The sequence below is a fragment of the Dioscorea cayenensis genome, chromosome 2 (genome assembly GCF_009730915.1).
Source record: "Dioscorea cayenensis subsp. rotundata cultivar TDr96_F1 chromosome 2, TDr96_F1_v2_PseudoChromosome.rev07_lg8_w22 25.fasta, whole genome shotgun sequence".
In the NCBI taxonomy this organism is placed as follows: domain Eukaryota; kingdom Viridiplantae; phylum Streptophyta; class Magnoliopsida; order Dioscoreales; family Dioscoreaceae; genus Dioscorea; species Dioscorea cayenensis.
Window position 1 is genome coordinate 18,197,372 of NC_052472.1, and position 72,089 is coordinate 18,269,460.

Consider the following 72,089-nt stretch of genomic DNA (forward strand, 5'->3'; position numbering starts at 1 on the left):
CGTGCACGCGATATTGACAGATCGAAGTTTCGGCTTGTCGCCGTGGAGGCGCCGAAGGACGTTTCACAAATCGGCCGCGCGATCCTCGAAAGAACCGGCACCCGGACGGGTAACGAGGCGTCGGAATTCCGACGACGTACGACATCATCGGGAAGGTCATTCCGCGGCTACATTCAAGAGACTACGAGAGGGAGAACAACATCGCTTCTGCTCCACCGCCGGCCGACGATGAAACAATAGCAACACCATCGGCGGCGCTACGTCACATCGAGTCTCGCTGCCGCTGATGACATGGCTACGACGCGGAGGACATCGTAGACGATGTGGTCGCTGACATGGCGAGAAGGTCATTGACTCCTTTCTCGATGAAATCGCCGACCGGAACCGCCGTCAGATCATGTGATCAAAAGATGGACACAATCCTCAAGGTCAAGAACAAGTTAAGGGCGTGTTCCCAAACGATGCCGTAGTCACGGGCCACTGGGCCGAGAAGATCGCTTCGACCACTGCTGCGCGCTGCGGGCCGACGAGATGTCACAAGCGTGATGACAATCCTACCCACAACAAGAACCATGCAAGGAAGTGTCTCATGGCTGATGCCGCTCGCTCGCCCTCAGATCAAGCGTTTTACACAATCCCACAACAAGAACACAACAATGTAAGCGACGTGTTCGAAGCTGAGCCGCCGCTTATCGCCCCCGCATCGAAGGAAGATGTCATGAAGACCCCGACCGATATGCATCAGGAGATGATCAAGGCAATCAAAAATCGACTGCATCTACGAAAAGCTTTTTATTCAAGAAGAAGAAATGGGCTCAGCTCGAGTCGTTTTATCAAACACGCAGCAGGAGTCGATGAGGATCTTCCTCAACCGCCGCATGGACTCGTAAGTGTAACGCTTTTTATGATATTGTTTAAAGAGTTTCATAGTGTTTAACTATTACCTAATAGTGTTTAATACCATTATGCTTATCAATTAAGTTTTCGCCACCGCTTAATCTATATATAATATCATGTAACAATTGATAATATCATTTAAATATTTACAATATGGTCTTCTAATCATCTCGTTATCAAGCATCTCAAAGACCGTGCAGTAGGAAGAACGACGTCACAGACCACACGCCGGCATGTGTTATACAGCACGCTGAGAGGAGATGGTCACCGATGATGTGACGGACGCTTTCGCATGCATAATACAAAAAGTCGCCGAGCAAAGATGGCATATCTCACAAGAAGCGCCTCATCATCGACCGCGCTGCATACTGCTTACGCCAAAGCAGACGACGACATGACACACACCACGTAAGCATGATCGGCCGTGGCGAACCCGCATGAAGTTCAAATTGTCATCCTCCCGATAATCATGAATGGCCACTTCCATGTCGCCGTCCCCGACAATGATAAAACAAGAATACAGTATTATTCTTCATGTCCGGTACACGAGTAAGGACGCTGGACATGAGTAAGTTCTTTAATTATCGTCCGATTAATATCCGCTTTGGTATTTAAATCGGTATTCTAATCTCGACTGCATATCCTCGACAATGGAATCTATTCGGACCTCGTGCGAGCATACGGAGTTCATGCGAAGCGCCACGTTAGCAAAGTAGCACGCACATGGTACGCATACGTAAACCCCACGCTACAACAAGGAAGCGCCGATTGCGTACCGCCCACGCTGCGGTTTTATCGAGCACCATCACGGGTGAGAAGTTACGGCCACCGCATGTATCGCTCCTTACCTCGGGACTACGCAGTATGTTACCCGTGATACTTAAGGAGGGAGGGCACCGCAGCCACGCAGTAGCCGTCACAAGCTGGTTAAATTGCTTTTTGAACAATATGTCTTCAGTATATCCGACTCGCCAATTTTGTTTTCAAACGTAAATCTTGACAAATTCAATTCATTGTTTTCGTTCAAGAACATGACTTGTATATCTTAATGTAAATTTTGTTTGTTTCAATCAGAAAAGCGGGTTAAATTCCATCTCGCCTTTTATTTCATCGTTTAATCTACGCTGCCAGATTGTGTACATTTCACTTTCTATCAGGATAAATATAAGTATATATCGCTTAAAACATCAGCTTTTAAATATTTCAAATTACCGTGTACCCGCTTAAAAATAACACTTTCTCGCTTAAAATGAAATGCACTCTATTGTTTAACCAAATACGGGAAAAGTCATTTCATCAATACACAACTCAATTCATTGTTTTTGTTTTCAAGAACACGACTTGTATATCTCTAAATGTAAATTTTGTTTGTTTTCAATCGTAAGGCAGGTTAAATTATCATCGGCCATTTTCATTGTTTAATTTACGTAGCAGTTGTGGTACATTTCCGCTTTCATTGTTTAAATATACCATATATCGCTTTAAAACATCGCTTGAAATATTTCAAATTACAACAGTATCCGCTTTAAAATAACAATGTCTCCGTGTAAATACATTCAATTCGCTATATAAATACACAATGCTTTCCCTCACATCGCCGGTTTATTAACAATGCCTAGTCGGGCGACAGCTTTCTACCGTAAGATCGCCGATCGGACCGGATCCTCTGGCAGCTGCCGGAATGTAACCTCGCAGAATGATCCGACGAGGAAGGAAGACATCCCACACCGTCGTGGTCACCATGGGGATGAATGGAGCACTCGAGAATCCCGAATCCCCGCCAACACTTCACTCAAAATGAAAAGATCAATATGTTAAGCTGGAGAATATAATGTTTAAGCGATAATGACAATAGTTAAACGTTAAATTAAATACTTAAACAATTAACTAATAACGAAAGGACTAGTACAATATGTTAACCAGATGACTGGACATATTTAAACAATAATGACCCCTGCATAACCGAAATAATTAAAAGAAAAGGAACTTACAACGAGTAAACCCTCGCTTTTTCATTAGGATTCGTGCACGTCACATTTTCCGTCTCGACGACAAGATCAACTACAGAGACATTTGAAGATGGAGTGGACGTGACACATCCGATGGAAGTCAACATCGCTTTTCATTGGGCAAACCGCTTTTATATCCATCTCGGTGTGATGAACTTAACCCCCGACAAGAGAAACTTCGAGACCCCATCGCTTTCACATATCTCGCCTAACACCAATTCCCAAGAAGTCTCGAGCCGCGAACATTAGCACTCTTCCCTCCCGTGAATCTAGCAATACCACAAAAACTCTCCATAATATATCGGTCGAAAACCAAATCGTACAAACCAAATGAAATGAAGAACAAAACGAAGACGACGAAGAAGAAGTAGAAGATGTAAAGTACAAGCTAGCCGTAACTCGCAAACAAAAAGTGCTACGCTTGTACGCATAGAGGTTAGATTAGACGTGATGTGATCGAGGTATTTTTCCCTCCATCCCAAGGGCAAAAAGGGAAATATATGTCATTGTCGCGAGGAAGACATGTTGTCATCGCTCGAATGAAAGTTCTCAACTCAACATGAGTCTCCTGGTAAACGCTCGCTTTTTATGTTTAAATGATACATATAGTGTTTAAAAATAACGGTTAACTGCTTTAACTAAAGTCTATATCATGTAAATAATATGTTATTGTTTAAATTGAACGCTTAATCGACAACGCGTGCTAGATGGGTACCTCCTCGGGTCATCGTTTAAACATATTTACGTATTTTCTTAAACACAGTTGTCATTGTTTAAAGAGTAACTTGAGTATTGTTTAACTTTTTCTATTGTTCTACAATGACGCCTTTTTGTTTCCCACATTGTTTTTTACTAGGTCTCCGCTTTTAAATTTTCGAAGTTCACAAATCAAATACGATTGTTTCGCTTTTATTTATAAAAGATTTACAACATTTACAACATTTACAAAGATTTACAACATTTACAACATTTACAACGTCTGCGGACTTCGACACTCACGACTCGACCCTCGTATAACGAAGCAAGTGTCCAGACATTCGAATGCTCACGTGCTGCATAACAAGCGCATCAACTTGAACCTACAAAACGTATAAACATTAAAAAGGTTAAACAACACACATTCATGAAAACGACTATTAATCAATGTGTCATGGTAGGACTTAAACGACGATCCCTCGGAGTAGTTAAACACGTAACGAATGCTTGTACACTCGGACGTCATTTTCTTAAACGCTAACGTAAAAGTCTCGAGTGGTAAATGTCAACCCTGTCTTAAAGGATGTTTCATGATCTCCTCCTCTAGAGAATCCTCCTCAATCACGCAATATGTGAAAAACTTTCTTTCATACCCAAGTCGAAAATGCCTTCTTAATTGCTTTCCGCTATCCATCACTGGAGAATCCTCCGCATTCGTGCAATTATGAGAGGACTTCGCTTAGGGCAGAAAAAGATAGTTTAACTAGTTCGGTGATTACGGCTAATTGATTCCTCAAGATAAGGAAGAAGGCTCACGAAACATCCTTTCAGATAGAGTGGTTGTCCATGGGAAGAGGAGGAAGAGGAGGAGGAGGAGGAGGAGGAGGAGGAGGATGATGAGGACGACGAGGAGTGGTTGTCGTCCATGGGAGGTTCTTCCCTGTTATTTATGGTGTGAAGTCCACACGGTGCCGATCTTCGATGCCCGAGAAAAAGTTAAACGCACAGCGTGGCCGACATCGATCGATGAGAACGAACGGGTGTTCGGAATTTATGTTACATGCGCATAAGAATTCAATGCCGCCATTAATTCTTACGCACCGGGATACCATAACTCCTGCACACCGCCACGCTGCCACATGCCAACAATTCAGATCAAACGAAAAGATCACCGCTTTTACGCAGACTTTGAGAATTTACACGCTTTATGAATAGTTATACATGTAAAGATAATGTTAAACCGAGATGGGAAGTATTAAACGGATATGACAATTATTAAACATATTAGTAAAATATTTAAACGGATAATAGCAAATAGTTAAACATTATTTAAAAATATACAAATAGATAACCATAAACGAGAAGAACTTTACAACGAAATGAACTCGTCAGAATCATCGTTCTTCCGTCGTAATACAACTTTACAACCATAAACGAGAAGACGACAATGGCACATGCTCGCTCGACAATAAAATCGACTACAGCTCATTTGAAGATGAAGTGCACTTGACCAATCCGATGGAAATCAATTTCATTTTCTGTTCGAGAAACCGATTTATATATTTCGGGTATGATAATGAGGAGAATAACAAGATGTAATGTAACTCCTTGGCATTGTCTATCAGAAACCTAGCAGAAAAGCCCTCTTCAAAAAGGTCGAACATGATGTGATTTGGCGCTTTTCCTTTCCCACCATTTTCGTGGCCAAAAATGGGATTTCACAACATGGACCCATTTGAAGCTGAACGGTAGGGGGTAAAAGGGAAGTTAAACACTAACTGAAGGGACCGTCTCGTGGTGTGTAAAAGTAGGAGGGGGTTTTTGGGAAGTTTTGAAAATTACGAGGGGTGAACAGTAATTTTCCCTTGGAAATATCATGATATTTGCCCAAGTAAATGTTAAAACTACAAATTGAAGAACATAAAAACTATTAAAAACAAAACATTGAGTAGACAATTAAAATCAAAGGCCATTCCTATGTGAAAGAGTGGCAAAATCAAAGATGGTCTACTAAAGGTTTTGGTATAATCATCAAAATAGTCACTGTACTTTTTTCTTTCTTCTCATTTGATCCCTCTACTCAGAAATATTCCTGACTAGTTTTTTTACTTTTGAAAATATGCCCATTTGGTTAGAAATGCTCCCAACTAGTCCCTCTACTTTTAAAGATGCGCCCACTTAGTCCCTCTAGTTGGGTCATTTTTAAAAGTAGGAAAACTAGTTGAGAGCATTTCTAAATAAGTGGGCACATTTTTTAAAAGTAGAGGGACTGGTCGGGAGCATTTCTGAGTAGAGTGACCAAAAAAGAAAAGAGAGAAAAGTAGAGGAACCAATTAGGGTATTATACCAAAGGTTTTCTACTAAAAGTACATTGTGAACGAGTGTTGTCTCATTACTAGTTCAAACTGCTGTTAGTTTGTATTTTATTTTGAATTAACTTCATCATATTAATTTAATTTAAATTTAAAAATTAAATAAAATAGTCGATCATGAAATCCTATATTAATTTTAATTAATACTTTAAATAATGATTTACTTAAATTTTTAAATTTTTAAATAAAAATTAATCATTTGATGAAAGAATTATATATATATATATATATAAATAGTAATATACCATGGTTTATGATTTATCAATCTTATAAATACATTATAAATACATAGCTTCATTAACAGAAAAAGGAAGAGATGAATTGGGAGTGTCCCTGATTATTTGAAGTGTAGATTTCAAGTATATCATCTACAATTAGCAATAGCTGACAATAAATGATCCCACTTTCACAAATAATAATATGACACATTAAATATCATAATGAAGATCATAAACTCTAACAACTACTTTCATACATGTTGTAGCTTGATACAATTAATCACAGTTAATAAAGATGCTTACTTTCAATATGGACATGATAATGTTCTTAAGTTTAGGATAGAGTTCCTCATTTGTGGGTTAATAGTTTGTCTCTATATTTGAGTGTTGTTTGATTCTCATTCACTGGGGGTTCATTAATTACTTCCACATCAAGCATAAGAGAATTAAAACAAGTATCAAAGACCATGCTAAGTCTATTCAAATCCCATCTAGTGCCATTAGAGGGAATGGGTATTACTCCGTCTTTTGGTGCATTACCCATGCATGGGAATGCACCAATTAATTGGGGGTGGGAACTGACTTTGGGACTTTGTAATTAGTATAATTTTGAACTTTAATAAAATAATAATAAAAATTGACATGTTTTTACAATACTAAATACATTCCTCTTTTAAATAATTAAATAATTATCTTAAATTATAATGATTAAATAATTAATTATATGAAAGTGAATTATATTGTTTATATTGAAATAGAAATTTTATTAAAATAACATGTGTTGTAATTAAAATATTAAAATGTTTTATTATATTTGTCAATTGAAATGTATGATAGGTACGTAAAGTGAATTACTTAATTCAATATTCAATTATAAAAATTAAATTAAGTAATAGTTAAATAGATTAATATTTTTTTAAATATTTAATTAAAATAATTAAAAGAGTTAAGAGAGAAATGGGACAACATTACTGTTATTCCTTTTAATGTAAATAAATAAAATATGAATAATGATAATTAATTTTATATATTTATAAATAGTTTCAATATAATAATAATAATAATATTTTAAATAAATAATTCAATCATAATTGAATATTTTATTCCCAAATCCTATTCTTTCCAACCACATATTATTTTTATTTTTTATCCCCATTCCTCTATTCTCATCCCAAATCCCCATCTTTCATTCCTATTTCCATTCCTATTCATATTCATATTCAATGACTCTTTAATGAGATCAAAAATTTTAAGATCGCCAATATTTCATATTCCGTGAACTAAATGACTCTTTTTTAAAATAAAAATTTTTAAAACTGTAACATCAAAATCCATGTCAAAAAAATTGATTTTAAGGCTAGTGACCTCAAAAACACCATATCCCATCTTATGGATCATAATCAATAATTGGTGTCACTCCCAAGCCCTTTTTATCATCTTCCATGAGGAAAAGTGGTAACTTTATCCATTATCCAAACAAAAAAACTATTGTTATTGATACCAGCTTGATAAATATTTAATTATTAAAATAAATATATTTAATAAAAAATTTTTTAAAAAAAAATAATTATTTTAATCATATATATATATTATATTATATTTTTAAAAAAATATTAATTAAGTCACATTTTTGTGACTAAAAAAAAATACAAAAACTTTCACCCAAAAAAAAAATCTCTGAATTTTAATATATATATATATATATAACAACCTACATAAATTCATACTTTTTATATCCGCCATTCAGTTCAACATGAGAGACTCACACAAAGACACCATGTGTTATAAAAGCCCTACAAATCCTACACCTTCTCATCTCTCCCTCTATAAAAAAAACATCCCTACACCTCCCACCATCCCTCCAAACCAAACAACCCTACAAACTCCAACAATCTCCAAACTCCAAACTCCATCCCTAACCATGCAATCCCTCAACCTCTTCTCATGCAACAACACCCATCATCACAGCTCCACCAAAGAAACCCATCCCTATGGAAATCCCCAAACTACCCTCAAAACTATCACCATCTTCAACCCCTTCCCAAACCCTTACTACCCTAAACCCCATACAAACCCTAATAGCAACAACCCTTAACTCCATTGAAACCAACCTCATTATCCCTCTTGAAACAAAGAAACCTCTCCCTAAAACCATCAACCCAAACGTCCAAATCTCCGGCAACTATGCTCCGGTGGCGGAATTCCCTCTCCGGCGTGGCCTTCATGTCACCGGCACCATCCCTGACCACCTTCATGGTTTGTACGTGAGAAACGGAGCTAACCCCATACTACCACCTTCCTCCGGCCACCACCTCTTCGACGGCGACGGCATGATCCACTCCGTCGTCCTCTCCGGCGAGAAACAAGCATGCTATGCATGCAGGCTCACTAGAACCAACAAACTCAAACAAGAACTTAATTATGGCCGGCCATTGTTCCCTAAACCTATAGGTGAGCTTCATGGCCATTCAGGGATTGCAAGGTTTCTCTTGTTCTCCCTCCGCGCCGCCGCCGGCATCGTCGACGTCTCCGGCGGCTCCGGCGTCGCCAACGCCGGCCTTATCTACTTCTCTGGGAGGTTACTAGCCATGTCTGAAGATGACCTCCCTTATCACGTTAAGATCACATCTGATGGTGATCTCGAGACCATCGGACGGTTCAGCTTCTCCGGCCAACTCTCATCTCCGATGATCGCTCACCCTAAGATTGACCCCATCTCCGGCGAGCTTTTCTCTCTTAGTTACCAACTTTTAAACAAACCTTACTTGAAGTACTTCTACGTGGACCCCATCTCCGGCGAGAAGTCACCGGACGTGGCTATAACTCTCCGGCAACCGACGATGATCCATGACTTTGCTATAACTGAGAACTTTGTTGTGATTCCTGACCAGCAAATTGTGTTTGATGTTAAGAGGATGGTGCATGGGAAGTCTCCGGTGAGGGTTGACTCTGGGAAAAAGTCAAAGCTTGGAGTCATGCCAAAGTATGACAAAGATGAGAAGAGGATTAAGTGGTTTACAATCCCGGATTGTTTTTGTTTTCATTATTGGAATGCATGGGAGGAGATCGCCGGCGACGGCGACGGTGACGGTGACGGTGAGTGCACTGTGGTGGTTGTTGGGTCTTGCATGTCGCCGCCGGACAGTGTGTTCAATGAAGATGATGATGTTGAGCTTAAGTGTGAGTTGATGGAGTTCAGGTTTGTGTTTTTTTTATTTATTTATTTATTATGTTTTAATTATATATATATATATATATATATATATTATGCTGGTTTTTTAGGTAGAAGGTGTAGGCGAGAAAATTTTAATTGGTAATTTTTGAAAAGTTAAATTATTTATTTATTTATTTATTTATTTAATTGGTTGGCTTTTTGCATATAGAACCCTAAAATCATTAACTGCTTTTTTTTATTTTCAGTGTTTTTTGGTTAGGTTTAGAGGATAAAAAATAATTGTTTGTGGAGATTAAAAATTAATAATCAGATCCATCTTGAAGGACTCTCTGATATTTCTGTTTATTTTTTTTTTTAGATCATATATTTTTTTTTTCAAAATATTTATTTTTAAAAATAAACAAATGCTTTCTCACTCCTAATTTAATGCTAAAAATGAGTAGAAAATTTTGCAATCCTCATGAACTTTTCCATCATCACCCCCAAAAAACTATAAAATTATTACTCTCATTATTTGTAGCAGTAGTGATCTATATAACAAGTTAATAATTTTTTTTTTTTTGGGTTAATTATTATTAAACAGGATGAACATGAGAACAGGGGAGACAAAGACAAGAGTAATAATAAAAGGAGTGAACTTGGAAGTAGGACAAGTAAACAAAGAAAAACTTGGCCGGAAAACAAGGTACATATACATGGCAGTGGCGGAGCCATGGCCAAAGTGCTCCGGAATAGCAAAGGTGGACATTGAGAGTGGTGAGATGAAGAAGTTTGAGTATGGAGAGAAAAAGTACGGCGGTGAGCCGACCTTTGTTCCGGTGAAGGGTGGTGAGGAAGATGAAGGATATGTGATGAGTTTTGTGCATGATGAAGTTAGTGGCACGTCGGAGTTGGTGGTGCTCACGGCGGCGGAGTTGGATATGGTAGCTACGGTGAGTTTACCGGCTAGAGTTCCTTATGGGTTTCATGGGACTTTTGTTGGGTTTAATGAGCTTAGTGAGCAGAAGGCAACTTGAATTTGTTTCAAAGTTTACTTTTGAGTGGTTTGTGAAATAAGCATTTTGAAAAAAAAAAAAATAAAAAAATTTAAAATTAAAATTTCTCAAAATAAGTTGATATTTTAAAAAGATGAAAATATTAAAAATAATTCTTCCAGTTTTTCGTGCTTTTTATATTTTTAATCCATCAAATCTAAAATCTAGCTTTTTTTAGTCTTTTTTATATTTATTTCATGTATTGTCCCTCATTTCTCAGTTTTTCATTCACTAAAGATGACCAAAAGAAAATAAAAAGACTTTTTATATTAAAGGAATTTTTATATTAAATGAGTTAAAAGATGCGAAAAACACAAAATAAAAAAAGACTATTTTGATATTTTAACTTTTTAAAAATAATAAATTTTTTTAAAAAAATTCTAAATGATACAGCAAATATGCAACGGAAAGAGTAAACAAATTAAATTGGGGTATTATTTGTCCTGTGTTTTATGAAAGAATGGTGAATGGTACTTGTGGCAGGGGAAAGTGGGGACAATGGAAAGACATTTTGGCATCAAGAACATAAATTGTAACATTGTGTGCTTGTCACAGATGTTGCCTGACATTTATTCAACCCAGGAAACCTGAAACAGTTGCTGAAAATAATGGCAAACAATGCCACGGAACACACAGATTCACCTGAACATGCATGACACACGTAGAACATGCAGCAATCACAAACATAATTCTGGTAAAACTATGAAGATAAAAAAGTTTAAGAAAAATCCATGATGATAAGTACAACAATGTAAATGTATTTAAACATGGAATAGTCTTCAAATAAAACCAGTCTTGATTAAATAGAATAATGTCACAATTCACAAACAATAACAAAAGCCAGTCTTGACTAAATAGAGCAGTGTTAAACACTAGTGATGATGATGATGATGATGACATTGTTCCATAACAAGCACTGTGAATGATAAATGGTGTAAACCGAACGAAAACAAGACCAAAGGAAGAATGAGAACACATGAATGGTGTTAAATAACTCGTGCATCGTCATGTATTCAATCCTCTCAGAGATTTACCTGTAGGATTCTTGTCGTTTGGGTTTACTTTGGACAACAGTCTCGATCTTTTCGAGCACATCAGGAGTCAACATTGGAATAACATCAATTGCCTTCATGTTCTCGTTAATCTGTTTTATAGAATGACAGAACTGTAAGAAGCTAAAATGGAAGATGCAATGAAAAATACAGACTGATGACTTATGGTTCAGATGTTTGAAACAAAGAGAACCTTGGTTAATATATTTGCATGAAGATAAATAAGACTGAAACTGGTTCCCCAGATGAAATTGTTAAAACTTGGAAACACAATTGGTTTTTCATAATCAAAAGAAGATCCCTTCCTAATGAAAGTTTTTAACTGAAACAGGAAAGAAACAACAATAATAAGGGAGAGCAACTTTTATAAGGGTTTTTTTTTTCTTGTGTCCACAAAGGATCACTAATTGTATATTTGGCCTAGGAAAAAATATTACAATTGTTTGCATGCCCCTTAAACCCACAAAAATTAGCTTCCGTACCTCTCTCCATCAAATACTGGACTATCTTAGTATAAAATTGATGAAAAAAGGCCTAGAACATCTCAATATGTGTTAAAGGGTAATCACTATTGCTCAAAGTTTTAAAGGTAGTTTAGGAATCAGCAGTAAACATTATAATTACTTTTTGCATTTTTAAAAATTAAAATATAATAACTTTACTAATATTACATTGAGTTAATCAAGATCAGGGGTACATAAGAAAAATTTAGGGCTTTTCGGCACTATACAGATAACTACAATATTTTAGAGGCCAAATAGCAAATCAGGGATGTTTTTAGGACTATATATATAGAAAAATAAACAAAAACAAAAGCCAATTAGAACAACTGGACGCGAGGATTTATAGGGCCTTAGACAATTTGAATAAATATCAAGCAATACATCATTCTACAAAATAAGGCATAACCACAAGCTGGATATAAGAAAAAATATATTTAGATAGATGGCTAATTTACCTGGCTCTCCTTGGTTGCACCAGTGATGACAGATGATACATGGGGATTTGAGGCACACCAAGCAATTGCTAGTTGCGACAAAGGAACCCCCAACTCCTCAGCTATGGGTTTCAGACCGTTAACTTTCCTCAGCACATCATCAACCAGCGATCTGTTTGCAAGATTCTACAAGATAAATAGCAGTTAGTTGCTAGATAATTTTGACAATTTAAATAAAACATCTCAATAACAGGATGCTTCTCACAATAATATTTAAGGTTTATTTTGTTTGCATATCCAAAAACAGGTGATTGCTAATATGCTCTTGCAAAAACCATATGCACTTACAGGCCCTACAAATAAAAGAATTATATAAAAACCTAACTACCCCTTAGCCTCTCCCTCCATCCATCTTGAGAAAGTGAATAGAGAGGATAAAGACCATGGTTAAATATGAATTGTTGTGAACAATGTTAAATTCACTTTAACCATAAGGGTGAATAAACATATAAAAGTGTTTTGTAGAAGCATACAGGCAAATACAGATTTTTATAAGGGAATATTAGCAATCACTCACTTGCATAGGGGTATGCAAGTATATTTATCACGTTGAACTAAGTAAAGAACATTTTGTGCACGAACAAGCTAATTAAATAACAAAAAAGAGCCTGAGACAAATATATCACAATCATACATCATGTATAGATGTTTACCAAGAAAGCATGGATCTCTATGTCTGTCCAACAAAATATGCTCCTATTAATAGGTAGCCTTACAAATGCATTCCAAAGAACATAAAACAAATATATCACATATAAAAACCTATATAGATCCATTTCTTAAGGGCAGGATGGCTCTCAACAATTTCTTATTTAAAATTCTCAAATTAACTCTATTTTCAACATTCAGATAATGCCAAATGACAGCTAATGACACAGACTTGTAAGGAAGACATACAAAAAACAATCTCAGGATAGGCTATGATACAAAGCCAAGCAATATCCTAAAGCATCTAAAACCAAAACAACACTTAGCTGGAACACTTACTAATCTGATGTGAGACCATTCTTAAACCTTTAGGAAAGAGAAGGAAAAATAAATTCTAGTGGTGCTGCCTCTGCAAATTACTAGGACAAAAAACATTGTTAATGTCATCTCTTCTTCCCATTTGTTTGGAAATCACTTCACACTAAGGTATACATTGCAACTTGCTGATACAGCCATCTACCACTGTTCATCAAATTTGATAGAAAGTGGAAACTAAGAGGCTCTAGTATGTCAAAGTAATATCAAAATCTGCACCTCCTCCATCACCTACAGTGTGGATCTCAAACTTCTCAATCTATCAGTTCTGATCCCAACTTTGTATACCTTTGCCTAACAGCATAGAAAACACACTGTGGAGCAGGAAATAGAAGTATTTCATCCACATTATGCAGTTAGAGAATTTGTGCTAAGCAGCCAAATTTCGAAATAATTGACAAGCTAATATTGTCCTTCAACTACAGGAATTAAATTCAGAGTAGATCAGCAACTACGAATATATTATATTATATTATAAAAGCTAACCAACCAATTCTTACCCAAACCAGGGACTCCCCTTAATCAAAGAAGGCAAAACGATCATGTAGAGTCTAAACTTTGACTATCATAACACTTGTGAGGATCTTTCAAATGTATATAAGCACTAAAACCAATTTGAAAATGCAAGGTAAGGTCTGTCAAATCATATATCACTGAGAACATAGCAATTATAATCCCATGCAACATAGTTAAATCATCATCAGTTCTCCAAGGTAGAATACATATGACTTAGGGTCAGGATTCATTTGGCCATAAAACGTTTTAAACCACTTTTCCTATATGATTTTGCCAAAGGTTCCATTTTGCAATTTTTGAGGGCCAAAAGAAGTGCTTTCAGAACAAAATCTTTCAAACAATGCTTTTAACTCAATAACACTTTTGAAGTACTCCAAAGACATGAACAAGCCAACTTGATGCGTAAAAGAAAATCAGAAAAATTGGGAGCCTTGCAGCCTCCTAAATCACTATAAATCATGACAAGCCTACAATTCTCTAGACTTTGAGAAAAGAAATAAGATCATATTGGATCTTTACTGCACAGGTTTCACAATATTCTATCATTAGCAGGAACAACACACATTTACGCAGCAGTATAGTTTTTCATGTCAGCAAGACCACTCAGTAATCAGTACCTTGTAATTTTCCAGTGCAAAACGACTGTCAGGAGGAATGTTTCCTTTGGTATACTTCCCAGTGAGGACCCCTGATGCTAATGGACTCCATGTAGTGAGGCCAACACCATAAGCGCTGTAAAGAGGCATATATTCAACTTCAACCTGCATCATACATGTGATTCAGTATGAGAATCTTGTAAACCCTGCTAAGTTAATTCATAAAAATCTAGTGTCATACTCATCACTCTGCTAAATTCCAAGTATCCAAAATTCAAGTAGAATGTTATAAGAATAAAAAACAACATTTTCATCAATTCTGCAACCAAAGAACCAAGATGTCGAAGACCCATTCAATTTCAAACACTAGGGAAACTCTCTACACAAGATCTAGTCATCAAAGCAAACCGCATTAAGTTCATCTTCAATAAACAAAGAGTGGAAAAAAAGTGAATTATAAACATTCATCCAGAAAAAAAAAAGAAAAGGAATTTTTAATTAAAATATACAATCACAAGATCCTCACAGACAAATAGATAAATAATCAAAATTTGAAAGAATACGAGATGTATACCTTGTGCCTGGAAAGGAGATTGTACTCAGGTTGCTCGACAATAGGACCGACGAGATCCAGCCGATTGGCAACCGCCCAAGCCTCCGTGATCTGCTGCGCAGACCACTCACTAGTACCCCAATAAAAAGCCCAACCATTATCAATCACATAGTTCATCGCCCGAACCGTCTCCTCAATCGGCGTCGCCGAATCCGGCCGATGGCAATAGAGAACATCAACATAATCCATATCAAGACGTTTAAGCGAAGCGCGAGTACCCTCAACGATGTGCTTCCTAGAGAGCCCCTTGTCATTAGGGCCAGGACCACCCCAAAAGATCTTAGTGGAAATGACGAGGTCGGAGCGGCGCCATCCGAGTTCACGAATGGCTTGACCCATGATCTCCTCAGCGCGGCCATTGGCGTAGACCTCAGCGTTGTCGAAGAAGTTAACACCGTGGTCACGGCAGCACTGGAGGAGGATCTTGGCTTCCTTGACATCAAGCTGGTTGCCGAAGCTCACCCAGGCGCCATAGGAGAGCTGGCTGACCTTCAACCCAGATCTCCCGAGGTTCTTGTACTGCATTTCGGATGGTGGATCGATGGAGCTCGATCTCTCTGGCGGTGGATCGAGAGTGATGGTTGGCGTGATGAAGAAGAAGAAGAAGAAGAAGAAGAAGAAGGCACCGATGAAGAATCGGGAAGGCGATTTCTTAAAACGAACGCGATCTTGGGAATCGAAGAGGCGGTTGGCACGTGTGGGGGGACTGGAGTGAGGGGCTGTTCAGAGTGACAAAGGGTTGTTTGATTATTTATTTATTTTTTTTAATTTATTAAAAAAATTTAAGTTTAATTTAAAAGAAATGGTTAGGTATAAATATCAAAATAGTCTCTATTTTGTGTTTTCCGCCCTTTTAATTACTCTAATATAAAATCCGCTATTTTGGTCCTTGTATTTGCATATTTATGTTTTTTTAGTCTCTCGAATTGACGGATCTACACTTTTGGTCCTCGTATTTACATATTTTCATCTTTTTTTCTTCTTCCAATTCATCGGCTGGAAGGACCAAAAGAGTAGATCCGTCAATTAGAGGGATCAAAAAGACATAAATGTGAAAATATGATGACCAAAAAGATGGATTTTATATTATAGGGACTAAAAATGTGGAAAACATAAAATAGAAGCATCATTTTGATATTTTGACCAAATGGTTAATATCATCTCCCCGCGGGGAAGAGGATTTCTCTATTTTTAAATTAAATATATATTTTATATATATACTAAAAATAATTCATATGATTTATTTTATTTATTAAAAAAATTCAATATTAATATAATATTATAATGACTAATATTTGGGGTTTAAAAATTTTATTTTTAATATTTATTAATAATATTTTAGATTTTTAATAAAAATCAGTGTTACTCCAATGCAATTCTCGGAGATAATTATATAAAAAATTGTTTTAAAAATTTTAATCAAAATTTTTTATTTCTTATTATAGATAAATATGTTATATTAAACCTAAGATTAAATTGATTAATTTTTCAATTTCATCGAAATTTGTTGTTTTCTCATACATTAAATAATGTTTAAGGAATATTTTGTTTACGTTTTTTTTTTAATTTCATATATGATATGTTATATGTGTAATTAGGAAAAAATATTTGGTAGGGTAGAAATTCCTCAACCCGTGGGGGAGTGAGAAGGGGGAATTTCTCCCCCACGGGGAATTTTGAGATGAAAAATCCCTCCTCGCCCCACTTGCATCCCTATCTCCAATTTTCTCACTTGATAAAAAAAAATCTTTAAACTATATCATATAAAAAAAAAATCCTTTCTTTTTCTAATACTCTAATAGCTACTTTTATCAGAAAAGTAGTTGGCGTGGATTGAAATACCCCTCAATATTTTTAAACGAAAATATAAAATAGTAAATAAGAAACTAAAATATTAAACATCAAAAACAAATATTAAAAAAAATGTTATGTAGTTACATATATTAAATAAAAAAATATATTTAATAAACGGGAAATAAATTTCTTAAGTGTAAAATTAGATTTTTGTAAATAAAATAAATTGACGGTATGAGTTGCAAGTACTAAAAAATAAGTAAATTTAAAAAAATGAGATTATCTAGGAAAATTAAAAATGTCAGAGGAGGGACTACATGAGATATTTGAAAATGTTGTAAGGAGTAACAAATAATTTTACCTAATTTAATTTAATTTTTTAAAGTTTAATTTAAAATTTTTGTCACGTGGGACTAGGGTGAGTAGTTGTTCAGAGTAGACATGGCCACGGTTCAGGAACCGCCGGTTACGGTTCCTGAACCGCAGATTACTGTTCTAAAAAACTTTGAACCGGAACCGAACCGCCTAGCCAAGGTTTTTGGCGGCTGGCGATTCGGTTCAACGGTTCCTATTTGATGGTTTAAACATGCTATTTTTTGTTTGCTATGTCATTCACCTCCGCAGTCCGATGAGCGAAGAAAGTCATAGCGATTCCATCCCGTCTCAGAAGGAACACCTTAGAAATCAGAATGATCGGACGCAGCAACCATGATCGCCTTCTCTATCACGTCAAAGATATCCAAGATCAAGCTACGGAAGAACCGTCTCCAGTAATCCATCGAAGATGAACTCACAGCCATCTCACTTCCAGCTCGAGCTTGTTCCTCCCCATCTTCTCCACCATCAAGTCGGGCTTCCACCGATCCGACCCGCCGCCCTCGAATAGAGATCTAGGATTAGGATTTTATCAAAGAGGATTTAGAATTTTCAAGCCTTTAAGAGAGTGCCGGCGAGAACAAATCAACAAAATAAAAACTTAATCAATTGATTTAATTCAAGTGTTCAAACCTAACCTAATCAGATGATTCACACGACTCAAAATTTTAAATGGTCAAACCTATTCAGATATCATAAGTCATAACATTATTTTATATAATATAATAATAATAATTATATATATATATATATATATATATAAAACTAAGTAATTTGATATTTTGAATCTTTTGATTCAAGTGGAACCAGCGGTTTGAACAGCCGATTCGATGGTTTTTAAATTTTGAAACCGACCGAACAGATTCCGGTTTTAGGACGGTTACGGTTTTTCCTTTATGGCGGTTCGGTTACGTTCCACGATTTAGGTTCAAAATGGCCAGCTGTTTTATTTTTTTTAAAAAAATTAATTTAAATTCATTTAAATTAATTTAATTAATTTTTTTTTTTTGGGTTTGGCTGTATTTTTAAGTGGTTGTGTCCGTGGTGTTTAGATGGAGTTTGATTTAAACAAAATTGGGGAAGAGATTTATTTAATTGGAGCGGATTTTTTAAGAGATTAGATTAAAATAAATAAAATGAAAATTGTTTTTGGCTTGAAAAGTAATTTATAAGTAGGATAAAAAAAATGCTGGTTCTCTGAGGAGGCACACGGGAAATAGGAGACTAAATAATAATTTTAAAATAATAGGTTAAAAAGTTTAGATTAAAAAGGAGTAATGGTAAAGAAAATATGGGATATAACATAGGGAATTATGTTAAAAGGGATAAACTCAACTATAGAATGCAGAAAAAAATATAAAAATGAAAATAAAAAAAAAAGAAAAAACATGAGTTTTTAGGAGGATATGAGATATTTTATTTTCTCAAGAAAACATTGAAAGTACTCATGATGAATTAGTCATGTCCTTTGGGAGGTGCAAGTACAATATGATCACTTGTCTCGTTTTTGTTTGATTTCAATAACTTTAAGGTTTCCTTTGGTTTAAAGAAGTGATCCTTAATACATGAGGGATCACTCCTTCTTTTAGTACATACCTATGTTGGGTATACATCAAATTATTTGGAGATAGCATGGGGAGGCATGAATGCCCCCAAAAAACCCTGTATGTGGATTTCTCCTAAAATTGATAGGTTTACAAAATTACCATATTGACATTATCTTTTTTGTTTTGGTAATTAAAAAATTTAGAACATATTAATATTATTAGGCGTAATATATTGGCATCCACTTATTTAATTTAATACCAATTTAATTTGAAATTATTATCTTTTAAAATTTATCTGTCCTTAATTTGTCAATTACTTTTTATATAAAATAATTAAAATTTAATTATAAATATCTCAAATAATTAATTTTTCAAATGGATAATATTTACGGTTATTTTAAAAATTTTATCCAATCTTAACTTCATAAATAATTTTTATATAAAATAATTAAAGTGTATATTTTAAAATAAAATAGTAATTTTATTACATCTCTTTCTCTTAACTTTTCCTATTCCCATTTGTATTCCCTCAAACCAAATATTACTTTCATTCCTATATCCAGATCTTACATCCCCACCCCATCCCTATTCCCATCACCCTATTCCCATATCTATCCCGAGAACCAAATAGGGCCTAAATTGCACATCACTGTCTTGTTTGAGTCCTCTAATTTGACTCTTTTTTTTTATCTAGAGATGTAGACATCCACATTATAAACATATTATTAGTTCTGCACAATGTCAAGGAAAGCAGTACCATTGTGGATTTAAAAATGTATTCATTTCATACAATCCAAATGGTTTAGATAATAACATGACTAATACATCCCAAATACTCTTATAAAATCCCTTGCTCCAAAGGGGCCTAGAGGGCCTTGAGGATGGTTGGTGAAGTAGGCATTCGAAATAAGTGGCTATAAAAGTCCCATATATGTGGAGCAAATTGATACCCTGTGAAGAGGTGGTTAACAAATTAAGTGGATGCATGGTAGAGAACATACATAACAGTTGGGAGTTTGTTGCATCTTCTAGCTGCTAAATTTTTTATGGTGAAAATTTTATTATCCAAAGCCAACCACATGAACAAATTGGTTGTTAGGGGATAGGTGCATTTCCAAATACGAGGAGTCTCCTGACATCTCTTCCAACCATAGGGATCCTATATAATGATTTGACAGAGAAAGCCTTCGAGAGAATCAGGTTCTATGATTTTAAGGCCGCCACTACTATATAAGGTGTCAAGGATTATAAATACTCACTCCCTAAAGGAAAAGGTAATGTCAAGGTGGGTTGGTGAGAGACATTAAACACCTCCTGCTAGAGGAAATATATGTGCACACTTATTAATCTATCAATCCCACTAGAATAAGGCAGTCTCCCCATCTATGATAATAGAGGCAATGCAGAATATGAATCATGAGAGATATCTTAGAATATCATTCTAAAAGAAGGATATCAGAGAGGGCGGTCAATGTAAAGGTTCAAGATGTGGACATTACGAAAACTAGTTGAAATGAGTTACATTAGCATCACACCACCCCTCTAGTCGTGAATTTCCACCACCATTTTCCTAGGAGACCAAGGTTAAATTCTTCAATATATAAAATACCCAATTCCCCCTAGATCCTAGGTGTGGACCCCACTGCCTGATTAGATCCTAGCCATTGATGGAAATTTTTTTAATCATAGCCATCGATTTGTTTTAAATTTTATAACCCTTGTTCTTATCCCTAGCGGTTACCAAATATCACGACCTAACTATATCTCCACCGCCCATGATCTTCAATTGTCATGGGAAAAAAAACTCCCAATCTCCCTTCCGTTTCCTTCATGGTGGTGCCGCCGGCAAGGACTAGTGGATCTTCTTTTCGAGAGTTTGTTCGCTTCTTTCAAGGTAGGATTCTAGAGCTTTGTGCATAATTTTAATGATTATTATTGATGCTTGTTGGCTCTTGATTTCTTCCTTTTTGAAACCCTGAAATTTGTTCCTATTTGTGATTCACTTTTAAACCTTAGATTTAGCCCTTGAGTTTCTAGGGTTTGTGTCCAATTTGTAGTTGAGGGAATAGTGTTCCTCTTTTGATGTGTGCACCTAACCATATTCTTAGGATCTTTGACCGTGATGTTTTTATGGATTTAATCACGTCTCAAGGATGAGATTTTGCATGATATATTTGATGTAATGTGAAGTATAGTTGATTGAGGTATAATCTTTCGCCATGAGGTATAATCTTTCACCTAAAAAAAAAGGCGCCTTTTTTGTGAGAGACCGGCCAACCTCAGTGAGACCCCGAACAGAACTCAATCACAAGCCAGGTATAGTTTTGCTTAGTCGGGAAATAATTCTCACTCCCCCGGAGTTGAACCCGCGACCTAATCCTTTTGTCTCACTTAAAGTGAGCGCCTCTCACCAATTGATCCGCGGGGTAAATAAAAAGGCGTCTCTCACTTAAAGTGCCGCCTGATGGGCTTGGTAAATTAACAATAAATATTCGATCCCTCTAGTTAAAAGGAAAAAGTTGTTGCATAGTGGATACTAGTTTAATATAGGGTGAATTATTTACCATGTTTATTATAATTTTCTAGTTATTTATTATGTTAGTTTTACAACTACACTCACACTAGCTAGTTATTGATACGGAGCAAATTACTTACTAGGCATGATATTTATGTATCTAATATACCACCCTACACCTCAAGTTGAAAAATTATGCATGATATGTAACTTAATTCAAAAACTATTTTTGTTGCTAGTAAAGCAACAGGCTTGGACCTGCTGACTAATATGTGCATATAATAATGTGCCTCATAATAATTAAGAAAGCTATTTGATCTATCTGAGCTATATAGGTACTCAGACATATATATTTTTAATTATCAGGTGGTCTCCTATCTATTATTTTCTAGAAAAAGTTAGTCATTTATTTGTATTAATTAAATGATATTACACACGTTTATTGAATGGTTTGGTAAATATGGAGACATATATAGGCACTCCTGATTATGAATATACACTTGTAAAGTTATGAACATAACTTGCAATTGCACTCCTCATAATGAATATACAACTTGCTATTACACATGTTTATTGTATTACTTAGGGAATATGGACTAGAGCTCTCAAACATGCCCACATGAATATACACTTATAAAGTTATGAATAGAAAAAAAATCAAGGTTTGGTAATATCACATGGTCCACATTCATTCTGTTCTAATTGTTTTCTATGATCACACTCATGATTAATAGCTACTTGATTTTTTTCACCATAATTAATAGCTACTCATGATTATCACTTGAATATTTGTCGTTTTATTATACATTACTAAGTGATGTAGTTATATTTAAAATTGTATCTTATCATCTTATCATGTATGATATTTGTTATATTTTTGATACACATTTGCAAAATAAATAAAAATCATGGAATCCACCTCTTTGAATAAAAGTGTGAACTTAGATGAAGAAGAATTGGAAAACATCAAATCCGGTAAGGAGAAAACTAAAAAGGCGAAAGAATTTTCTGATGTTTGGAATTTTTTTTATGAAGAAGGGGGTGAATCAAGATGGCATATAAATAGCAGAATGCAAGCGATGCAAGAAAGAATATAAATGCGGGGGTAAAAAGTATGGGACTTCTTATTTGAGGCGCCACAAAGATAACTGCAAAATGATTAAAATGAATGATGTGGGACAGATGTTTTTTGATCATGAAGGGAAGATAAGGTCTAAAAAAATAGATCCAAAAATTGCACGTGACTTATTAGCTGCTGCAGTTATAAAACATGATTTGCCATTTTCATTTGTTGAATATGATGACATTAGAGCTTGGATAAAATATGTGAATCCTGATGGTGCTTGCATTACTAGAAATACTCTTGTTTCTGATATTACAAGAATATATATGAGAGAGAAAGAAAAACTTAAACACATTTTGGGTAATATTCATAACAGAATTTGCTTAACTTCATATGTGTGGACTGCATGCACTAGTGAAGGCTACATTTGCTTGACTGGACATTTTGTTGATGAAAATTGGAAATTAAAGAGTAAACTTTTGAATTTTGCTGAAATGCCTCCTCCACACTTAAGAGTTGAATTGGCTGCAAAGTTATTTACATTTTTAAAAGAATGGGGAATTGAGAAAAAAATATTTTTTTTTGACATTGGATAATGCATCTAGCAATGACAATATGCAAGATATTTTGAAAAAGCAGTTGTCTTTGCATGATAGTTTGTTATGTGATGGCGAATTTTTTCATATTTGTTGTTCTGCTCACATATTGAATCTTATTGTGCAAGAAGGTTTGAAGGTAGCTTCTGAAGCTTTGCATAAAATCAGAGAATCTGTCAAATATGTGAATGGTTAAGAAAGTAGAATGAAAAAATTTGAAGAATATGTGGGCGTAGTTGGCAACATCGACACTAGTATTGGCTTGCAATTAGATGTGTCCACCCATTGGAATTTGACATATTTAATGTTGGATAGTGTCCTTAAATATAAAAGGGCATTTACTTCTCTTCAATTGAATGATAGAAATTACAAGTATTGTCCTTCAAATGAAGAATGGAAAAGAGGAGAGAAAATATATGAATTCTTGGAGCCATTTTATGACACTACCAACTTGATCTTGGGATCTTCTTATCTTACATCAAATTTGTATTTTATGCAAGTTTGGAAGATTGAAGTTTTATTAAAAAAAACTTGTCAAGTAAAGATGTGGTGATTAGTGACATGTGTAGAAGGATGAAAGAAAAATTTTGATAAATATTGGAGACAATATAGTATAGTACTTGCATTTGGGGCTATTCTTGACCTAAGAATTAAATTGTCAATGTTGGAGTATTTTTATAGGAAAGTTGAGAGTGATTCTACTCAATGCCAAGAGAAGATGTTACTTGTGAGAACAAAGCTATACAAACTTTTTGAGTATTATTCAAATGCTAATAAGTCAAGTTCTTCACAACCACAATCTTCTTCTATCATTACACCTACATCTACACAAGGTGGTGGAGGAATTAAAAGTAAGGGCAAAAGAATCTTTGATGTAAGTGCTATAACACTTTCTTTCTTTCTTTTTCTATTTATCTAATTTGTTTATATTTTTTATAACAGCATATGCTAATTATTAAATGTAGGAAATTAAAGCATTTGAGAGTCAATCAATTACAAGTGCCGGAAAATTTCAATTGGATCTTTATTTGGAGGAGGCAAAGCTTGAATTTGCATATTATGAAGATTTGGATGTGTTGGAATATTGAAAGAATCATAAGCATAGATTCCCAATTCTTGCATTAATGGCAAGTGATGTCTTGGCTATCCCAATAACAACTGTTGCATATGAATTGGCTTTTTCTATTGGTGCTCGTGCGTTCAACAAATATAGAAGTTATACCCTTCGTGAAAAAGTACAAGCTCTCATTTGTACCCGTAATTGGTTGCATGGTTATAACATTGGTAATTTACTTACAAGTTATTAATTTAAATTGTTCGTTTGGTTGAAATCTTAAAGTGTTGATTTATTTTAAATTTAATGTTTAACTACTTTTTATATTTGGGGTTTTTATGTAGATAATGAAGATGAAGCAATTACTAAGCCAACTATATCGGATGAGGGTTCAAACATTTTTGAAGTTATTGATAAAGATAAAAGGGAAGGAGGAGATAGAGAAGAGGAAAATTTGAAAGATTTAATGAATGATGAATTTTAAATTTTTAATGAACTTTATTATTGTATATCTCTTAAGAGAGAGATGAAAGAATTATGAAATATATTTTTGTTTTATGGTTGATGGACTATTGTATTGTTGATGGGAAGATGTTTTTAATAAACTCTATTATTTTATGTCTTAAGAGAGAGATAGAGATGATGAATTATGAAATATATTTTGTCTTATGGTTGAAGGGTTAATGCATTATTGATGTGAAAATGTTTTTTGTTGGAATTTTAGAAGATGGTTTTGCTTATGAATAGGAAGGAGGACCGATTTTTATTATCAATTAGCAATTTAAGTAGTCATGTGGATGTAATTATTGTTGCTTATAATGGATGATAAATGAGTATAAATGTTTTAGGTACTTTATGTGGTAGTGTCATGGTATTTATATTTCTTTTATCTATGGCTTGTTGTCTTGTTGATGTGGGAATTTTGTAATATTATGCTAATTAGTGTTGTGGGTATTTTGTTATTTACTTCTTTTATTATTTTAGTTGTGTGAGATTTATTGTGCCTCATATGTTGAAACTCTTTTGTTATGTATTTTTTGTATTATGTTTTGGGCTTTAAATGATTTTTTTTGTTTGGTTTAATTCAAAATAATAATAAATATATGAAATATATGATTTTAAAATTGTTTTATATTTTTGGCGGGCCGGCCCGCTCATCCCGCCAACCCAAGGTGGGTCGGGTAGGGTTGGCATTTTGCTAGCCCGCCAAATGGTGGATTTTGCCAACCCGCGGGCCGGCCAGCCCCGCCTTTGACAGCTCTAGTTTGGATCACTGTATCTTTAGCAAATTAGTCCATACTAATTTTGATAATCACCAATCATATCCATCAACAAATTGCAATTTAATCCAAAAGATTAGAGATATTCATATGTGAGACCCCCAATATAATATTTTACATATTAGTCCCTCTATCAATAAATATTCCATATAAGTGGGATGATTAGACCACCAATGGCACTGTCGATCTCCACTTATATGTGTTTCTTTACATTATTGGACATAAAACAATTTCATATAAAATGTATAATAATATATATTTTATATATAATAAAATATTTTCAAAAAATTAACCAGCTGAATTTTTATCCAACACATAAGAAACACAATCTAGAATATTCTCTCCTACAATAGGAGTGATAGATTTCATCTTGGATGACTGCAAATCTTCATGTATTTATTATATAACCCAACGTGTCAGTATATAACCTGCAATTAGCATCACCGGTTGACACTATCAAAGTAATATAATTTATATATAACATTTAATAACATCCTCAGGTAATAAGGACTTTCTGTAACAGAATAACTCTTTTTCTTCTATGACAATGTTTGGTCTAAGAGTTATGTATGGTCCAGTTCAATATTTGTCAGCTACAAATATCCACAATGTTACTAAGAGTCTCCACTCTAGTGGCTGAGACATATTATTCTATCACATATAGTAGTACAACATGTGACAACTAATAATGAATACAAAATCATATTTTATCTCATATGTTGTGAACTATTTTGGGTTGCAAGGAACATAGATAACCATGTCTCACTTTAATGATCTCTATCATAAATTTGAAATCCATAATTATGGATGCAATGAAATAAAACTATTTTATTATTAAACAATAACTAAAATTGGCTTTATAGGGCATACTAGTTTTTAAGAGGCGACTTTGGATTTGATTTTCAAAGTGAGCTTATCCCAATCCTACAAGCGGGGTAGTCTTCCAAGAAGAAGAACATCAAGGTAAGATAAGGGGAGAGCACTTTAGTGGCACAATTAATCATTTTAGCAAGCTCTAAATCCAGTGTTTAGGCAATTCTTATGAAAATTAATTGTTATGCTCGAAATTCCTTCAAAGTAGAAAGAATGTGTTTAATGGTTTTAAGATCCTCTCCTCCCCCGGTTAACAAGATAAGGAGGTCATATATATATATACATTGGGGGTGGCAAATATTACTGGACTATTAAAAAGATTTTTTTTTTATCTAAATCAGTAAATTTTGACTTAACTTATATTAATAAAATTTAAATATTTTAATGTTAAACTTTATTTTAATATAATAATAAGTTTTATGAATATTAGTTGTTTTAAAAATTAATTAATATACATATTTAAATAATTAAAACTTCTTACTATTTGGTTTATAGGATATTTGGACTTGGTTGAAAGAATAATGCTTTATCTCCCAATCAATTATCATAACTATAAAACATGGAACTAGCATTTTAGACGCTATTTTCTTAAATTTATGTCTAAGAAAAAGATAAAACATGAAGTGGATACAACGTAGCAAGAGAATCTTTTTATAATTATTTCTCATATCACAAATGCATTAATAGCATAATGGTGTGATCAAGTAGTAATAAAATTATCGTTCCAGAGGGACTAAATTGCAAATTACCGAATAATTGCGATTAAGATTATCTAGATAAACAAACTAATGTGAAATGAGATAAAAAGAAAAATTAAATCAAATAAACTAAAATCCTACAATTAACAAAAGCTAAAGGCGATTAAGAATAATGGCTTGGGGAAATTCGACTTTAAATTATCATAGGATCAGGGTCCACCACAAGGAAGGCTAAAAGACTTTGCTCTGAACTCTTCTCGGTTTGGTCTAATTGATCTCAAAGGTGGATCCTCCTTAAATACTTCCTATCCTCTTTCAAGATATAACAAGATGTTCAATTAAGAAAATCCCTACTCTTGTGGTGATTAAACCTAATTTAACCCTTTGAGTTATGTGACAATCCAATGGATCCTCATGAAATCTTAATTCAAGATTCTAGGTTTGGTTCTAAAATTCTAGTATCAAAGTTCACCTCTCAGTCTTTCCTTTGACACCTAAGTTCATGCAATTGAAAGAATTCAAAATCACAAGCGTTAAGTGCTTTAAAACCAAATCAAAATAAAAAAAAAAAAAACCATTAACAAACAAGAGAAATTTAGAACAAAATATCTTTTACAATCCTTGGACTTGTCCCAATCCTAGAAAGAAAAGTTTGTACTCCTCCATGTTCAAGATACAATCTATAGACATTGATCTTAACATTTGACAAGAAAATTCAAAGTTTAAAAGAAAAGAAACTTCCTATCCCTGCTTGACGATTGATAGATCGACTTGGATCCGAGCTTGATGTTCTCTTTTCTCCGCTCTTTGGTTCAACTGTTGACGTCTTCTCGTGCCTCTGTGGAGATTGCTTCTCTTTTCACCCTAGTCGTCCTCCTTCTCCTTTTCTTTTCTTCCCCCTTTCTTTTTATATGGCTAAGGGGGTTTTTTTATGTTACGAAACACCGATGTTGTCGGGTAACATGGGCCACTTGTATATCTTTCTAATTTTGATTTCTGAACATCCACATCAACACTGAACACACCCATATTAATTGACGCAGGTTAGTCATGTTTCTTTCTGTTTCTTTACTTTACATCCCCTTCTCGCTTTATGATACTCCATCTCTTACTTCTTGTTTTACTTTCTAAAATGCATCAAACAATATACATTTGGGGTCGAATTCTATTCATTTGCATGAAAATTAATAGAAAGCAGTATTCCTAACAATGAGAATAAAATCCATACAGAAATCATGTGAAATTGCATGATTAAACTGTTAGGTTATATCGCAAAAATCAAATAACATCAAAAAGGCATGTGAAAGAAATAATAAATTTGCGATATGTTCTAATTGTTTTAATGAATACCGTAATTTAATTAAAAGACCTAGAAAATTATCTCTTAATGTTTAAAAGCCTTTTTTTGATATGTCGAATTTGTCTCTCGGATTGTCGTAGATCTCCTAGAGCCAAACCAAACTCTCACGCCTCTAGATCACTAGCCAAAATTAAGAGACAATCTCCTCCTCTTCTCCAAATAGTGGCTAGGGTTAGAAAGGAAGAGAGAGCTTGGGAATTTTTCACTAGAGAATTAATTGATTGAATCTAGGATTAGAGAGGAGTCATATTTATAGAGACTTCATAAAACATGATACACATTATTCAATTATGAGTGCTATTCAAAATATGAACCTTCATAATATGATAATTATTATTCAATAATGAGTCATATTTGAAATATGAACCTTCATAATATGATAAACATTATTCAATTATGAAGTCCTATTCAAAATATGAACCTTCATAATATGATAAACATTATCATAGAAATTCTATTAGAAATATGAGTCCTAGTGTAACTAAAACCACTTTTGTCTTTGAGCCCTTATAATTTTGATTAAATATTCGACTTCATCAAATTTAAATCAAAATTTAAACTTAAGACAAAAACCCTAGACCAATTTACAATTTCATTTATTCTATGAAGTAAAATTATAAATTAACAAGTTTACCCCTGCACCCAAAATGAGATTAATTCTTTATCCTTTTAAACGTGACTCCCTTGGTTCGTTCTGATTAGCAAAGCGAGGATATCAAAAAACGTGGGTGACACCTAGCCAGCCTCGTGGCCCCACGTCGTAACCCAACTGAACAAGAATGAGTTGTTCATTATGAACCTTTCCGATTATGATTACCATATGTGTATAAACCTTTCGTTCTTGTATCCCAACCGAGTGAGAGCCATGGTAAGTGTCAAACTCACTGAACACGAACATATGCAAATAACTATAGTAGGGTGAGATTACCAAACTATCTTTCGTATCCCACACTATTATTTTAGCTGCCTTAACCAATATCTTCTAATCTCACATACTTATAATTGTATAGGATAATAACTCGTTTACTTCTGAGAGAATGAATTTCTTCTTGCTGATCACTCACAACTGCTACTTGCCTAACGCAGTTGCACTTTAATGTCGTCCCTAACAAAAGGTAAACTGAGCCTAACAACTCTAATAACAGACAAGACGTCACAAATACATTGTGATCATGATACCTCAAGTCTAAGATCCACTCATATGATCATAACCAACAATCCCAATTATTGAATGTCAAAGAGTAAAACCAATGTGATTGGATTGTTGCGAGTCATGTTCGAATACACCAATCCCAGTGATGTATTTATGACATATGCTCCTACTATTCCATAATGTTCAACTAGCACTCTTTGTTAACCTATATGTCATACAAATCCTTACGAACCTTTAACGGCCAATTAAAAGTTCTTTGATTTGTGAACTATTTAAGTGTATAAGTACCAAACTCTTCTAGTGCTCTCCTTTTTATCCCACAAAGAGTAGAAAGTTTTACTTAATACATATGGACTATGATATTCAAAATTAATTATAATGCCATCACATGATTTATATGAATATCAAAATGAATGCCGATAATAATAAGAATGTATAATATAAATGAAATGCCCTAATATAAGTATCATTATTGGCATTCAAGGGTATAATCCTAACATAAACAACAAATAAGATCAAAGTAATATTATGATTTCATGCAATTTATATACTTATCACATAATATACATGAAGCAGATACAACGTAGCAAGAGAATCTTTTTTATAATTATTTCTCATATCACAAATGCATTAATTGCATAATATATATATATATATATATATATATATATGCCCATCTTCTACTATCATTTATCTTCCTTGTTCTTTTTTTTTTTAATCTTTCATTAGTTATCCTAACAATGGGACTCATCGTTGCTCGTAAATGTAGATTGACAACACAAAAATAAACCGTTACAGCTAAGCTCTATAGTTGGCATCATTTGACACCCAGTCAAGATGACAAGGCAATGACGATGATGTTGCAAGTTTAGTGACATGGCAAGATGACTTGGTATGGAGGCATGAAGAAGATTTTTGTGAGATCAGAGCTATATTTGGAGAGGCTATATAAGGCAAGTGGGTTGCAACTTCAAGAGCAAGCAAACATGATCCTAACCATATGAAGTCAAAGACTAAATGAAGATACTTCTATATTTGACAAGTGAATCAATCAAGCAACCACGTGGAAGCAATATCTCACCAAGGCCATATTTAAATACAATTCAAGATTTATTCAAATTTTGAGGGAATCTAAATATGGGTGAAACTATTTGAAGACATGGGCTATTTAAGGACAAATCTATTTGAAGGCACAAATATATCTAGAGATAATTGAAGCCCAAGCTTAGATGAATGAAGATCATGTTTGGAAGATATTGAAGAGCTAAATTTGGATGAAAGAAAATCAAGTTAGGGAGAAGAATATTGATGAACCAAACTTGGATGAATTGAAATCAAGTTTAAAGATTGTGAAGACCAAACTTGGATGGATAGAGATCAAGTTTGGAAAGAAGATTTTGAAGATACTTGAAGACCATCTTTGATGAGATGGAGACGCGCCTTGGTGGGTACTGACCCTTGGGAGAAGTACCTACTGATATGATGTGAGCAGACAAGCTAATTACTAACAAAAAAAGCTTGGGAGGAGTTAACTGTATCGACTTAGACTGGCACAACTGGTTGGGCTGGAGGCGTCACATGGTCATGTTATAACAGAAGCTAGAACTCAATTAGGATAAGGGATGTCAACGGGGCGGGGATTCACCGGCCTCGCCCCTGATTTCCTACTCCCATCCTTAACTTCGCCCCCTTCCCCGCAGGGATTTTTCGAGTTCGTGGATTCATCGGCCTCGATTAATAAATTAAAATATTATTATTATTTAATATAAAAATTTTTATCATATTATAAATTTTCCAAAACTCAATCAAAATTCAGCAACTCTACTTGACACACAAAAAAAAACACCCTAAAAAGCAAAAGCAGAATCATGTTAGACAATTCAAATAATAGAAGGGAAAAAAATAAAACATTTAATAGTTCAAAGGAATTAGTAAAAATATCTGATAAGCGAAACACAAGAAAATTCATCAGCAAATCAAAATATAATAAAATCAATTGGACATTGTTTGCTATCTTCAGCACTATTTTCTCTCAATCAAAACACAAAAATTAACTAGAAATACAAATCTCTTTAATGAACATTTATCAACAAATCAAAATCTAATAAAATCAAGACTTCTTATCCAAAACAAGATAAGGTTTCATCTAATATATCACTGTAAACATGGCATTCATCAACTTGTGATTAAATTATGTCTTAAAAAACAATAACCAATCAAACAGTTTTATGCTGAATAAATATCAATAATAAAATACATTTGCGGCTTTTCCCACCCAATTACAACCACTAGACTGAAAAAGTCAAACTGAATCCAAGCAAATGAATAGTTGAACCAAAGAATAGGAATAAAAAAACCCAACTTTTAAAAAGCTTGAGAATGGAAAAAATATAGTTGGCCAACTGAGTATTGAAAACATCTGATAATGGGCCATCAATTCCTATAGCGGATTGACTACTACCAACAGTAGTAGAAGAATTACTACCTTGAGATGCCATCATTTCTATAGAAAATATATGCATATATGTTAATTAATTGTTTTAATTAGAACTTATTAGCAACCAAAAAGAATAAAATATACCCTTTTAAACAATCATCAAAAGCAATAAGAACCAACAAGAACAACAAAAAAAAATACAACAAAATAGGCTTGTTTAAAGCTGAAAGGAGCATCTTTAAGTAATAAAGTAGTCAAAGGTTTTGCCATCTTTAAGAAGTCTTTTATGAAACTTTGGTAAAAGTGCGTGCCCCAAAAAACTGCACACTCTATTGGCTGATGTAGGTAGCTGCATTTTCTCAAGGACTTCCACTTTTTTCCTTGTACACTTTAATACCATGCTCAAACACCATGTATCGTAGCATAATGCCTTCACGTACCATAAAATGACACCTCTCCAAATTAAGGATGAGAATCATTTCTTTGTACCTATATAGCACTACTTTGGAAAAGTTAATTAAGCAATTATCAAAATTTGTGCCATACACAAAAAAAATTGTCTATAACAACTTCCATGATATTTTAAATAAAATCAAAGGCTGAAAGTCTTCTTACTCCTTGATTTCGATCTGCCATGATTGTATCTCCCACTAGAGCTATGTTTTGTTGGGCTTCTTTTCATCACCATCAATGTCTCCGCTTGTTGCGAACTAGCTAGCATGTCTTCCTTGTTCTTGCTTCGACTCTCTTCCTTAAGAATAGCAGTTGTAATGTCATCAAAGACTAGAATGTCCATGTGGACATTGTTTGTTAAGTTGATGATGAGTTAATTATATGAATCTGGTAGACTTTGGAGTAGAAGTTCGACATGTTCACCTGACTCTATTTTATGTCCCAGCAATGCGAGTTGGGACAATAGAGTATTCAGTGTTTTCAGATGCTCTATCACTAAAGTGAATTTTGCTATGCACAAAAAATAGAGTTTCTTTTTAAGGAAAATCTTATTGTGGAGTAACTTGGCCTTATACAACTTAGTGAGATGATCCTAAATCTCCTTCGTCGTCTTCTTCTCTACTATACTTGATAAAACTCCATCAGCAATAGCCAGATTTGTAACTACATTCTCGTCCATCTCAATCCACTTGCCATCTTTGACCTTAGTTGGAATTTCACTAATAGTTGCCAAACAATTATCCTTCCTCAAGGTTGCCTTTATCTTCAGCTTCTACGGTAAGAAATTACTCACACTGAATTTCTCATTCTCGTATTTTGCAGCCGTTGCTTCTATTTTAGATTGCTTCAAAACAGTAACTAGTTTCTTCAATGGGTGAATAATAATCTAATTTATTTTTTTGATGTGGAGAATCCACTAATGGTGGCAGTTATAGAGCATACGATAAGTAGATATACACACCCAGATTTATCTCTGATACCACTTGTTATAAAAAAAATAGGATCGAATAGAGTCCGGTCATGGCAGAAGAAATTAAAATGTAATAATGAAGATAAAAGACACTCATATATTCAGTAGAAAACTCTGAAATAATTAGGGTAAAAACTACAAGCAAAAATAGAAGAATTTATTAAGTGAAAAAATTTTAGGAGTTACAATCTCTCTAATGATAAAGAGAAAACTCGTACTCTCTATTATACTAGGAGAACATACTAACTCTTAAAAAATATGTGTTTTTTTCCTACTCTTCTATTTTCTCTAACTCACTTCCTCACTCTCACTCTCTCTTTTACTTGGTCATAATGTGTGAGATCCATCTTCTTGCCTATTTATAGGCAAAGAAGAGATGCCCTTAAGTGCTAATTAATTCTCCTAACATTAGTTAGGTGGCTGCTATTTTTTGACCAAGGTTGGTGAGCCACGATTATTGACTTGTGCACTGTCGGATTGATGAGCCATCGTTTCACAACATGAGGTTCCCCATAAGGAGTAATGGAGGATATGCTTTAGGTCTTTTCTAGTTAGGAAAATTACTTTGAAGATAAATTGTCCTTAGGTACTTGCTACTTTTTTTGAGGATGTACTAAGGTGCTTAGATTAGGATAACTCCTACTTTTGTTGTAGTTAAACCAAAATTAACCTTTTTTAATTTTGACAATTCAATAATCTCCTCAAGAAATTTTGGCTAGGATCTCAACTTTGGTCTTAAGGGGTTCGAGATCAAGGTTTACCTTTCAACTTACTTTGAATTTTTATGATCATACAAGCAAATGTTTTTGCATTCACAATCTATATAGAAAATTAAAACCAAATCAAAGTGCAATACCATTAAAAAGAAAGATTATCTCAAAACATAGTCATTCCACTACAACATTGTGCTAATCTCAATCCTAGACTAAGAATTCTACATCCTTATGCTTGAATTACAAATTAACAACCATGATTCAAACAACGTTCAAGCTAATACAAAGATTAAAGAAGGGAGAACTCCCTATTCTTCAGAAAAGAACAAATTATAGATTCTTCCATAGATCCTAACGTCAATAACTCCTCGCTCTTTCTCCTTAAAACCCTCTTCTAAAGCTTTATATATGCAATCGCTTGAGTTTGGGTCCCAGACGCCTTTGCAAAATGGGGTTTGGGTTGGGTTTTGGTGGGGGAGGGGGCTCTCCCTTTTTTAAATTCCTTCACTCGTCATGAAATTATGGTCAAACACCACTTTCCTACTTGTAAGAATTACTTAAAGAAGTCATTTGAACCAAAAGAAGTAAAATCAATACAAAGGTCAAGAAAAATGCATTATGAACCAACAATATAGAACCTAATTTATATCAATATTTTATACAATTTCAACTACAACAAGCAAATAAGGTTACTGAAAACGTTGTAAGTTTTTTTGGTAATACTTTAATTAGGACATTATGGTCATTTGGACCGATCATTTTTCCTCCAATAAAGGTTTTTGTGGACCTATATATATGTGGTTCCTGAATAAGTTTTACCCTTAGAAACCCTAGCCGCCTCCTAAAGGCAAGAGAAACCCTAGCCGCCTCCGAAAACCAAAACTTTCATGTTGCTTTTGAGTTTTCTATTTGATTTCTTACTTTACTGTCTTAATGCCATTTTCTATTATGCTTTATTAGATCTTTTCTATTCTTAGGAGAAATTGCTCCTCGTCGAATCCTTGGGAACCATATCCTAATAAAATCTCACTTGAAAGACAGGACTACGTCTCAAAATATCAATAATATCATACATTCAGGTAAATTCATTTGAGATAACCCTATTTTAATTTCTCTTTTGTTCTGATAGGAAATATATATAAAAAAAGTTGGTAAAATACCCTACTTAGTCTCTCTAATATAGTAAGTATACCCCTTTGGTCCTTCTAATATGATTTGTCCTTAAGAGATCCCTGTATTTTAATTTTTAAAAAATATAAGTCATTCTTTCTAATATAATTTGTCCTAGGAGGTCTTTAAATGTAAGTCCTCATAAGGACCTCCTAGGGACAAATTATATTAGGGGGACCAAAATGGTAGACTGACTATATTAAAAGGACTAAATAGGATATTTTACCAATAAAAGTTCGCAGGATTATTATTTTGATCACTATATTAATTTTGGTATTTGTTATGATTAATTTATTTTTCATTAATACTTCTTCTAAAAAGTAACATATCCTTTGTAATCTTAGCCATCACTTGATTTTGTGAGACTTTCCTCCAAATACTTCTTATGGAGTTATGGGTATATCACTAATGTCTTCTTTAAAAGAATAAGTAGATATTGCTATCAGATTCCATCAAATAGAGGACATATTCAAAAAATAGTGTTTAATTTATCTCTTTTCCTTCTTGTTAGTAAGGAGTTGAAATTTGATAAAGACCTCAACAACTATAAAAAACCAAAGGCAAAACCTAATAAAAATATTAAAAATTAACATTCATAAAGCATGACTCATACATTTTCTACCAAAGGATGAAGGAATATGGTATCAATGACTTTTCTTGCAACTCTAATAATATGGAATTATGAAACTTCCTTTTCTTGCAATACAATAATGTAAATTTAATAATATCAAAGAAATTATAAAGTGCATGTGCTATTGTGTAATCACATGTATAAATAGAACAATTTAATTAAGTTAAAACACATTCTTAGAAAAATCATATTCCCATGAGGGATCACAAGATAAAGTACAAGTCTATAATGCATAAATTATGAGAATAATAATAGTTTTAATTGTTCAAGCATGCGTATGTAGTCAGTTTAGATTTCAAGTGAAAAATAAACCACTTTTGATCTTAAATTAACCAAAATGTTCCGGAATAGTCATTGAATATGGTGAAATATTTCTAAAATAGTATATGAACTAATAAAAAAGTGAATTACTTTCCTTCCTCTTTTCATTATTACAAAATGCAAATTATATTTTTAGATAACTTTCACATTAGTTGTTTTCTTTTGTTCAAACACTGTTTTGACATTTATTAAACAGATGAATAACAGGATTTTTTTTTGCTTGAATTAATTGATAGAATAAAAAGGTTGTTTTACTAATATGCACTAGTAAATTTGTTCAAGTTGTTCTAATACATCTCAATTTGAGTTTTAATTAACACCTAACCATTAAATTTTAGAGATTGTAAATAGGGAATCAAGGAGAGATGGGCAATATAGACCTTTTACAGTCTAAGGTTAACATTTAACCCTAGTCAAATGTCTAACCAATGGTCACCCCAAAAACAATATATATATATATATATATAAAAAGCATTCACATTGGGAAGGGTATATTTGTAATTTGACAAATAATATTTTAATCCAATACTCAAATTCCAGCACTCTTTTGGACTAGCATTTACATAGAGCAGGGGAAACAAGTGAAAGCAAATTATTAATAAATTTATTTATAAATTATTAAATTGGTAATGAAATACCGAAAATACCCTTCAAATCCCGCTATAAATTTCCTTTGGTCGTCTCATTTTTACCGCTGTTTGATCCCAATCTAATCAATGCTGTAAGATCGAAGAAAGCGGGATGCTTTGGCGCCGGTCGGGTGAGCAGTGACCTCTTCTCCGCCGCATCATCGTCGCCGGAACCCTAGATTTGGGAGGTGAGTCTCGTGCTCTAACCCTAGCTCTTTGCAGCACTCCCAGTTTCGATCTAGGATTGCTCAGGTTCCCAATGTCCCGTGCTGATTGATTTCCTTTGAATTGTATTGATGGTTATGCTGATGATTTGCTGATTTTGTGTTTTTGTGTGCGCATTTCATGTTGAATTGTAGCGTGTTTAGCTGTTGATTAGGAGATGTGTAGAAGTTTTTCATTAGGGTTTTAAGGATGATTTTTTTTTTTTTTTTGGATTAATTTTTTTTTAGATGATGAGCTAAGGGTTGATCTAATGCACTAAAATTGGTTTTTGGTTATTTATTAAGTTCACTCATTAATGAGTGCTTATCTGGAAATCAGAACTCATCATTGTTCTTTCAGTGAATTTAGCTTAATGCATTATAATCAAGGGACTAGTGATTTACTTGAACAATTATCTCTTTTGATATATCTTTTTCTCTCATTACCTAAAATCAACTATCAGCGGCTTGTAGTTGAGTTCTTACTTCACAGATGGCTACCATTATCAAAAATGATTTAAATAGTTATGAAGTGTGATATATTTTGAGAAAGAAAAAAAATTTGAAACGCTTGTAAATTTTGGGAAGAGTACAATTTGAAAGCATTATTCTAAAAATTTTTTTGAGAAATTTAAAGTCCGGATTAAGTTTTGTCTTGCTTTAGTTTGGCGCAACAGATACATGTGTTTTAGTCTAATTCAGCTAGGAATAAGCTCTGCATATTCTATATAATTCTGAAATAGTTTACAAGAAAGAGAAGTGACCAGGGTACAGGTGCAAATGCTTTGTCTTTGAGTTTATATTGGTGTGGGTGAGATTTTATTTTAATGTAACAATTACACAGTTTTCATAAAGTTGTTGCTGAGTGTGCTTAGCCTACCTTGAGCATGAACATTCACAAGAAGCTGTGCTTGATACGTTCCATATGCTGTTTGACCTTTTGATTTAGTTTCTAAATCTGGTTGTGAACCTGTCGTAATCCTTATCTTGCTTTTAATAAAATTTGGTTCAAATATGTTCCATGCATAAGGTTGGTGAGACATTTTAAATTAGTAAGATGACTTTCAAGTGTGTTTGTATATGTAAATATATATCTTATGGAATCATTGAAGATTTAAATATCCTGTGAATAATTTTAATTAACAGCTACCAAAGTCCTTCAGTGCAATATATTTGGCATGCATGTTTCTGAGCTGCATTTAACTTTGTTTTATTACATTGCTACTCGTGGTTGTTGAAGTTTGTGCATTTTTTTTTTTGGTGTAGTGGAGATTCAAATAATATCATCTACAGGGAGTTCTACCTTGATGATGTACAGACAAATGAAGTGAAGGTTAAAACAGTGAGAGAACCAAATAAAAGGAGTTCATGGAGATGGATACTGTAGCGCCGGTGGAGAAAGTGAAAGAAATATCAGATCCACTGGAAAATGAAGGTGATGTTGAAGTGAAGAATTCTGAGGAGAAGGAGTTGGCAAAGTTGAACATGCAAAATGAAGCAACAAAAGATGTTGACCCAAAGGATCATCGAAAGGAAGATGGCATTTCTGATGTTAATCAAGGTGAAGGGGAAGACGTAGGAAAGGAGGAACCAGAGAGTTCTGAAGAAGAGAATGGAAGTGATTCAGATGATATGTTTATTGACGACTCTGACAGTGAACACTTTCCATCATTTGAGAATGATGACGAACCAAATGCTGAGGTGAGTTTCCTGTGTTGATAATTGTAAAATACTTCACATACTTGATTTCAGCTCATTCAATTTGAAATTTTAAAATAAAAATTTTAAAATTAAAACTTCACATACTTGATTAAAGAAGCAAAGTTTTAATTTTAAAATTTTTATTTTGTTTAGTAATATAATTAAGTCAAATTTGGTCGACTCTGGATAAAAATTTTCCATTCAAAGCAATTTCTAGCAACCAAACTTGAAACTATCATTCCAAACTCTACCATAATGAGAGAATAATTGAACATTATATAAATGGCATTTGAAATTAATTCTGAGAGAATCCTTTGTTTCATCACTTTGATTATTGATATATGATTTTTCTAAATCAGGGTAAGGATACTGAAATGATGATGATATTGGTTAACTTTTCCTATGAATTTATGGGCAATCAAGAAGATATTGAAAAGAATGAATCATTTGGATGTCATGCCATATGTATCCAACAAATTAAATGGAGAGTGGACTCCATGGCCAATTTTTTTGTTTTTCGTTTATTTATTTATTTTACTTACCAAAGAATGGTGGCAATTTGCAGCACATTTGAAAAATAGCTAGATAACAGTGATGGAATTGACCCGCTTAATTGTCAAAAAAAATCCGCAAATATGCTATTGCTCAGAACAACCTTTATGTTAAAATAAATAGTCCCAATTAGACACTTCAGTTGGAAGTATATCCTTGAGTTTTGACGTGTTTTCTCACACTCTAACTTCCGTAGGATAGATTTTTAAGTCATGCTTGTTAAAGTGATAATAACCTGCTTATGATTACTCAATTGATTAGGCTGACTAGTTTTAAAGATATGGAGAGATATAATAAATATGCTTTTGGACCCTCCAGGTAGGCATTAACCACCTCTAAAGACTTCTCTTTGTTCTTTTTATGTTCCTTGTTGCTCCCTTGGTTGTCTGAAATTGTTTAGAACTTTGTTTACATGTTTGTTTTAGCTGCTTAGTCTGGCGTTTTCTGTCTACTCATTATGCCAAGCATGACCCTGACCTTTTGTGACCTGTACATCTTTGGAAATGAATAGCATATATTTCTGGAATGTCCATTTACCTCTCATTAATTTTTCTTAGAAAAAGTGTTGTTAATCTGGGTTTATAACCCTTGAGCATGCATAGAAAAATTTTACCATGTAATTTTATTAGATGAGAGATGATTTGAGCTCTTGTTAGGCTTTAGCCCTCACTGTAGGATGTTAGTTGCAATTGATTTTATTCTTTGTTATTGTAAAATAATAACTTTTCATTTGGGGTTTTGTGACGCATGGCTTACTTCAGGTGCCCCTCACTGAGGAAGAAATTGAAGAGCTTGTTGCGGAGTTTTTGGAAGTTGAGAGCAAGGTATCATTGTTGCTCTCACAAAACAAGTATTTTATTTGGTACCCTTTGCTGTCTTTTCTTTATTCTCATTTCAATTATTAGGCAGCAGAAGCCCAAGAATCACTTGAGAAGGAGAAACTCGCACAGGTGGAAAGTGATGTAAGGGCAGAGCTGGCTGAGTGTCTTCATGGGGATGAAGTTAGTTTATTATTATAATTGTTGTTATTTGGATATAAAATCTGTCCTTCCTTACAATACCAAATCTGAAGATATCTTGATTATGTGCATAGCTGGAAAAGGCTGTTTCAACTGAAATGGGTACTCTCATTAAACAATGGGAGACTGTGCTTGATGATTTGGAGACTCAGAGTGCTCTCTTATTGGTAGGTTTTTTTAACTGGACCTTGTTTTAATTTGTCCCTTTTAGTTGATTTGAAAACATCCCATTTCAAATTTGTTTGATTAATGTATGTTTGGGCCCAAAATTGATTTCTTTTCTTTGATTTGTTGAGAGGTACACTTGCACCATTGCTAACATTTCTTCAATTACTTGTGCTCAAGCCTCAAACTGTTCTTATTGTCATCAATGGAAAATTTACTTATCCATACAAAGATATGCGTCAATACACTATGTTTTGTTTTGTTTGGTGATACGTTTAGATCACATGTTTCCCATGAGATCCTACTTTATTTAGTTTATCTAGGAGAGAGTTTTAGTTTTGGTCATCTTCTTTCCATTCATACTTTTTCTTTATTTTTCTTTTTTGAATTACCCTTTTTTTTTTATCTTTTAAAACTTCATATATTATTTATCCTTTGCTTATTTATTCTTATCGTTCTAATTTTTTTAATATTGATTTTCATAAATTTCATTAGTTAAGACTTTAATTTAAAATTTAATATGATTTAAATCTTTTTTCCAAAGTTCTATTTTTGTAAAAAGAACTTGTTTTCCTGCAATGGTCTCTATCCCTCTGAAAATAATTTGATTCACTTGTTTACATCCGTACATCATATATAAATATATAGTTACAACCGTGTCCATGGATTCGGTTTTTATTAATTCGCAATGTACTTGGACACTTTACTTGTTGGATACTCTTTGGTTTGGTATTTGACACCATAACACAGTCCAGTAGAGTTATTTTCTTTTTATTTTTTCTTTAAACGAGAAATGCCACAAATTTTAACTGGTTTTCCTTAATAAATTTTTGCAAGTTTTCGAAGTAGTTAGAAACAGGATTTCTTTTTGAGAAGAACTTTTCCATTTACTTTCCATGGCACCCTAACAAATCTTGGGAAAAAAGTGGATAAAGGCGGCTTTTGATGGACACTTGCTTGTTTTCTATGCTATCAATCTTATCTTTTAAGAAAAATTATCAAAAATTCTAATGGCTTTTATGCTATCTAAAGTTTTGAAGTCAGTCCTTTTTAGTTGTTAGAAGAGATGAAGGTAACAACTTTTTCAATACTGGCCAAATTTTTTTTTTCATATTTGATTGTAGTTTGGATAGAAAGTTTGCATAACCTATAGGTTTTTACTTTCTAATTAGAAAAAGAGAAATTTGCTCTCTGAAGAATAGAAAGTTTGGTTTTTTATTTCCTGTGTGTTAGTATCATGTTGGTGTACTTGGGGCCAAGTATCAATTTTTTTTTGCCATGCTCAGAAACAGCTATAGAATATGCTGTGGATATCCATTACAACTTAGTTAGCCTTAAGATCATATTCTCACTGGGGGAGGTGATTTAGGCAAATATGTTAGAATATGGAGATTAATTTGATAAGACATTTAGATTTGAAGGGTTGTGATATTCCCACTTGTTGTTGGGCTGTGATTTAACCAAAATTTTGTTCAGAATCTGTTGTCTTTGCTGGAAACAGTTGATATTTGCTTCTGAAATTTAGCATCGTACACATTCATTGGCAGTTAAAATAAAATAATAAATGCTGTTCCTGTGGTGTGTGCATGTGTGTATATATATATATATATTTGAATGAGCATTTCCATTTGATGATCTCTTTAAATTTTCAAGCTTTAAACTGTCCCTGTATAAAAGTTTCACGGATCACTCTATGATTTTATCAAGTATTGGGTGTGCTCTTGTTGACAGGAACAACTTGATGGCGCTGGCATTGACCTTCCAAGTCTCTACAAGTGGATTGAGACTCAGGCTCCAGATGGTTGTTGCACTGAAGCCTGGAAGAAAAGAGCTCATTGGGTTGGCTCTCAGGTGACTGAAGAACTAAACCAATCGGTTAAAGACGCAGAAGAATACCTTCAATCCTCCCGGCCAGTAAGAAGGTTGGTAGGCTTCCCTGTTAAAATCACCTATTTGAAGATGTTCAATTTATTTGGGTGTGACCCTTGTCTACTCTTCTTACTATCAGACAACATGGTAGACTGCTGGAGGAAGGTGCTAGTGGGTTTTTAGCAAGAAAATTAACTATTGAAGAAAGTAGGGGAGACACAAAGGAAAACTCTGAGAAAGATTGGCATTCATTCAGCGAGCTTTTTCAATCTCATAATTGTGGTGAGGGCACTTCATTTGGTGGAAAGGAATGGGCATCCGTTTATCTTGCCAGTACTCCTAGGCAAGCTGCAAGTTTGGGGCTTAAGTTGCCTGGTGTTGATGAGGTTCAACTTCTTGCCAAATGCCTTCATAATATACCATGTAAACTTTGTTAAGTACCAAGCTTCAGTTCTTTTAGGCTTCCACTATCTTGAAGGATAATCTCTAGATTATCTCTCAATATGTTTTCTTATAAGCTCTTATTCATTTTCTGCTATTTTCAAATTCCTCTCATACTTTGGGAGATTTGCTTTTGTTTGTTGCAAATGTGCTTCCTTTTTGAGCTTTTCAATTTGTGAAAACATGATCTTAGTGATGTTAGCTTGCATAATCCTTTTTTGTCTCCTTTTTCTTTGGTCCATTTCCATCCATGTCAATATTGCTCCTGTAATTCTTGTATTTGTTGTGCTTTTATCAGGCTAGATTCATAATAGTTAAGTTGAGATTGCAGCCAAGTGCATTGCTAACATGGTTGACCCTTTTTTAGGTGGAGGAGATTGGGGACATTGAATGCAACTTTAATGATCCTTTCTATGCAGATGCAGTTGCAAACGAGAAAGAAATTGATCTTTCTGAAGAACAAAAGAGAAACTTCAGGAAGGTTTGTACTTTGCTGATTTCTTTCTCCATTAATGCATTTGTACTCTTATATTTCTGTTCTCACTTCTTCTTTAGGCTGTGAGCCTGCAAGCTTGCAAGTCATATGGACCGTCATTATGAACTGTTTTATTTCATGATCTTTCTTTCCTTGAAGTTTTCATACTCAACCTATGTGTATCTCAAAAGTGTAATTATTTTACTTGTGTTGGTTAATTTTGCTCTTGATTTACGTCAAAATGGTCAAAGTTCTTTTCTTAACAAGTCTTTGTGGTGCCTCCTGAAATTCTAAAAAAGAAATAGCTCATTAACTTTGTTTTTTGCAGTATTATTAGTGTTGAGTTACATTTCAAGACTAATTACACATAAATTAAACTTGTGTGTGTGTGTGTGTGTGTGTGAATCTTTTAGATTGTCATGGACTAAAGTTAATAATGCTAGAGGTTTGAATTAGTTTCAAACTCCATGTAATGAGGGGTGAAGTCGTGAAGAGGTGGGTTTTATCATAAAAACATGGCAAAAACTTAAAGTTTGTCATCTCTGGCTTATCTAAATTGTGGTTTGGGTTTTGTCTAACATCTTACATAATCTTTTACATTTGTTTTTTCTTAAATTTCATCATGACCTTTTGATTTATGTCATAATTGTATTTGCATTTGGTATTTATGTTGTACCTGCAATGAAGGAATAGATTGCCCAATATTTTCTTGCCTGCCAACAGTCTTAAATCACTTACTAATGAACTGTCCTGAATTGTTGTATTAATGAACATGGGTTGTAATGCTAGTAGCTTTTATGCGGCTGTGAAACTCGAAACTGAAATTGTATCATTGTTGTATTTGCGTTTGATTTTCAATGGTCCTCTTTGCATGCACCTAATATTACTTTGGTTGTTTTATTATTATTGTTGTTGTTATTTTTATTTTTGTAGGTGAAAGAAGAGGATGATGCAAAGGATACGAGGAAGTTGCAACATCACTTGAAGCAGAGGAGAAAAAGAAACAGCCAGGTAGTGCCAGAAGTTTAAATTTGCTCACCTTCTTTATTGTTGCTATTGATAAAGGAGTAGATGTCTGGTTAGGTGTCCATGGCGCTCTTCCTCAATAACCGTTTGTGTCTCATGCAAGCCAAACTATGTGCTTGGTCTGCCAATGCTTGCATTCATTCATATGTATAATTTGTAAAATTTTACCTGAACTCATTCTTTTGCAGGTGCCAAAAGTGGTTGAAGGGATGATGCTGTTGAATGGTCTTTCTCAACCACTCACTGGAAAGCCTACTACTGTAAATGGTGAAAGTTCTGACAATTACTGCAATGCCATTGTCCAAAACCTAAATGCTGACACAACTTCCAAAGGAACTGATAATGTTAATTCCAAGCGCTCACGAGATAATGAAGTTTTGGAAGCTGAAATGAAAAAGTCTCGTATTGAGGTAATAGATATTGATGATGAGGTGCAAGTGATGGAAAAAAAATCTTCGCATATTTCTCATGAACCAAATGGTCATTTGCAACACAAGGAAATGATTGATATTATAGACGTTGAGATTCTTCCATCACCTAATCCAAAGGGCCCTAGGTTTAAGGAAATAAAGGATTCTGAAAACTTTCATTGCACTGCTTGTTCCAACTGGCTGAAAGCTTCTGAAGTCCTCAAGCATCCCCTTTTGGCAGTCATTATTTGTGGAAGTTGTAAAGCCTTTGTAGAAGATAAGATCCAAATCAAGGTTGGTATATGATGAAATGTATTCAGTATAGTTTCTTCATTTTGGTTTCATTCTGGCTCATTGTTTTATTATTTACTACAGGAATCATTTCCTTCAGCCACTTATTGCAGTTGGTGTGGAGAGAACAAGGACCTGATAGGTTGTAATTCATGCAAAAGTTTATTCTGCACTCAATGTATAGCTCGGAATTTGGGTGATGAATGTCTGTCTGAAGCTAAATCTGGTTGGAAATGTTGCTCCTGTTCACCAAGTCTATTGCATAATCTCATTTCTCAATGTGAAGAAGTTACTCAAGATCGTATGGCATCTAGTTCTGGGAGTGGTTCTGAATTTTCTGACGCTGAAATTGATATGCAATTGAGGTAATTTGTTTGATTGAAATTTAGTTCTATTTGGATAAGTTTCCTACTTCTATATCCTTTCATTCAAGTTTGAGAATGGAATGCTGGTAATTTGCCATATATGTGTATAAATTGCTAGATATTCCTCCTATTTTAGTATTTAAGAGCAATTGATTGCCCAACTCAATGATCTTGATTACCTGTGATATTCCTTTCACTTTTCTAGCCATAAGAAGAGGAGGAAAAGAAAGATCAGAAGAATTCTCGATGATACAGAACTTGGAGAAGAAACCCAAGAAAAAATTGCAATTGAAAAGGTTTGCGGCATACTTAGGACTGATTTCAATAGAAGTTCCCATATCAGTCTTATCTAACTTTGCGGTGTGCACATGCATAGGCTCGACAAGAACATCTGAAGTTGATGCAAGAACAATCTGCTGTGAAATCGTGGAATAAGAATGCAACAAGCTCGAATGGCATTGCAACAGAAGAAGCCACTGTGGGACTGCTAGGTGATGCTTCAGAAGGGTATATTGTGAATGTAGCTAGGGAAGAAGATGAGGAACCAGTAAGAATTCCTCCGAGTATGTCTGCTCGGTTGAAACCACATCAGGTCAGCAACACAAACCTCTGATTTGCACTAGATGGAGAAATGGAGTGTATCTTATCCATCTCCTTCTTTGTGTGTGTGTGTGTGTGTGTTCATGACTTCGTTTTCTTATTGGCGTTCCATAGTCTTATGTCATTACTCTGAAGTTTTTGTAATATTTGTTTTTGCGGGGAGTATTTTGTGCCTCCTACTCCAGGAGTGACTGCACATAAAGCTGCAGAACTGAGGATATTAGAATTGGTGCTCATCTCCTGATCAAACCGGTTGTTCCTGTGCTGGGATTGAAACAATTTATCAGTTTGCCTACCAAGCAATATGTAAACTGCAGCACTGGACCTAGCTCACTGACCTATTAAAAGAGTGGCCATCCCTTCGAGACAGATACTTTTCGTTGCCTGACCTTTATTGCTTGACATGTTATTAGGATGTAGGAAGGTTGCATTAATTCTTTCCAGTTGGCTCTTATATAAATTTTTTTCATAAGAACTAGTGTCCTGTTTTGTTTGTCCCTCTTGAAATTGATGCCATTTCCATATGTTAATTCTTCATATTTGTATATTCCTATTTACATACCTTGCTAAGAAATTCCTACCGAGGGACTGAAAGGTTTTAGACTAACAACCCTAGGATTAGTACTAGAGCAGAGGAGGAAATGAGAACAAGTTTGTGATATTAGATGCATACACTCTTAAATTCATAGTTTCAAGTTAACAATGACTGATAGGAATAGTTGTATAAATGTTGGATTCCATCTGAATGGTTAGAAATAAGTCAAGAACATTTTATATGTTTTCCTACTTTCTTTTCTTTTCTCAAGGAGCATGTATAACGTGATTTCAAGTGTTTTTTTGTTCACATTTGCATGAGCACACGCAGATAATATGGGGTATGCTAGAAAGCTTTTTGAAAATATATACTTGATGATACAGGTTGCAGGGATACGATTTATGTGGGAGAATATTATACAATCTGTCAGAAAGGTTAAGTCTGGGGATAAAGGTCTTGGATGCATTTTGGCACATACAATGGGTCTTGGAAAAACCTTTCAGGTTTGTTGTTTTCATTATATTGATCAAGTTGTCATTCTCCTTTCTTTCTTTTTTTTTTCACTTTTGGTGTTAGTTTTCAGGTTTGATAAAGTCATCTCATACAGGTTTATTTTCCCATTTGTACAATTATCTTCTTTTAAATAATCAATCTATTCTCCTTATAAAAACTTCTCTCTGGGCAAACTATGAATGTTTCGTTCCAACTATGCTAGCAAATGATATATTAGCAATAAGCACTTCTATTTTAGTAGCCTAAATTCAGTGTACTTCATTCTATTTAAATCAAACTATTGACATAGATTCGGCATGCTATATTTTTGTCACAGATTGAGTAATGGTGATCTTAACTTTATCTGTTGTGTTTTTTTTTTTGTGTAACTATAGTTTTTGTTTGGCTCTGGTGTCACTGTCACCCAGTTGAGCCTTGAGTATTGCGACGAGGGTGCACTAAACTGATTTGCTTTGAAAATTTAATATTCTGTTTTTAAATTATGCTCAAGTTTGTGCGTAACTAACTATACTCCCAAGTGTTCAAACCTTAATATATTGTGTCATTTAAACTGAACTACGCTTAAATTTAACTTACTATTATTCATTTATGTTTGATAACTAATGGTGAGCCTCACCTTTTTTTTTAATCCTATAAACTTGTAGCCATATATATTTTTTTACAAAGAAAAGAAAATTACAAACCATGAATTATTTAAGGTCTGGTGCACCCCTAAATAAATCATAAATGAACTTGTCCTTTTTGTGGTTTTCAATTTTAAGTTGAATGATAAGTATACCTGCTTTGCCGTGTGCATCTCACTATCATAACAGGCTAGTTTCTTAGATCTGATTACTGCTGTGATTTGCTTTACAATGCATATGACAAATGTACTCCATATTTTCAGCCTGTTGCTCGTATGCTTCTTGCAATTTGAACTTTCTAGTTTGTGCTAAAGTCATAGAAATATTCTGTGCTCTGCATCTTCTTGCATCATATAAAGTGAGATCTTATGTCTGATGACTGGTGTACCTTTACAACAGTCATTTGTTTTTGCACCATTTTTGCTATCCATTCTAGATGATCATCCTAGCATGCTTGGTTATGGTGCTTTTCTGATATATCAATATTGAATGCAGGTTATAGCATTTTTATATGCTGCCATGAGAAGTATCGATCTAGGATTAAGAACTGCGCTTGTTGTTACACCTGTAAATGTGCTTCATAACTGGTATCAGGAGTTCTTGAAGTGGAAACCTCCCGAACTTAAGCCTCTTCGTCTCTTTTTGTTGGAGGAAATTCCCAGGTTTGGGCATTTTGATTGTGTTGTTTATTTGTAATGGTGCAACCACTCTTGTTTTTCTGTGATATCTAGTGTTATGTTGGCTACTTCCTATCTGCATTTGCTCACAGACATGTTTCCTGGAGCGAGCAATGATCTCAGATAACTTCCTCTAGTGGTATAAGCAGAAACACACCATTCTGTGGGGTTATGATGAGTGCTCAAAGTAGGCCTTCTGTGCAACTTGGGTTGAGCCCAAGAAGACCTATGTTTAAAAATTGTCAAACAATCATGTCATGGAAAAAATGTTGCTATGACTTGTTTTCTCCATTAGGCATTTTGCAAACATGCTATCATTTTCCTCTACCATTGGCTTTAGTCTTTTTTGTTTATTGATAATCCTTTTAACTGTTGTTAGGGAGAAAAGAGCACATTATCTTGTAAAGTGGAGGGCCAAGGGTGGTGTTCTTCTAATTGGTTATGCTGCTTTCCGAAACATGTCCCTTGGACGACATGTGAAGGACCGAAACATAGCAACTCAAATTTTTCAGGCCTTGCATGTGAGTTATCAAAATTTTGCTTTCCCTTTTTTTTCAGTAGTCTTCTCTTGTTTAGGTCTATTTATTGATGTTTAATGACAGCCGTTGGTTCTATGATGTGCTCGTTTTCTTGTTCATACCCTGATCCTGACAAACAAGTGTCTTACTGTAGAATTCTCAGGTAGACCACTCCATCTCACAAACATGACTTGAAAAGAAAAAGAGATGGACGAAGGGTTAAAATGCAGATTTATTTGAGAAGGGACACTCTTATGTGAATAAGTTTTCTTGTCAATGGCAAGCATAAACTTTGATCTTACCTTTGGAACATGATATAACACATGTTCTATATCTATTCTGAAGTTCATATATACAAAGAAGATTACAAGTGTAAAAAAGATTTTCTTCTCAATGCCTTCTCAAGTAATATTGCAAGAGTGGTATATGCTAAGGAAATTAATGGCAACCTTGTTTTGGTTGCTGTCAAATTTGTCACTCCTGATGCCTGATTTTGGAGTTTGGATCTGTGATGATGCACTCAGTTTACTTGGCTACTGTACACCTTTCTAAATCGCATGGTTCTTAAATGCCTTAAGGCTTTAGCAGATCTGGAATTATAGTTACCTGGTTGATGCTAGTGCTCTTTATTATCCAGGCATGAAACAGTGATCATGTTATTTGATATTGGAATGGCTTCTCTCCATCTCGAGAGCACAATGATCATTCTTGATAACCCAATGCTAAATATAGTTTTCGCTGGGAACACTGTCTGGACTAAATATAGAAATTCAATAGTGCCCTTGAAATCTTGACATGAAAGAATACTTTAAACTGAATCAGATAAGCAGAAACTTAAGCAAGCATTTTATGTTGCCCTTAATACAATGTGTACGCCCCATTATTATTGCTAATATTAATATTATTATTATTATTGTTATTATCATTATGACATGCTTTCATTTACTTGTGCTTATGATTTTTAAATAATGACTTCTTTCGGAAACATTGTATGATCGATGTGCTTGTCATGTTACTTACGAAGGTCTTAAATTTATTTTTAAATTCAGTATGGCCCTGATATTCTAGTCTGTGATGAGGCCCATATGATAAAAAATACAAAGGCTGACATTACCCAAGCTTTGAAACAAGTGAAGACCCAAAGGAGGGTTGCATTGACTGGATCACCATTGCAGAACAATCTAATGGAATACTATTGTGTAAGCAACTCTCTTTTAAGTATTGGAGCCCTGTGTATGGTTCTTGTATTTATGTTCGCTCGTATGGTGATTCGCTTTTTCTTTGTGAAGAGTAGATGGTTGATTTTGTGAGGGAAGGATTTCTTGGCAGTAGCCATGAGTTTCGAAACCGGTAATAAATCTTTATTTAGCTTTCGTTCTACATTAGATGGGTTGATAATGCTAACAGGTAACAATGATATCCATATTTGACTCACTTGTGCAGGTTTCAGAACCCCATAGAGAATGGGCAACATGCAAATTCTACATCAGATGATGTGAAAATTATGAACCAAAGGTCTCACATCCTTTATGAACAACTAAAGGGATTTGTCCAAAGAATGGGCATGAATGTTGTGAAGAAAGACTTGCCTACAAAGAGCTGTTTTTGTAATTACCGTAAAGCTTTCTCCATTGCAAAGAAGGATGTATAAAAAATTTTTAGATGCACATGGGTTCACAGGTGACAAAGGTTCTTCTGAGAGAGCACTTCGGCGGAGTTGCTTCTTTGCTGGTTATCAAGCATTAGCTCAGGTATGTGATAGTTATTTGAACATGTTTGGTAGTTATAAGGAGGTTCTTGAGAGGAACTAGTTATCCACTTACTTTACTTCCGCTTCTGACTCATGCAGATATGGAACCATCCTGGGCTCTTGCAATTGGCTAAAGAACATAAAGCTAACTTAAGAAGAGAGGATGCTGTTGAGAACTTTCTTATTGATGATGGATCTAGTGATGACAATATGGACAATGGTGATCTTCTGACTGCAGGTGTTTACTCTTTATTTCTGTTTTCTTTATTTTGGTTAAACATAAACTCCCAGATCAACAATATTCCATTATTCAGCTCCATCCTTAATGATATGACTATCAAGTTTATTGACAAGGGTCTACATGTATTAATGTATATAATATGATTATCTTAAATTTTTTAAGCACATTTTAGGAATGATTCTCTTGCTTGTCTGTTTGGTTAAATATGATGGAACATAAAGTTTGTTAGTGTTTGTATCATGCAAACAGAGAGGCAGAGGGCCAGGAGTGAGCTCATGTCTAAGAAAGACGAAAGTATCTTCGACAATGAGGTATGGCGTACTATGCTCTGTCATCTCCCTATGGTGAACTGGTATATTGTTAAGTTTTTAGCTACCACTCTTACATTAATTAATGATATCACAAGGCTTCATCTATTCTTATTTTTGTATCCTACCCTCTTAAAGATGCTATTCTTCTACTGCCATATGGAATAAATCTTTATTGTTGACTGCTTTAATATAATTGAGTTACTCTCTCCGTCTGATCTGGGGGTAACTTAGAACAAGTTATTTAAGTTTTCAAGCCAAACAGGATAATTTTTTAATAGGGATAACTTTTACAAAAATTGATCAAATTTATTGTATAATCATTAATTGGTTCCAACCAAATCCTCATTAACTTAGGTTATTGTTATCATTAACTGTACTGATACAGTTTAATAGATTAGTATTTATTTTAGCTAGAAGCAAGTCTAAATTGATAATAACTTGGAATAATTTGGAATAAAAGTTTTTCTTCTAATATAAATTCATATTCTGAAACTTGTATCACGTCAGACTGTTAATCTTTCTAATAATGATCAATATTATTTTCTAATGCATAGTCTGCCAAATTTCTGTTTCAAGCCTGTAGTTTCAATTCTCATGTCAATTACTGAATTAGTGAAACTTCATTTATTTTTGTCTTGTATGATTTAAAGATGTCATTCATTGTTGTTTTATGTTTTCAATGCTTTGTGTTAGATTGTTTTGGTATGTTTCAGGTAATCTTTTGGGATTTTAATCCTTCCTGTCTAATTACTTTTAATTTCTTATTTCAAAGCCTATTTATCAGATCCTACATTACTGAGCTTTTTATTTCTGAAATATATTTATCGATATTTCTCTTGATTTGTTTGTTTGAAAATATTTCTTCTGTGTTCTCGTGGATAACTCATTTATGTTGAGGCCAAGCATCCATTGAGATACTGTGGAATGCCCACAAAGAGAATATGTATCTTTCTTCATGTGATGTCCATGTTTCAGATGTTGTTTCTTACCCTATTATAAAGGATCACATCCTTTAATCTAGAATCCTCTAAGCTAGATTTAATTTCTCTTCAACCTATCATATTTCCATTCATTTTAGGACTTTAGAACAATAGCTTATATTAGTTCGATTTGAAATTTATTAATCAAAATGTTACCTTTTGATTCATATTCCCCTTCCCTGCAATGAGTCTGAATATTGTTGCATCAAATTAAATTAAGTAAATTGATACTAATGATAGGTCTTTGATGGGCATTGTTGTTATATTTTTGCTATGTTAAATTTGTTGTTAATAGCATTGGTTGTGTTTTTGTTTTCAGGAATCTGATTGGTGGGAAGATCTTTTAGAAGAAAAAATTTACAAGGAAGTTGATTTTAGTGGTAAAATGGTCTTGTTACTTGACATCCTCACGATGAGCGCTGATGTTGGTGATAAAGCACTGGTTTTCAGCCAAAGTTTAACAACTCTAGACCTAATAGAGTTGTATCTATCTAAGTTACCCCAGAGAGGACGGGAAGGGAAGTTTTGGAAACCAGGCAAAGATTGGTATAGGTACGTTTGGAGCATTAAGACTTCAGCACTTAGCATAATTAAGTCTATGTTTATTATTAGGCATTTGTAATGAATTTTTGCTTTTGAATTATTTAACATGTGTGTGTTGCTTTATTTGATGACTTGGCAGTAAATGAGCAACTATAAATTATTCATTATTTCATGGAAATTCCTTAATTCAATGCTTTATCTCCTTAAAAAACAAAAGAAAGAACAGAACAGAACCAATTAAATTTTCCACTACCCTATCTTTTTTTGTATTCTAATTTTTCTTCTGTAAATGCAGTAATTGCTATCATGAAACATGCATGCTAAGAAATTGTTTCATTTGTTTCCCATTTTCCCTCTTGTTCCAAGTTTACGTGGGCATGGGTTTAAAATCCAACCAAAATCAACCTGGTTTGGCTTTACTTTATTTTGGCTGAAATCAAGGCTATCGAGGCTGATAATTTAGCACAGTACATTGTGAGGAATGAAATAATACTTTTCTGCTCATTCAGGTGTTGACTGTTTATTGACTAATCTGCTGAACAGGTTAGATGGAAGGTCAGCTGGTTCTGAAAGACAGAAGATTGTTGAGAGATTTAATGACCCCGGAAATAGGAGGGTCAAATGCGTAATAATATCAACTCGGGCTGGATCATTGGGTATCAACCTTCAAGCGGCTAACCGTGTTATTGTTGTTGATGGTTCATGGAACCCTACCAATGACCTGCAGGCCATATTTCGGGTTTGGAGGCAAGAGTTTCCAGAATATCATTTTTCCCGTTCTGGCTTTTTAGTTTACCTTTTCCTCACACTATCATTGTATGCTTGCAGGTTTGGGCAAAATAAACCCGTTTTTGCTTACCGGCTACTTGCTCATGGAACCATGGAAGAGAAGATATATAAACGACAGGTATAAGAAGATAGACAAATATTCAACAGATTTTTTTGTTATAATTTTTAATTGATAGGGAACTCACTGATCTTGTGATATTTGAGGAAGTTTTCAATGGAAGTTATTATCAATCAAATGACAGTAGTGGTATCAAATGGGCAGGTGACCAAAGAAGGACTTGCCGCAAGGGTAGTGGATAGGCAACAAATTCATAGAACCATGTCCAAAGAGGAAATGCTGCATCTCTTTGACTTTGGTGGTGATGATGAGAATACTGATATTCTTGAAGAGAATCAAGAAAATCCCACTGTGCCCAATCAGGATGGTTCTTGTGAAACAGGGTGCTTGCCAATGCAGAAATCCTTACCTCCACCAAATGCTATTTCTGACAAGTTCATGGAAAGCTTAGTCAGCAGACATCATCCACGGTAGCTAAATCGACTCTCCTGGGAATTGATTGAACCTCATCTAGTTCTCACTTCCTAGACAATTCTATTCTCTTTAATTTTTAGATGTAGGATGTAGGAATCTCTGTGGTTTATGTTCAAGTATCAAATTGCTTACATATACAATCTCTCGACAGATGGATTGCAAATTACCATGAACATGAGAGCCTTCTGCAAGAGAATGAAGCCGAGCGGTTATCCAAAGAGGAACAGGATTTGGCCTGGCAAAGTTTCCAGCAATCATTGGAGTGGGAAGAGGTCCGCAGAGTTACATATGACGATCCATTACCGGTAGAGAAAAAGGCGAATGTATCAGTTCCATCTGAAAGCAATGCCTCTCAACAATCCAAAGCTAACTCGAGAAATCGATCATCTCATCAAAGGAAGTGCACAAACCTGGCTCATTTACTAACCCTTCGAAGCCGGGGCACCAAATCTGGTTCGACCACCATTTGTGGTGAGTGCTCCCAGGAAATCAGCTGGGAAAATCTCAATAGGGATGGGAAATCTAGGTGAGAATGATCATCTGTCTATATTTCTATTAACCTTTTATTTTTGTAAATCTTTTGTCATGAGCTTGTGGTGATTCCTTGATCAGGGCCATTTATATTAATGTAAAAAAAAAAATCTAGTAGTGAAAAGAAAGCTTTTAAAGGTCTTACCAGAGTTTTTCTTTTTCAACTGTCTACTAGTAACTTTTATCGGATACATCGATTTAAAACCGAAGTTTTACTGCCTAAAGTTTGTTTTTGTGGAGGTATTTTAGGTCTGTCCAAGAACAAATTGAGTACTTGGGTCAGTTTTAAATGTGTGCATGAAATTTGGTTGAGATGCAGTATTTAGAATTGTTGTTGAGAAGTTGCTTGAGATACAACTAGGAGGGCAATAAAGTCAATAGATGATTTACTATTTAGCAATTTTTTTTAAAAAAAAACAAGTGGGTAAACCACTAATTTATTTTTAAAAAAAGTACAGAGAGGTACAATGGAGAAGAAATAACAAAAATAACAAACGGGTTTAAAGATAACAATTTACGGAGAGGTACTATTTAGCATTGTTGATAATAGTCTAGAATCTCATTTTATATCATTATCTATGATATTTTATTATTGATTATCTTCTAAAATAAATAAACAATTTACAAAGTTCGAAGTTTAATTTGACACAAAATACTTGAAGATCATCTATGATTCTGTAATTGATGAGGAAATGGTTTTATTATTTGGTCTCTATAATAATTTTATTACAATTAATTTAATAATGTAAAATCATATTTATTTTATATTATTAAGGTATGTAATTCAAAATTTATATAATTTAAAATTTAATTTTATAATCTATATAGTTCTCATGTAAAACAATTGATATCAAAACAATTTATTTCTACATCATGGTACATCACTTGTCTATGATGAAAATTGTAATAATCCCAATCCAGCTCTGCTTTGGTTCATTTGAACTACCAAATATTAAGTACCATCAATATTTAGGCGGTTTAATGACAAAAAGTATGAGCAAAGCATGTGATAAATTAAATCTTTTAGTTCATAACCAAAGTACAATCAAACAAATATTAAATTATATAATTCACATTAAATTACAAGAAAAATCAAATTATAATATAGTTAAGTTAATTTATAAGTATTAGCAACATTACTACTTGAACTAGTTCCATCACAATCTTAGACTCACTAAATTTGGAATTAATACAAGACCCACAAGGTTAAGCATCCAGGGATACAAAAGTCAGTAACCTAGATGTCTAACTAATCAAGGTTGATTCAAACCGGATTTCAATATTAAAATTATGGAGATTTTTTATTTTTTATTTTTTTATTTTTATTATTATTATTATTATTATTATTATTATTATTATTATGCATATCTTTGAAAATTTTTCTAATTGTGTTTGTCTAATTGTGTATGTATAGGGGTGTGATTGATCGAGTTCCACTAATCAAGGTTGACTCAAACCGGATTTCAATATTAAAATTATGGAGTTCTTTTGTTTGTTTGTTTGTGTATCTTTGAAAATTTGTTTAATTGTGTATTTATAGGGGTGTGATTGATCGAGTTTGAACTAAGTAGTAGGATACTTAAGCTCGAGCTCGATTGAAAACTCGTTGCTCGATGCTCAGCTTGAATTCGAGTCGAGTTTTGTTTTTCTAGCTCAAGCTCGATTCGATACATAAATCGAGCTACTCGAGCTTGCTCATTTAAGTTTGATAAGAAGCTAATAAACTCAATTTAACCATAGATATTTTTATGATTGAGCTTGAGCTCTCGCTCAAGTATTCAATTATATATATAATAATTTTAAATCAAAGTAATATATAATGTATATATACATATAAATATAATACTTGATTAGACTCGTGAGAATTCGAGTCAAGTACTAAGATGCTTGAATTCAACTTGCTCAACTCAATCATAATCAAGTCGAGTTTAAGTTTTTCTTGAATCGAGCTCAAATGGCTTACGAGTAGTAATCTATCATTTATGCTCTTACATGTATCTTTGTTAAAAACTAAATGACATGTTTGTCTCTAAAAATTCCATTTGTTTGTATATATACCTCCTCCACATATATCATTAAAATTTATTATTACGTCATTTTACATATATATACTCCTAAAAATTTCTAATAGTCACTAAATTAATATTTTCATGTATATGTATAGAAACATTGAACTCATATTAGTTATGTCTAAATCCTAAAATTTTTTAATGGTGATTAAATTAATAATTTGTGTGTATAGTTTTTTTTTTATAAAATTAAGCTAATTTTATTCATTATATTTAAATAAAAATTAACATGAGTCCCAGAGTAGTATACAAAATCAATATTTATATAATTTATAATATATTTTAATGGTGAATATGAGAAAGAGAGATATGGTGTATCTAAGGAAATATAGTAGTATACCATAGTATTATACTAGTATTTATTTTATTAATTTTTATTAGTTTATTAGTATTTATATTATTTGATTTAAAAATTTTATTTCTAATAATATTAGAAGAAGAGAAAGGCAAAGAATACATGATATTTAGTTTTATTGAGGGATTTGGATATAATTAAATAAATTTCAAAAGTATAGAAGTAAAGTAAAAAAAAAAAATCCTTCAACCAACTGTCTATTGGTACTGAATCTATACACAGGAGGCAGGTTGCCAATAGAACAAGAAAGTATTATTCAAAGTATATATTGTTTTATAAGTGCTTATTCATTTGTATAAAATTTAAAAAGAATACTTCCAAATTTTTATTTCATTGCATTTCAAGCTCGAGTGCATAGCTTAAAATTTTAAATCCGGATTGACACATGACTTGACTCTGACTTGGAAAAATTTATATGAATTTAGTGGTTTGACCCATAGTTATCAGATCCAGCCCGGGCATTGACCCGGTCAAGGCTTTGGGTCACGGGTCAATTAGTTCAACCGTCGGGTCATTTGGGTCAATGCTGGGTTGATAAAAATATTTTAAAATATTATTTTTAAAATTATAAATTAGTTTTTAATTATATAATGATATATCATAATAATATCCATGAATTATTAGTTATCAAATAAATAATTTGATGGAAAAAATATAAAAGTTTAAATTTATCATCAAACTATCAAACCAAACTCAATCCAATATATAACCAAAGTTCAAAATTGAAATTACAAATCAAAGCTGAATCAATTGGTCCGACGTCACGGGTCAATCGGCTCGATCATCTGGGTCAACCGGTCTAACCACCGGGTCAAAGCGGGTCAATGCGGGTCGAACGGGTTGATTGCATAACTCGGGTCTAATTAAAGACCCGGATCGGTTGAAAGCAGCGGTCATCGGGTCAACCGGGTCCGATGCACGGGCCGGTCCGGGTTTGATAACTATGGTTTGACCTATTCAATCTAATTGATTTTTTTATTTTTTTCATTCCAATTGATGCAAAATTATGTTTTTTTACGATTTTGCTTTTCGGTTTTTACGTTTTGAGTTTTTAGTCCTCAAATATGTTTTCTTTGACTAGAATTTGAAGGGTTGAACCATAAAAATATTGTTTTTACAAAACAGAATTTGTGATGTTTCCGCAACAAATATATATATATATATATATTACAAATACAGTAAATATTATATATATTAGTCAAGGGTATATGTATGGATTGAGAATTGATCGTCCAACTCGCACATAGTATATTCTTATCAGATGAAGTAGGATTTGGATAATAAGTTTGAATTCACACCACGGATTTGTTACTACTATTGTGTTTAATGAAATTTGAATTCAAAACACTTGAAAGTCCCTACACAATATCTGTAGGGATTAATGCCAATCGGTTATTAGCGCTTGTGACTATTAGCATTATGCCCTCGAATGCCAACTATGATACTTGTATTAGGGCATTTCATTTGTACTATACAATATTCTTATTATTATAAGCATTTATTTTGATGTTCATATAAATCTTGTGAAGGCATTTTAATTAGTTTTGAACATCGCAGTCTATGTATATTAAGTTAAACATTTTACTTTTTATGTGATAAAGAGGGGAGCACTAGAAGGGTTTGGTACCTATACACTAAAATAGTTCGCAAATCGGAGAATCTTTAATTGGCCGTTAAAGGTTCGTAAAGATTTGTATGGCATATACTTTGACAAAGAGTGCTAGTTGAACACTATAGAATAGTGAAAACATATGTCATAAATACATCATTGGAATTGGTGTATTTGAACATGACTCACAACAATCCAATCACATGGGTTTTACTCTTTGACAGTCAATGATTGGGATTGTTGGTTATGATCATATGAGTGGACCTTAGACTTGTTGTATCATGATCACAATGTATTTGTAACGTTTAGTCTGTTACTAGAGTCGTTAGGTTGGTTTACCTTTTGGTAAGGGCGACCTCGTAATGCGACTATGTCTGGCAAGTAGAAGTTGTGAGTGATCACCAAGAAGGAATTCGTTCTTTCGGAAGTAAACGAGTCAATATCATATGCAATTATAAGTATGTGAGATTAGAAGACCTTAGCCAAGACAGTTAAACTAATTATGTGGGACACTAAGGGTAGTTTGGTAATCTCACTCTACTATAGTTATTTTCATATGATTGAGTTCATTGAGTTTGACAATTACCATGGCTCTCATTTAGTTGGGATATAAAAACGAAAGGTTTATACACATATGGAAATCATAATTGAATATGTTCGTAATGATCTATTCATTCGTGTTTAATTGGGTTACGATGTGGGGCTACGGGGCTGACTAGGTGTCACCCATGTCCTTTGGTATCTTCCCATTGCCAATCGGAACAAACCTATAGAGCCACACTTAAAGGGATAAAGAATCGGTCTCATTTTTGAGCGCAGGGGTAAAATTGTCAATTTATAATTTTACTTCATGGGATGAGTGAAATTGTAAATTGGACAAATTTAAATTTTGGTTTAAATTCGATGAGGTTGAATTGATAATCAAAATTATAAGAACTCAAAGACAAAAATGGTTTTAGTTAACTTATATTTCTAATACAACTTCTATAAGAATTGTTAGTTCCTCCGGTATGGTTTGTGAGTATTAGGTAACACTCAAGCACTCATAGAAGTCTCACACAAACCAACAAAGAAAGAGACACACAAACAAACACAAGGAGACACACAGCGTTGGTAACCCGGGTTCAAGCGTCCCACTCGCCTACGTCCGGGGGTCAAGCTCGGGAGATAAACAATCCACTAAAAAGAGGTAAAAATAGATGAGTACAAACACTTGTCACTCACACTCTCAACAATAAAAGATCACTACCTCTCTAGATTGTCCGGTGCTCATACACTCTCCTCCAAGAGTCACTCAAGAGTCACACTTACAATCTCACGAGCAAGGTAGCTTATATAGACGCCTCAACGTCCCCAAATATAGCACATACCTCTTTTTGAATCTCCGTGGCTACTAATTTAAAACACCTTTCAAATTAGTTGTTGTAACTCCCGTTGTAATATAAGTCTGCAACATGGGTCGTGATCGCGACTTGAATGAGTTCTGGTTACATTGCGGACGACCTCAAGACCCATCAACCTCCCGGTCATGCTTAGTCCGAGTCGATGCACCTAAATCTCCCGATCCCGACTCGCTCGAACTAGCCTACCTCCTCGCCTTCCTCATCACGCAGTCCTCGCAGAGGGCGATCGCCCCTTGTCGTCTTCATGAAACTTGCCAAACTTAGTCTTCAATCCACCTAAATTTGGTCTTCGAAAGATTCTCCAAACTTGATCTTCAATTCACCCAAGTTTGGTCATCAAATCTTCGCTTTCGATAGACTTCAATCAATCTTCATCATATCTTCAATTAGTCTTCATTCACACCATGAATAGATCTTTCTTTAATTAAGCTCCGCCATATTTAGTCTTCAGTCATATCTCTCTAAGTATGGTCTTGATATGATCTTGTCTTCAAAATGTAATGCATTGCCAAAAATAACTCCATCAAGATCTTTAAGATAGCTTCACCATGATCTTCAAGATATTTGACTCCATGTTATAGACTTACTAAAAATAGCTCCACCAAGATCTTCAAGATGTTTTCCTTGCACTCCAAGACTCCTTGCTATGTCACAATGCTTGCCACATCATCAATTATGCTTTGTCACTTAGTTGCCACGTCACTTGGTCTAGGTGTCAAGTCATGCCAATAAATAGTGATGTTGCACTAACAAGAATGTTTATCATATTATGAAGGACTTCATAATTGAATAATGTTTATCATGACTCTTCTCTAACCCTAGAAGCAATTAATTAATTTTTTCTAGTGAGAAAAATCCCCAAGCTCTTTCTTCCTCTCTAACCCTAGCCGCCATTTGGAGAAGAAGAGGAGATTGCTTCTTAATTCTGGTGTGTGATTTAGAGGCATGGAACTTTCGTTCGGCATTAGGAGATTTACAACAATTCAAGAGACAAATTCGGCACATAAAAAAAATTAAGAGATAATTTTGTAGATTTTTTAATTAAATTACGGTGTTTATTAAAATCTATTAAAATATATTACAAATTTATTGTTGTTTTTACACGTCTTTGATGATGTTATTTAATTTTGTGATATTATTTAATATATTACAAATTTATTGTTGTTTTTACATTGACGATGTTATTTAATTTTGTGGTATTACCTGAGGGTGACAACAAATACCAATAAACAGTATATTCTTTTACAATTTAATTTTATCATTTCTAATTGACAACCGAACTCAAAGTTAGAAATAAAGTTCTTTTCGTATACGACTTAAAACAGCCAAACGAATTTGCAGTTTAACGTGTTGATGTTGACAACTCAACCTCATTAATCTTTACAATGTTTTCCCGAGTCTTGGAAGTAATCAATTGATGTAGTGATGAGGATCACTACAATCCTTATTTGTGACTAATTAATTAATCAAATCAACCACAAATATGAAATATGGAACTCCTTGTCATACTTATCTTGCAACTATAATACATAAATAAATAAATAAATAGGACATTTAGCAATCCACTAAGCACCCAACTAGTCCTTTATTTTTTTTAATAAATAGGATAAAACGCCCTACAATGCCAAAAGGAACATGGACGTCCGGAAATATATCAATTATAATAGTTTAATGATATTTTAAGAAATTTATTATATGGAGCATATTAACACATAAAATTATGAAAATTTATTTGTAATATATTATAGACTATAACTTCACAATAGTAAATATTTTTATTATCAATTTTGAAAGGGATGGGCATTATAACTTCTCTAATATGAGATTTAGTGAAAATATCAACAACTAATTCTAATAAATAGTACTATACAGTTACACAGGTACAAGGTTTTGAGCGCGTGTCTATCCATTTTCTATTAAAAGTGAGAAATTATTGTGCTATGTAATGGTTTTTTCAACTAATCCACTTGACTCGACAATGATAGATGTTAGTTTTTAATTAAGAAAAAAAAAGCAATTATTCTGGATAACTATATTTTGCATGAGGCTTATATAATTTTAAGAAGTTAAATATAGTTCGTATATTGTTAGTTTTAGATTATTTGTATCACCTTCGATCATGTGATATATATATAATTATTTTATTTTATAGAAAACATTGAAGGTAGGACTGACATAGATATTGGCGTGATTTCGCTTCATCAACATCCATATGGCATAACAAACGTTTTTATTTTTTATTTTTTTAAAAATTATTAGATATTTATAGTACATCAATTGTCTAGTGACTTATGTCACATTAAAAACTAAATATGAGTATCATATGAAAAATTATATATATATATATATATATGCATGATAAAAGTTCATATGAATAATTTCGAGAATGTAAATATTGAAATGAATGTTAGAGGAAAGTACAAATACATGAAAAAAAAAAATCCTTTTTTAGTTTTAGTATTTATAGTTTAGATGTAAATATATTGAAAGTTTTATTTATGGTTCACTTTATTGGATTTTTAATTAAAAAAATGTTAAAAAGGAGATTTAAAAAACAGTTATGTTGGATTTTTTTTATTACTTTTTAACATTTGTGGATTTGAAAAAATATATATATTTTTTAATAAAAAATGACATAGGAGATAGATTATCAGCAGAGGAAAAAGAAAGATATCAATGATAAATGGATTCATTTATTTGTAGACAGACAGAATCTATTGTAAGTGAATCTTTGACCTAAACCTTATGCATTACGTGTTGAGAGGGTCCTACTTGAGATCTCTCACTTGCAAAATATGATGGGAGTTACTGAGTTATGTCTCAATTCCATTTGAAATCATGTTTAGCAGAAAAAAAAATAAAAAAATAAACGCAATTTTATTATAAAGTAAATTTTTATAAGAAGCACTGGAAAGGTGATAAAATCACAAATTTCTTTTTATTGTTCTTATTAAAATTATAAATGAGAAATATTTTTAGGCATGATCTTTGGTTTTTTTTTTAATGCTGAGTACATGTAGGCCAGGATCTTAAATTCAATCCCATGCTATCAATAATTAAGATCTTTGAAATATTTTTGGTAGTAAAAAAAGAAGAAGATCATTTCCCTTGATGTGAGATTAATAAGTCTATCCTCCTTTCAATCACACCTAAACAAAAAAATTCATACATTTATAAATTAAAAACACTTTCTAAAGTATGTTTTTCAAAAGCCAAATCATAAGTTTAAGCATAAATAAAGAGTACAGGATAATAGACAGTTTTTGTTCTTTTTGTGAGTATGATTTATAATATTGTTTTTACAAGATAAATATTATCAATTACTCATTTTTAACTATTAAGTTGTCAATTAATATTCGGGTCTTTGTTAAAACCCTTTACAAATGATAAAAGTTCGAATAACGAGTGAAGGTATATTTCTAAATATAAATAGTGATTGTATACGAGTGATTCTAGTACTGTTCAATGCCTATATGTATATGGGTCTCACCCTCATTTATTCTACTGAAGACTGTATATGTCTCTTTTTCAGAGATTTAACTGCTAATTTTAAAAGGAAAAAAATTTACCTCTTTTACTAAAAAGATAAACTTTAATTTTGTGAATTTATTAAATTTATGTGATATATATATATTACAAAATTAATTTTTAATTGAATTTTTTAATTATTTGTATTTTTGGTTGAAGGCTCAGTAAGACTATAATAAGACTCCAACCAAGAACCACCACAATACAACAAACAACAAATAACAAAGACAGAGCCATCTTTCTCCATCTTCTTCTTTCTCATATTTCATCTTCTCTCAAGAGAAATTCCAAAAAAAAAGGGAAAAAAAAGAGAGAAAGATCTGTTCAGATATTTCCCTCTCATCGCCATCTTCTCAGTTTACTGTAAAATTCGGACCTTTTTCCTCCAAAAATTTCAGTTTTTTTGATGTGTTTTTGAGCGTCTGAATCCTTTGGTTTGTTGTTTGGGAGGAAAAAAGCTTTCTTTTTCATTTGTTTGTGTTGATCGTGTGGATCTCTTTCTTGATGGATCAGAATTGGAATTTGGGTTCTGAGGTGGTTTCTCGTCGTCTGGTTGATCGGTTTGGGGCTAGGTTTAGATCAATTTGGGATTTTTATCTTGAGATGTTTGGATGGTGATCATGATAGAGGTCTAGGAGTTTTTTTTTTGTGGGTGTAAATTTATGTTAAATTTTTTTTTTTTAAGGTTATTTTTCTGACTAGATCTGAGTTTTGGTAAATTTTGTGCTATTTGTGTGGAAGAATTGAAATCCATCATCTGATTGATGGTCACAAGAGGACATTCCTGGATTTTGTGGAGTTAGAAATGCAAATTTTAGTGTTTTTTTATTCTCTTTAAAACCATTTACTGGGGCTGTGGTTTGGAATTCCATAAATTCAATAATTTCAAGGATATAAACTTGCAAAGATCCTAACTTGTATTTTTATGTAGATTGAAAAGAGTGTATGTATTTATCTGTTTCTAAATTTTGTTCCTTTTTTTATTATTTTTCAGCTTATACTCTTTTTAACAGTATTGGAAATGATTGTGCTTATTCCTTTTCTTGTTGATTGATGATACATTGGGGCATGTAATAGATGAACTTTGTCCTTGTTCAGGACTTGGGACTTGGTGGTGAATTGTGGAGCATTAAAGTTATTAGTGGTTGAGTCCAAGTCCAAGCCTGTAATTACTTCAAGATTTCTAGGACATAAAGGATTGTTTGTTGCATGATTTGGAAGGTTTTGCCATTGTTTGAAGATTCTGCATTGTATTGTTTTCTTGCTGGAAGAGATCAAGGTTATATTATTTATCAGTTGCAAACTCTTATCTCATTGTAAATCAGAAGCTAAAAGGAACAAATTGCAGTTCAGGTTCAATTGATTGGTGAGTCTTTCCATCTCATTTTTTTCACAATAAGAGAACTTCTTATTCAATGTGTGTGCTATTACTTTGTCCTTCTATGTGATTAGCTTGTATTCATCAGGTTGGTTATGAATTGTTTGTCTCTTCATTCATACTCTTATGCTTGTTCTTGACCATATCTATACTTTTCAACCTTTTGTTTGACTATTTTGATAAGCATTCCTTCATTTGATTTTAATTCTTGAAATGAGACTCAAAAATCCCTAATATGATGAGATTAGAGTTATCTAGTTATCTAACAAATACCATTATATATCAAGGTGTGCGCAACTTCTACATGTCCTAACTAAAATCATGATGTTAGCTGATGTTTGGTAATGAGATCCAAAACTTCCTACTTTTTTCTCCTGGACCTACTCATTTGTTGTGATCTATTGGGTTTTGTGGATCTTGGCTTAAGGAGAAAATATGGTATTGCCAAGTACTCTTGCTAGTGGTTTCAAAGAACAACAGCTCATCAAATCTTAAAGGTCAATAACAAGTGTGGATAAGTTTGAGCAAAATGGGGATGGAAGTGGACTACAATACTAAGCACAACTAGATTTGAGGATTGAATTTGTTGGATGGTGAAAGTGAAGTTTAAGACTGAACTAGGGATGTTAGGTGCAAATGTTGCTACGTGATGAAAGTCTTGGAGAGTGGACTTTGAAATTATGCTACTGGTGAAATGATTAATGTGTTCTTCTGATCAAGATAGAAGAACACAACTTTCAGACCAGTGTTGGCTTTATTGAGGGAGATGGTGGTACTGGTATATGAATTTTGATGGCTTCAAGCTGCAAATTAAATATGTTAAATACTTTTGGTAGGCCAATATGCGTTTTGGACCAATTTGAGCATATGAGATGATCAACCATTGATATCTTGGGATGGGTTACTTGAGGCTGATTTTAAATGCTATGCCATTCTCAATAGGATGTGGCATGGGAAGGGTTCAAGTTCTCTGATTAGAGAGAGGATATTATTAACTAAAGATCAAGGTTAAGGATAAGATGGCCTCCTCAGAGGACATATTCGATGCATGAACCTTCTGATCCTGTTTCAATGCTGGGAAGGTTTTTTTTTTTTTCTCAAGTGCGATGCTAGATTTTGTTGGTATAATGGTGATACTGCGGTATATAATTCCTGGAGACTTCTGAAATGGACTAGTAAAACGAAGCTCGTTCTACCAGTCACCCTGTAGGTTTGATGCATGTGCTCTATGTTGTCGCATATTGATGTATGTGGTTATGAACTATATTTTATTGTTTTTAGTGGAACTAAAAGTTTCTAGGATACTATTGGCTAATTATGTGTTATAAAATCTACAATGTGTGATTCACTGAGCATGAGATTGAGTGGATTGAATTATTCTCAAGATAAGATTCCTTAGTAATAGTTTGGATTATTTCTATGATACTTACATGTTTTTCACGTCATTGTTTCTTTGAATATCTCTTGATTCATAAACTCTTTAATCAGGTTTCTTTTAATAGCCTAATCATTTTGTAAGAAATTTGGCTCATTAGTGTTCTCATCCTACCACCAAACCTTGATACATGTATTTTATTTTCATCTTCATGGCTTGTACAATGTGGTCCGTGTGTGAGCATATCTATAACAGAAGATCTCCCGCATGTTCTGTAATTTTTAGTTGGCTTATAGATTCTAATGATTTATTTGATGACCAAAGTGCAAGTCAAATTTACTGAGCTTTTACATGGCCACTATTCATAGCTCACTATTTTTATGGCTGTAAATTGCTTAAACCACTTTAGCTTTCTTTGATTTTTGGAATAGCTGTAACACCACATAGTGCTATTCTTTTAGATGACAGACATGAAAGGAACCACATCCACTGGCACAGACCTTCATTTTCTTCACAAAGAATGGGATGACATCTCATGCCCCATCTGCATGGACCATCCTCATAATGCTGTCCTCCTTATCTGTGGTTCTCACGACAAGGGCTGCAGATCTTACATCTGTGATACTAGCTATAGACATTCAAATTGCCTGGACCGGTTTAAAAAACTGAGGTTGAACAATGCTGAGAACTCTTCTCAACACAGTTCGTCATCTATTGAGAATTCTGACAGTGAAAGGCTAGGCTTGATTCATCATCATTCGGAGGGTTCAGAAAGCTTTACAGGCGCGACCTTGAGGAGGAGAACCCGATTGGAGATTCATGAAGGTTCTAGTTTAGAAGAAAACAATAGTGCATTGGTTTCAGGATCATCTGAAGCATTGGAAGAAAACCACAGCCAAGAACATGGAATTGTTTCAGAAGTCCAAGTGGAAGAGAGGACAAATCCTACTGAATCTGTTGAAGGAAGCCCAGTCAAACTGAACTGTCTGAAATGCCCGCTTTGTCGAGGAAGTGTCATGGGATGGATGATTGCTAAAGAAGCAAGAGAATATTTGGACCTCAAGACAAGGAGCTGCTCTCGAGAATCATGCTCATTCTCTGGAAACTACAGGGAGCTCCGTCGACATGCTAGGCGAGTCCACCCGACCACCAGGCCTGGTGATGTTGATCCTACTAGGCAGCGTGCTTGGCGCCGTCTTGAACACCAACGGGAGTATGGAGACATCCTCAGCGCTATCAGATCAGCGATGCCCGGAGCAATTGTACTTGGGGACTATGTTATCGATGGCGCAGATAGCTTATCTCGCGAGCGCGGAAACAGTGGATCAGGTGAAGGTAGTGGACCATGGTGGACATCCTTTTTCCTATTTCACATGATTAGCAGCCCGGCCAGCTCGCATGAAGAACCAAGAGGCTCGTCAAGGGCTTGGAGAACTCATAGGCGCCGAAATCTCTGGGGCGAGAACCTGTTAGTCCTGCAAGATGATGTCGGTGATGGGAACTTTGATGGTGATGACAACCCAATTCCAAGGAGGCGTCGCAGGTTCATGCGATCAAGACCTGATGAAGAACAACCATAATAGAAGAAATATACTGGTAATTGCACCCTTTTTAGTTATTCTTGTAGTTATATCTTTGAATGAATCATTGATTTCCATAAATCATACTTTTTTTCATGATTGTATGGAAAAGTGGCCTGACAACACTTGCATCTTACTCTGTTAAAGATCATGCTGGTACTTCTTGGGCTGTTGCAGTGATGATATTTTGAAGGACTGTTCTCAGGATCAGATTGGAATGGGTTCAGTTTTATGATGTTTTTATTGTATTATTCCCATTTTAAACATTGTTGTGTGTTGTTATTATATATAATATGATGCTGCCAAACTGTGCTTGGGTTGCAGAAATCTGGCAATATATCTTAGTTCTAAATTAAATGCCATCCAAATTTGAAATTTATTTTTCTGCAAATTGAGGAAGGGATTTGCAAAATTGTTGGTGCAGTTTATGTGGTACTTTTTGGTTAGGTTGTCCTTGAAATTTTGGTTCTCACTGTTGGATTTTTGGGAGTGAACAAAGGGAAATTAATAGGAAAAAGTGAAATATCTGCAGTTTTTTTTCAGTTTATTTTCTTTATGAAGCCAATATATATATATATATATATATAAATATATGTATGGACTTTTTTGGAAAACTGCATTGTGGACTTGTTTCATGATAATTTGTTATTTTTGTATTTTTTTATTTACAAAATAGTTGTATTTTGCATTTACAAAAATAGTTGTATTTTGCATGTTCTGTGATTTCATCTGTCTAGTGCGCAAAATGTGTTCCTTCTCAATAAATAAATAAATAAATATAAAAAATAAAACATATTTTCATTAATTATTTTGGTGAGTGGCAAGTCTCTGGTGTGCTTGAATATATTATAATTTAGTTTTTCTTTCAAATAAAATGCATGACTCACGATTAATTATATAAAAAAAAAATCATAAATTGTTTGAGGTGCAAGAATAAGAGACCCTGTTAAGGCTTTCGTGGATCCGTTAGAAAAGGAAATTGGGCTGACTGGCTGAGGGTGGATGTGGGCCCAGCTTCTTACTTGGAGGGAAGTGGATCTGGATTGGATCCTGTCTTGGAGTGGGACGGGGAGGCGCCCCAATGTTCTGTGGGGGAATCTGGACGTTTACTTGAGGGTGTGGATGTCTTGGACGTTTTAGTACACAAGGATATTGTTAAAGGAGCGGTGTTGGGGGATTCTCATGTCTCTGAGATGGAGGATCGTGAAGAAGAGTATGTTTCAGATGAATCTAGTTATGAGTTTGAAAGATCGATCAGGGTGTCATTGCCAAGGTTGAAGGAGAGGAACTCGTCGCCATCTAATAAAGCAACAAAAGGGGTTAGGAAGAGCGAGCGTCACAAGAAACCGTCGTCCAGATGGAATGAGGAGGTGGGTTATGTGGCGAGCCTCCTAGATCGACCAAGAAGAAAGTCATGCGTGATGATTCCTCTGAAGGTGCGCCTCCTGAGCCCCTTCTTATTTCTGATTGGTCCAATGTTCAAATTGCTAGCTACTGTAATGCATGTGGTATCTCGTTTGATGGTTCGGCTTTACATTTGGATGAATGTATTGATTATATCCGTAAAGTAGAAAAGACTCGTTCCTTGGCATGTGTTGTCTCCAATTTGGAGCAGGCGGAGACCTCGTTGGAGGTCCACGATAACTAGATAGTTGTTTATGAATATTATATCTTGGAATGTTAGGGGTCTGAGTAGACTTGCTAAATGCGTTCTAGTGAAGGATTTTTTAAATCTCCATTTTGCGGATGTGTGTTGTTTACAAGAGTCCAAACTAGATGATATATCGAGAACTAAGTGGAGGGAGATTGGAGGACCACGCTTAGACCAATTTGCCTTCCTCCCTTCGGTTGGGACTTCTGGTGGCATTATTGTTGGGTGGAACAGTGTGGTTCTTTTGGGCACTGTGGTTAGAAGAGGAACTTACTACTTAACCATCGATTTTTACTCTAAGAAAGACAACCTCACTTGGCGGTGTACCTCAGTCTATGGGCCGAATGCACGGCATCTTAAATGTCCTTTCTGGGTTGAGATTAGGGGTTGAAGTGGTGACCTGGATGTGCCTTGGGTGATGTGGTGACTTTAATGATATTTTTCACTTTGAGAATGTTTGGACTACGGGGGAAGGTTCTTCGGAGTTGGTGTCTGAGTGGTAAGCGGGATCCAATCCCCAAGGTTGCAGTGCCTTTGTTTTGGCCAAGAAACTGGCTTGGCTCAGGGATCAGCTCCGTAGATGGTCTAAAGAGAGTTTTGGTTCCATTAAACTTCGAAAACTTTTGCTGTTACATGACTTAGAGCTGATTGATGTCATCAAAGAATCTAGGTGCCTTAGCTCTGATGAAATTATTTAGGAGCGTTGATTGACAGAGAGTTTAGCGGAAATCCGTAAACAAGAGGAAGTTTATTGGAAGCAGAGATCCCAGTTACAGTGGTTGAAGGAGGGGGATGAAACACGAAGTATTTTCATTCAATGGCAAACGGGAGGAAAAATATCAACTTTATCCCCTCCATCAATTCTGGATCTGCCTCTTTCTCAGATGCTAGGGACATTGGTAAGGTATTTGAACAACGATTCAGGGACCTTTTTGGTCAGAAAAGGACTTCTCGTTTCAAGGTGGATCTAGGTAATCTTTTGAAGAACAAAGCCTTTGTGGACTTATCCTTTCTTGAACGCCCTTTTACTCTGGAGGAAGTGAAAAGAGCGGTTTTTTACCTAAGAAGTGACATAGCCCCAGGGCCGGATGGCTTTCCTATGTTTTTCTTTAAATCCTACTGGGAGACTATTAAAGGGGAAATCATGCAACTTTGTGAGGATTTCTATACTGGAAAGGCGAACTTAGAACGAATTAATTGGGCCTGTACTGCACTCATTCCTAAGGTCTTGAGCCCATCCACACCGGGGGATTATCGACCTATTAGCCTAATTAATTCCTCTTTGAAAATCCTCACCAAGATTCTGGCCTCAAGACTTAGCACGGTGATGGACTCCTTGGTGGACCATGCACAATCTGCTTTTCTTAAAGGGAGGTGTATTCTGGATAATATTGCTATGGCGGAGGAGGCAATTTTCAGCATTCACAAAAGAAGACTGAATGGTCATATTCTCAAGGTGGACTTCGCTAAAGCTTTTGATTCGGTTGATTGGGACTTCTTGTTGGAGCACCTGAAGGTTAGGGGGTTTAGACCCAAATGGTTAGGTTAGATATCCTCGATCCTCAGCTCTTCGAAAGCTTCTATCTTAATCAATGGATCCCCTAGTGGATATGTGAGGTACCAAAGAGGGTTGAGACAGGGTGACCCTCTGTCGCCGCTGCTCTTCGTGCTAGTCTCACATGTGTTGTTCACTATGTTTGACAATGCACTGAAATCTAAAATCCTGATTGGGGTGCCACTGGGTGAGCAGGGTTGTGTTTGCAACCTGCACTATGCGGATGATCTTCTGGTGATGACGGTGGGTGGAGCGAAAGATCTCAGGGTGATCAAGCTGATTCTTCTGGTCTTTGAAGGGCTTTCTGGCTTGGAAACTAATTTTTCCAAAACATGCCTTTACACCACGAATATGTACCAACTTCCTCATGTGAGTGAGGCTAAAATGGTTAATTGTGATGTGGGCCTTCTCCTAGTGACCTACCTTGAAATCCCTGTCTTGGGCAGAAGGCCTCATAAACAGGATTGGGAGAGCTTTGATTGCCAAAGTCAGAGGGCGACTGTCTTCCTTCAAATCTTCTTATATCTTTATTGGAGGTCAGCTCACCCTTATTAACTCGGTGTTATCGGCGGTACCGACGTACTGGATGTCCTTGTATCAGTTACCAAAGTGGGTAATCATAGAAATTGATAGGATTAGAAGAGATTTTCTATGGTCAGGACCAGACATTGACCATCCTGGTTGTCGACTTGTGGCTTGGAAGAACATTTGCCTCGCGAAGGAGCAAGGTGGTTAGGGGTCTCTTGGAGTTATCGTCCTTTAATCTGGCCTTGCTAGTGAAATTGAGATGGAAGATTTCGCACTGGGGGAGTGAAGATTTGTACTGGGGGGGAGTGAAGATTCTACGGTTCAACTATAATGTTCCTACCTGGGACTTGTTTAGGGTTCCGAATGGGAGAGTCTCCTTCTTTTGGTAAGATGTATCTCGTTGTCTCCCTGCTTTTAGAGGATGTGTATCGGTTCAGGTCAAAGATGGGTCAGAGTCGCTCTTTTGGAAGGACAGATTGTTCAATGGACTTGCGCCGATGTACATCTGGCCAAAAGAATTCCTTGCGTCCCCTTTGCCTAATGGGACGGTTAGGGAGTTGGCTTTGTT

General features: G+C 34.3%; 5 protein-coding genes across 7 annotated transcripts in view; 4 read left to right on the forward strand and 1 right to left on the reverse strand.

Annotated features, from left to right (window-relative positions):
• The first annotated feature begins 8,058 nt into the window (after nt 1–8,058).
• Nucleotides 8,059–10,387, forward strand: LOC120270873 (9-cis-epoxycarotenoid dioxygenase NCED3, chloroplastic-like). Its single transcript, XM_039277951.1, has 2 exons — nt 8,059–9,391; nt 9,951–10,387. The coding sequence occupies exons 1-2, from the start codon at nt 8,184–8,186 to the stop codon at nt 10,381–10,383; spliced, it is 1,641 nt and encodes a 546-aa protein (XP_039133885.1). The 5' UTR covers nt 8,059–8,183; the 3' UTR covers nt 10,384–10,387.
• Nucleotides 10,388–11,174: 787 nt separating this feature from the next.
• LOC120280443 (probable voltage-gated potassium channel subunit beta) lies at nt 11,175–15,919 on the reverse strand. Its single transcript, XM_039287290.1, has 4 exons — nt 15,160–15,919; nt 14,607–14,750; nt 12,412–12,576; nt 11,175–11,545 (listed from the first exon to the last, which is right to left on the reverse strand). Exons 1-4 carry the CDS (start codon nt 15,721–15,723, stop codon nt 11,432–11,434), a joined length of 987 nt encoding a protein of 328 aa, XP_039143224.1. The 5' UTR covers nt 15,724–15,919; the 3' UTR covers nt 11,175–11,431.
• A 20,990-nt stretch (nt 15,920–36,909) lies between these two features.
• Nucleotides 36,910–54,649, forward strand: LOC120271155 (protein CHROMATIN REMODELING 20). Its single transcript, XM_039278099.1, is given in 27 exon segments — nt 36,910–37,018; nt 38,327–38,734; nt 40,048–40,110; nt 40,192–40,287; nt 40,380–40,472; nt 42,202–42,392; nt 42,479–42,725; nt 43,148–43,261; nt 44,189–44,266; nt 44,470–44,985; nt 45,067–45,347; nt 45,553–45,643; nt 45,724–45,939; nt 46,866–46,985; nt 48,114–48,280; nt 48,675–48,816; nt 49,863–50,012; nt 50,108–50,163; nt 50,257–50,413; nt 50,415–50,564; nt 50,663–50,801; nt 51,054–51,115; nt 52,415–52,647; nt 53,182–53,385; nt 53,467–53,545; nt 53,690–53,955; nt 54,111–54,649. Coding segments are annotated over 26 exon segments (4,623 nt in total). The 5' UTR covers nt 36,910–37,018; nt 38,327–38,401; the 3' UTR covers nt 54,490–54,649.
• Nucleotides 54,650–63,678: 9,029 nt separating this feature from the next.
• Nucleotides 63,679–68,144, forward strand: LOC120275563. Of its 3 annotated transcripts, none has more exons than XM_039282196.1 (3): nt 63,679–63,817; nt 64,553–64,820; nt 66,669–68,144. In XM_039282196.1, exon 3 carries the CDS (start codon nt 66,669–66,671, stop codon nt 67,785–67,787), a length of 1,119 nt encoding a protein of 372 aa, XP_039138130.1. In that variant the 5' UTR covers nt 63,679–63,817; nt 64,553–64,820; the 3' UTR covers nt 67,788–68,144. The 3 variants fall into 3 exon arrangements, with proteins under 3 accessions (XP_039138130.1, XP_039138117.1, XP_039138124.1); XM_039282183.1 differs by having other exon boundaries at nt 63,685–64,820; nt 66,669–67,803; nt 67,900–68,144; XM_039282190.1 differs by having other exon boundaries at nt 63,685–64,820; nt 66,669–67,803; nt 67,935–68,144.
• Nucleotides 67,883–72,089, forward strand: part of LOC120273647 — an 11,611-nt gene continuing 7,404 nt past the window's right edge. The window contains exons 1-2 of the mRNA XM_039280330.1: nt 67,883–67,943; nt 68,739–69,223. Of these exons, the coding sequence (XP_039136264.1) occupies nt 67,883–67,943; nt 68,739–69,223 (546 nt within the window). The remainder of the gene's footprint in view (nt 67,944–68,738; nt 69,224–72,089) is intronic.

Bases quoted from the DNA above. Each gene is read 5' to 3' on its own strand.
- LOC120270873 (XM_039277951.1), top strand. From the start codon at position 8,184: ATGGAAATCCCCAAACTACCCTCAAAACTATCACCATCTTCAACCCCT. The intron at 9,392-9,950 runs GTTTGTGTTTTT...ATTATTAAACAG, and splicing joins TGTGAGTTGATGGAGTTCAG to GATGAACATGAGAACAGGGG.
- LOC120280443 (XM_039287290.1), bottom strand. From the start codon at position 15,723: ATGCAGTACAAGAACCTCGGGAGATCTGGGTTGAAGGTCAGCCAGCTC. The intron at 14,751-15,159 runs GTATACATCTCG...TGTATGATGCAG, and splicing joins ATCTCCTTTCCAGGCACAAG to GTTGAAGTTGAATATATGCC. The intron at 12,577-14,606 runs GTACTGATTACT...TTTATCTTGTAG, and splicing joins TTGCACTGGAAAATTACAAG to AATCTTGCAAACAGATCGCT.
- LOC120275563 (XM_039282196.1), top strand. From the start codon at position 66,669: ATGACAGACATGAAAGGAACCACATCCACTGGCACAGACCTTCATTTT.